General features: G+C 41.8%; 2 protein-coding genes across 2 annotated transcripts; both read left to right on the top strand.

The window, feature by feature from the left end:
- The first annotated feature begins 9,216 nt into the window (after positions 1-9,216).
- Positions 9,217-25,427, top strand: tppp2 (tubulin polymerization-promoting protein family member 2). Its single transcript, XM_079815012.1, has 4 exons — positions 9,217-9,592; positions 23,311-23,517; positions 23,614-23,767; positions 23,855-25,427. Exons 2-4 carry the CDS (start codon positions 23,321-23,323, stop codon positions 24,047-24,049), a joined length of 546 nt encoding a protein of 181 aa, XP_079671138.1. The 5' UTR covers positions 9,217-9,592; positions 23,311-23,320; the 3' UTR covers positions 24,050-25,427.
- Positions 25,428-48,021: 22,594 nt separating this feature from the next.
- tagln2 (transgelin 2) lies at positions 48,022-55,000 on the top strand. Its single transcript, XM_079815372.1, has 5 exons — positions 48,022-48,486; positions 52,437-52,621; positions 52,766-52,937; positions 53,419-53,521; positions 54,312-55,000. The coding sequence occupies exons 2-5, from the start codon at positions 52,442-52,444 to the stop codon at positions 54,460-54,462; spliced, it is 606 nt and encodes a 201-aa protein (XP_079671498.1). The 5' UTR covers positions 48,022-48,486; positions 52,437-52,441; the 3' UTR covers positions 54,463-55,000.
- The last annotated feature ends 14,586 nt before the right edge of the window (positions 55,001-69,586 follow it).

Below are 69,586 nucleotides of genomic sequence, written 5' to 3'. Positions count from 1 at the left end.
TTTTTTTTTTCTGTGGAGGACCTCTGCCCTCATATGTTGGTACCATTTGAAAGCTTAGAGTCTCTACTTTCTGGAGACATGCATCACTTTGGCATTTGTTTTACACAAAGTAAATAAATTTAACTAAATTACTCTGGTACCATTTCTGCCTGGATTTGGCCTACCCAAATGAAAAGCTTCCCATACAGTGGTCTAAATACAAAATGTTGGTGTAATTTTACAGGAAACACTTTGAAGTTACAGTGGGGAGAACAAGTATTTGATACCTGCCGATGTTCCAGGTTTTCCTACTTACAAAGCATGTAGAGGTCTGTAATTTTTACATAGGTTCTCTTCAACTGTGAGAGACGGAATCCAGAAAATCCAGAAAATCACATGTAAGATTTTAAATAATTTATTTTAAAATCACCTACCAACCATAAGAATTCCGGCTCTCACAGATCTGTTTGTTTTTCTTTAAGAAGCCATCCTGTTCTCCATTCATTACCTGTATTAACTGCACTGTTTGAACTCGTTACCTGTATAAAAGACACCTGTACACACACTCACTCAAACAGACTCCAACCTATCCACAATGGCCATGACCAGAGAGCTGTGTAAGGACATCAGGGATAAAATTGTAGACTGCACAAGGCTGGGATGGGCTACAGGACAATAGGCAAGCAGCTTGGTGAGAAGGCAACAACTGTTGGCGCAATTATAGAAAATGGGAAGAAGTTCAAGATGACGGTCAATCTCCCTCGGTCTGGGGCAGCATGCAAGATCTCACCTCGTGGGGCATCAATGATCATTGGAAGGTGAGGGATCAGCCCAGAACTAACACGACAGGATCTGGTCAATGACCTGAAGAGAGCTGGGACCACAGTCTCAAAGAAAACCATTAGTAACACTACACCGTCATGGATTAAAATCCTGCAGCGCACGCAAGGTCCCCCTGCTCAAGCCAGCGCATGTCCAGGCCCGTCTGAAGTTTGCCAATGACCATCTGGATGATCCAGAGGAGGAATGGGAGAAGGTCATGTGGTCTGATGAGACAAAAATAGAGCTTTTTGGTCTAAACTCCACTCGCCGTGTTTGGAGGAAGAAGAAGGATGAGTACTACCCCAAGAACACCATCCCAACCGTGAAGCATGGAGGTGGAAACATCATTCTTTGGGGATGCTTTTCTGCAAAGGGGACAGGACGACTGCACCGCATTGAGGGGAGGATGGATGGGGCCATGTATTGCGAGATCTTGGCCAACAACCTCCTTCCCTCAGTAAGAGCATTGAAGATGGGTCGTGGCTGGGTCTTCCAGCATGACAACGACCCGAAACACACCGCCAGGGAAACTAAGTGGCTCCGTAAGAAGCATCTCAAGGTCCTGGAGTGGCCTAGCCAGTCTCCAGACCTGAACCCAATAGAAAATCTTTGGGGGGAGCTGAAAGTCCGTATTGCCCAGCGACAGCCCCGAAACCTGAAGGATCTGGAGAAGGTCTGTATGGAGGAGTGGGCCAAAATCCCTGCTGCAGTGTGTGCAATCCTGGTCAAGAACTACGGGAAACGTATGATCTCTGTAATTGCAAACGTCTCGGTTACTTATGGTAACCCTCGTTCCCTGAAGGAGGGAACGGAGACGTACGTCGGACGTACCGACGAATTGGGATCACTTCTGGGAGCCCCTATCAGCTTCGAGCTATATAGAACCGGCCAATGAACAATTGGCGTGCGAGATTTGCATCTCGCGCTCCGCCCCGCACTGCGGGTATAAACAGGAAGCGAGAGCGAATGCACGCTGTTTTTCACTGAGGAGCCAAACTTAGTGGCTCGACCTGCAGTGATGGTACAGCAACTGTGGCGACGGGACGTACGTCCCCGTTCCCGACGAATTGGGATCCCTTTGGAAAACGCCATAGTTACTACCACTTCCAGCGCCCAGCGATGAGCCCCTCAGACCCCGATCTGATGCGGGCAGGGAAATTCATGTAGGGAGAGTCAAAACTGCTGTTCCGCAAGACCCACTCAGCTGACTGTATTGGATAACGCTGGGAAAGCGTGCCCGTGAAGGCAGCTGCGGAAGCCACATCATGCCCAGAGGGAGTTACCATGTGGAGAATACACGTATGGGCTGGCCGTGGGCAGCACAACATACGGAAGTCTCAGCCAGTCCCAACTGGCTGAGGTGACTGAGCACCTTGTCCCTGTGTTCGCACAACTGCTCTCGCGACTGGGCAAGGATCAGCCAGTCGTCGAGGTAGTTGAGGATGCGAACGCCATAATCTCTCATGGGAGCAATGGCCGCCTCCGCAACCTTCGTAAAGACGCGGGGCGACAGGGACAGGCCGAAGGGCAAGACGCGGTACTGATATGCCCGTCCCTCGAACGCGAAGCGCAGAAAGGGCCGGTGTCGAGGGAGAATCGAGACATGAAAGTACGCGTCCTTCAGGCCGATCGCTGTAAACCAATCTTGGGGACGGATGCACCTGAAGATGCGCTTCTGCGTAAGCATCCTGAACGGCAGCCTGTGAAGGGACCGCTTCAGGAATCGCAGGTCCAAGATCGGTCGTAACCCGCCGCCTTTCTTGGGTACAATGAAGTACGGGCTGTAGAACCCGGACCTCATATCGGCTGGAGGGACCGGCTCCATCGCGTCCTTCGCCAGTAGGACTGCGATCTCCGCCCTGAGCACGGGGGCGTTCGCCTCCACTACTGTCGTAAAGTGAACGCCCCTGAACTTGGGGGGACGCCGGGCGAACTGAATCGCATAGCTGAGTCTGATGGTACGGAGGAGCCACCGAGACGGGCTGGGAAGCGCTAGCCAGGCTCCCAGACTCCGAGCAAGAGGGACCAACGGCACTACAGACGTACCCACAGCGGGGCAGCGAGGCGGAACGCAGGGATCCGGCTCGGGCGGCATGGGAGCGGTCCGAAGCGGGATCTGAGTGTGCTGTGAAACACTTACCTGCATCTGCGGAGGGGACGTGCGAGTGTGGGGAGGCCACTTGCGTGCGTCCCGACAGCCGGCGTCCCCTGCTGGCGAAGGGAGAGGCACCTGACGGTGGCGAGGCATGGGAGCATCGACCACCACCAAGCGTGCTCTCTTGGCACCCAGAGATATTGGAAACTGCTCTTTTATTGAAGTTTTGGGTGCAGAATTCAAACAAAAGATTCTCCCCCGGCCCTCCTCCGGGGGAGGGAGTGGTGCTGCAGCCATCTCCCGAAGAGCAGTTTCCTCCATCTCTGGGCGGCCCGTCTCAGGGTCGCTTGCGACGACGCTTGCCACCTTGCTTGACAGCGGCCTGAGCGGGCTGGACATCCTTCCCACGGCCGGCCCCACGCCGTCGGCTGGTGTTAGGCTGCTGCGGTGACTTGGCGGGGGCGGAGGCGGCGGCGGGTGGACGTCCTCAGCGACGAGCAGTTGGAGGCGGTGCCACCGGTGGCGGGGTGGAGGCAGCAGCGGGCCGCCGGGGCAGGATGTGCTTGATGGCCTCTGTCTGCTTCTGGGCGGCCGAGAACTGCTGGGCAAAGCTCTCAACCGCGTCGCCGAACAACCCGGCCGACGAGATGGGGGAGTCCAGGAACCGATATTTATCGGTCTCCCTCATGTCGGCCAGGTTGAGCCAGAGATGACGCTCCTGGACCACAAGCATGGACATCGCCTGACCGATGGAACGGACGGTGACTTTCGTCGCCCGGAGGGCGAGGTCCGTCGCCGTCCGGAGCTCCTGGAGGAGCTCTGGGTCAGGCCTACCCTCGTGCATGTCAAGGAGTGCTTGGGCCTGGTGGACCTGAAGCAACGGCATGACATGCAGGGCGGACGCAGCCTGTCCGCAAGCCTTGTAAGCCTTCCCAGTCAGACCGGAGGAGAACTTACAGGCTCGGGATGGGAGATGTGGGTCACCGTGCCAGTTGGAGGCGGTCGCCGGACACAGTTGCATCGTGACAGCGCGCTCCACTGGCGGGATCCCCACGTAACCCTTGGCTGGTCCACCGTCGAGGGTCGTGAGGGGGGAGGAGTCACTCGGTCGGTTTCTGGCAGAAAAAGGTGCCGCCCACGACCTCGTGAGCTCCTCATGCACCTCCGGGAAGAAAGGTGTCGGGGCGGGACGCTGAGAACCAGCGCGACCCGCCCCGAGGAACCAATCGTCCAGCCTAGAGGGTTCGGGACACGGTGGAGGGTTCCACACGAGCCCTACCCTTTCGGCGGCCCGGGCAAGCATAGTAGTCATCTCGGGGTCCGGGGCAGCCGTTGCCACTCTCCCAGAGGGAGGCAGTACAGCTGACATTTCATCCTCCGAGGACTGGAACTTCCCCTCCGATGCAGCGATCGGCATCTGTTCGTCTGCTGGAGCTCCGAAAGTCACCACTGGCCGCCCATGGGAGGGACCAGCGGGTTCTCTCGGGAGCTCTGCCGGCTGCAGAACCGAGGGAATAGGGGCCTGCGGAGTTTCACTCGGCGGGTTTGCCCTAAATGTGATCCTCAGATCACCCTGGCCATCCAAAGAAGTAGGTCTACCCGGGTTAGGGGTAGCACTAGATCGTGGGATGGGTAAGGCGACTCCGCCTCCCCGGAGGTAGGAGAGTCTCGATCTTAGTTCCGAGATAGTCATGTTCCCGCAGTGGGAACATGAACTATCCACAAACGCCGCCTCAGCGTGCTGTTTGCCCAAACACGTGAGACAGCGATTGTGACCGTCAGTAGGCGCCAGGGAACGACTGCATCCAGAAACGCACGGGTGGAATGCCATCTTGAAAAAGATGCAGCGTCACCCGTGAAGCTCTTTTGTGAGGAAACGCTCTTGTGCTGAAGCACTCAGGGGGAAACGCGACAGCGCACTGGGTTTGTGTGCAGCCCATGCCTGTACTCAACAGGAAAAACGCCCAACCAGACCAACAGGATGTTGCTGTGACAACAGCAGTTTTTCTCTGCTTGCAGAGGCAGCCGGTGAGTCAGCGCGATCCCGCTGAAGTGTGCCGTTCCTCCAACACGTGTCTCCTCTCGTTCTCCGGTCTTCTAAATAACTTGCTGATAGCAGCTGGAATAAACTCAAATCGTATTTGAGAGTCCTCTTCATACGCCGTTTGGCTCCGAAGTGAATGACAGCGTGCATTCGCTCTCGCTTCCTGTTTATACCCACAGTGCGGGGCGGAGCGCGAGATGCATATCTCGCACGCCAATTGTTCATTGGCCGGTTCTATATAGCTCGAAGCTGATAGGGGCTCCCAGAAGTGATCCCAATTCGTCGGTACGTCCGGCGTATGTCGAACGTGACCGACTGAAAGGGAACAAAGGTTTCTGTACCAAATATTAAGTTCTGCTTTTCTGATGTATCAGATACTTATGTCATGCAATAAAATGCAAATTAATGACTTAAAAATCATACAATGTGATTTTCAGGATTTTTGTTTTAGATTCCGTCTCTCACAGTTGAAGAGTACCTGATAAAAATTGCAGACCTCTACATGCTTTGTACGTGGGCAAACCTGCAAAGTCGGCAGTGTATTAAATACTTGTTTTCCCCACTGTACATAAAACTCTGCTAAAAGTGATAAACATGTAAGTATATGTTGTCTGAGCTGTAAAAGCTGTAATTAAGCAAAATTCACTTTAGCAAAATGCCTCCGTACATATTGTGAATATATTTTGTTTTAAAATATATAACTGTGATGTTAATCAACAATAATTATTATATTTTGTTTAATATATATTCATATTTAGCATTTATTCATATTCAGTGCTATGCCTCCTCTAAATTTTTTTTATAAATCTATAATTTTACAAAAAAAAATTATGTTGTATGTTAAAAAAATGTTAATTGTGCACTGCATGATGTTTAAACTTTTTTGAGCTATAGTCAAAGTCCGGACAAACAAGATATCATCTTGGTCAAGGAAGATGTGTCATGTAATGCTGATTCTTTATAGCTACGTAATCTGATACTTATGTAAATAGGCCTAATTGTTAATTTCCATCAAATGTAATATTTGGCAAATCCGTTAGCGAAGTTTTGTAGACTCTCTGATCAATTTTCTCTTGCCCGGGTATGTTTTTCTGATGTGTTGACGCTTGACAGGAACTCCGGTTCCACAACGATTACATATTTGTGTGAAAGGTGTGGAACTGAGAAAAATTACTTTGATGATTTTTAGTTGTCCAGCTAAATTAATTATAGGTAGGACACTGGAAATCTGTCAATTCGATGTTTTAGTAACGAAAATTATCTACATAAAAAAATCTTGAGCTCAAACTTGACTTTTGACCCCTATTTTGAAGTTACTGTACTCTGCCTTTGTATTGTCTGCAAAAAGTGAGAAGTCAGACCAAGGCAAATGGCAGTAACTTCCACATTATCAATATTTGGTTGCTGTTCACCATTTACAAAATCATTATAGTAATACATACCTGTATAAAATCTAGTGACCATGGCATTTCAAAAGCCATCTCAACCATCCTTAAACGCTATTAGTTAAAACAACCTCTCAACTGTTTGTTTTACCTACACTTTTATTCAGGTATCGTGTGTGTCAGAAGTGCTTCAGTGACAGATGTACGACACAGGCTACACTGTAATATGAACGCTGCAAACTTTAATGGACAGTGAAACAAAGGCAGAATACCGTAACTCCAGGCTGACACAGTAACTTCTAAACAACGGCTAAACAATAGCAGAGTATCCAAACTCAATTTGAGCGTTCTAAAACAAAGGCAAAAAACAGTAATTGGTGTTACTGTGTTCTGCCTTGGTTTCTCCTGGGCTTTTGGAAGTTATTGTTAAGACAACCGTTTATTTTCTCGATAAAACAACGGAATTGACTCAAGAAACGTATCCACATGATAAAGGAGGTCTTGAATGTCCCAAAAATATCAATAACTCATTTTCGTCCAAAAATGAAGTTACTGCCTTTTGCCTTTGTAGGGCAGTATTGGGTTGTGATTTATGGTGCGTGTTTCAACCGAACCAAAGAAAATGCCTCAGCATTTAATTGGGTAGACCTACAACCAATCAGAGGAACGGAGCGACGCATAGTTGTCAACAGAACTCAACTGCATGCACGCTGGAAGAAGTAGAAGGAGAAGAGTGTACACGATCTTTGCCGGTGTTGTAAAAAATAATTTAAGGATATAAAAAAAGCATGTACATTAAAACGCAGAAAAATCAAGTTATAGTGTCTCCTTGATTGTCAGTTGCTCGTTCCTTTTGCGTGTCATCAAACTGGTAACACGCGTGAGCGTTCAATTGTGTTCAATTGTTTTCAAAGAATATTTTGAATTTGGACTGCAGAACCTATTTCAACCACTAGCTGTCATTCTCACATACAGCACCTTTAACTTACTATAATATTCCTGGCACCTGGTGGCTCTTCTACAGGCAGTAGGCCTACGTAAATTATTATTTTATTTTAGCTAGTTGTCCATCCACTGTTTTTGTCATTTATTATTTTTTACATTTAATAATTTTTAGTTTAGTTTTGGATGTTTTTAAATCATTTTCAGTTTTACTTTAGCTTTAGTATCCATCTTATTTTTCTACACATCATTTTGATTCTATTGCACACTGTTGAGTTATTAGCTAAAATGTAAAGTTGCTTATTATAAACGCCACCTTTTGACCAATTGTCAGAAAGACTGAACACTTCTCCAGAGAGGAATCCTTTTATTTGTAATATTTAAAAATGTTTCCCTGTGTGTGTAATAAGCCGAGTGTACGTGCGTTGTGCACCCACCTTTAGGCGCAAATTACTAACACAGCCTTTAAATAACAAAAATAAATTAATACTGCGCTATTGACTTTAGACCAGGTCTTTGTTGGTCAAAATGAGCACTGGAAACGGATGATACCGTAAGCCTTGCATATTAAAGTTAAAAATAAGGCATCCCTGTGCAGTCACCAATGGTGTCCTTGCAGGTCCATGGAGGGAATGGTAAAGGATGCTGAGCCGCCATCTGGATGAGCTGCCAGACCTGCACTTCAGAGAAAAGACACACATTCTTTGCACACATTAACATCTCCTTAATACCAGTTTAATTGATTGTTTATATGGCACAGACAGTATGCATCCTTTTATTATCACTGCCTATCCATCTTCTTGAAAATGCTGCAGCTACACCTAATGCTTTTCTGTTCACATGGACCAAATCTTTAAAGAATGTTTCCAGTACAGTGTCAGAGTTTTAGAAATGTGTACCTAATAAAGTCAAAATTGTATATGTATGTAACATCTGTTAGTAAATTGATACATTTTAGTTTCAGTGAGTACTCTTATAGTCATGTGTTCAATACGAAACAGTTTAAGCTCCACTCATTTTTTAAATATATGCGCAAACACCTTGATATTTTAGATAGAGTACTTTTTCCATTTGTCATTCACTGTGAGGCTCATGCGTATGTGGGTAGACATTTCTAAAGCTTGTTGCAGCTGTGCTTTAACAAATATACTGTAACTTATGAATGGATTCATACATCTTCAGATTGTCTTCAGATTGTCTTTGCAGCCATTGGATGTATTATGATACCAGTTCTTCTAGCATGCTGTAGAGGGCGCTCTTGTAGTTCATATAAAGCAAAGTTATGTTATGTTTGTTTATAATTCAAGGTATTTTCCAGTGCTGGTTTTAAACTGTTATAAATATATGTATATATTCAGATACAAATACATGAATATATATACTAAGGTTAAATGTTTGAGGAAATATTGGAGATCATCATTCTAGAGCCCCATGTATTACAATGCATTTTAGTTATTTTGTACTTTAATCAGCTCATTTTTGTTCACTGACTTCCTTAACAATAACACAGCATAAATTACAAATCATAGGCCATGAGGTTAAGTGTAATTAATCTTCATCTCTCCAAAAATGGGTTTGGCTTTTGTACCACCAAGACTTTGTTTGTACTTATGCTGAAATAGGCCTAATTGTATTTTCAGTTATGTTAGATCTTGTTAAAGTGATTATCACGTTTACATACATTGGAATATGACCAAATTCCAGTCAATATCAAAATATTCTTGTGCATGTAAACAGTCATTGTTCCTCTAGCTGTGTTGTCAGAAATGATGAGTTGCTGTGAGTGGGTCTCCATCTATGTGGTTGTGTTGTACGCAAGTGGTGAGTTGCTCAGAGCCATTAGACAAAGATGCACTGAAGCCATTAGAGCAAATAACATTCAGAGCATCACAGGCCAACAACGTGTGTGGATTCACTGCGTAACATCTGAAAGCTGCTCCACAGAGACTGATGGGAAAGGGTGTGGCAGCAGAGAGAGACAAAAACAAAGACAGAAGGAGGAGAGGACAAGAGGGACAGAAGGTTGAAAACAAAGGAGTACTTAGTCAGTAAAGTCAAATATTAAGAAAAGGGCCCAACAGGCAGAGGAAATGTGAATAGCGGGAAGACAAGAGGACTTGTGGCAGAAAGAGAGAAAGAAGAGCGAGTGAAGTCATCATTTGTGCTGGGCTGTGCTCTCTCCTCCCCTCTGCCTTGCGTCATTGTACACACACGCACACACACGCACGGGCATAGAGGAAGACGGAGGAACACACACCCACATTCAGCATCCTTTCAGTAGCAGCTTAGCATCAAAGCATCCAAGATTGTCCACCTCACTGTCAGGTAGGCTGAATCTCTCCTTCTCTTTCACTCAATAACACACACCCATCCGGAAGTCTTCGTGTTATACCTACAAGGCCAAACAAGACCAGCAGGGATTTATGCATGAGACACAGTTAGCTTGTTTTTATAGAACAGATTGCAGATAATATAGTGCATTTGAATATGTACATTTGAATATGTATTCTGCACATACAGAAAAAAAGGAATATAGGCAGCATTACTTGTTTACCAGAACCTTTTCATGTCTCATAATGTAAGAGTTTCAGGCATTTATAGAGTAATTTTTAAGCGATTTAATGTACTTTATTATTTTGTCAATAAAGGTAAATGCTATGCGAATTTATGATGCTTTTACGGATAATATGATGCTTTCACGAATTAAAAATACCCAATATTAGAGAGAGAGAGAGAGAGAGAGAGAGAGAGAGAGAGAGAGGAGAGAGAGAGAGAGAGAGAGAGAGAGAGAGGGAGAGCCAGCAAAGCCATCTGAAGCTAATTTAGTAAAGTGGACTTAAATTATTATTATAATTAAATTATGGCTTTTAGTGTGAGTTATATACATGTGTCTGTGTGTGTTCGTGTGTGTAGTCCTGGTAAACCCTACATTATGGGGAAAAAATGTCCCCAAGATGGCAATATCCGAAATCCTTGTCAGGACATTTGTAGGTCCCCATTAGGAAAACAGCTTATAAATCATACTAAGTGGGGTTTTTTGAAAATATAAATATGCAAAACGTTTTGTGATGGGTAGGTTTAGTGTAAGGGGATAGAATATACACTTTGTACAGTATAAGAATCATTATGTCTGTGGAATGTGCCCATAAAACATGAAAACCCAACATGTGTGTGTCGATATTTGTGAGCATGGAAGATCATGGAAAAAAGCGTGGAACAGTAACTCTGGGTGTAACCAGTACAGGAACATTACAGCACCAGGACAGCAGGACAACAGCTGTATAGAACAGACATCAAGACATACATTATTAGGAGAGGTCATGATATATGACTATATTAACAAAGTAGTACAGCATTGAGTAAAACCGTAACTATAGGCTTATATTAATAAATAAAAAAAATACACAAATACTAAATATTACACAAATACTATAACAGTGATAAGATGAGCAGTTATTTACATATATTATCATATCAAAGTTCAGCACAGCTGGAACACTGTATTGACCAAGCCAGTGTTATTGTTAACTAAAATTATTTATTTTTTTAAAAGTGTTATTTGAAATAAAGCAGAAACAAAATTAAAATATAGCTGCAAGCAGCAATACCGGGGCCAAGCGCAAAGAAGAAGACAAGACATGCCAAAATGGCTGGCAGTGTCAGATCAACTGCAGCAATGAGCAATTAATCACGTTTTAAGATGATTTTAGGCAAGAGGCTGAAAATGCATTGTAGTCTGAGAGTGTCAGACCAACTGCAACAATGAACAATTATACAGTTTAAGAAGATTAGGCAAAATGGCTGAAATATCATAAATTGAGTCACTGATAATATAAATTAATGGTTTATCACTTTTGACCAATAGGTGGCACAGTTACGAAATTGATGTGGTGTGGTCAGAATAAGGGAACAATGACACATGCAAAGTTTGATGCCAATATGTGAAAGCTTTGCAGAGATACAGCCTCAAGAGTCATTTTGGCATCATGCCTCAACTTCGTCGCTGTGGTTTACAAAAACGGTTTCATCTATAGATGCAAAATCCCTAACTTTTTGTTGACACAGTCTGAAGATGATACGATTCGATTTTTGATGAAATTGGACAAATGGTCTAGGATGAATTTGAAAAAGTAGGTTTTGATCAAATAAGAACATTGAGGACAGGATGTTTGACCAAATATGGCAAAATTAGAATCTATGTTCTCGGCATGAGCCAATAAATGTATTACGACCAGTTTCATTAAACTAGGCTAATTTAATCAAAAGTTATTAGCATTTTTGTAAATTTTGTTATAACCTTTGACCACAAGGTGGCACTACCCAAAAACTTTTTGAGTACCTTCAAAGCAGGGTGCGGAAGACCCATACCAAGTTTCGTAACGATAGACTAATGCGTTTGTAAAATATAGTATTTTAGCGCATAATTCAAAATGGCCAAGAGCCAAAATGGCTGATATGGTAAAATTGAATATCAGACAACTCTGAATACCGTCCTGAATCTAACGAGACAACTTTTATGATTTTTGGACAAACGGTTCAAAAGTTATAAGCAAAAATAGCCATTTTTTGTATCTCCGGACCAGTAGGTGGCGCTGCGCCGAAACGCTGCAAGTTGCCTCAAGTCATGCTTGTGATGACATGTACCAAGTTTGGATTGAACACGATAAAGTGTTGCGGAGATATAGCCTTATGAGTGTTTTTGCAACCGCTACGTAAAATTTCTGTGCACGTTTATCAAAAACGATTTTACGAATCAACTTGATTTGCAAGATTTTTTGTCAGCATGGTCTGAAGATGATCTGGTTCAATTTTCGTGCAAATCGGACAAACCGTCTAGGACGAGTTCGCAAAAGTAGGTTTTTTGGAAAATTAAATATGGCGGGGAAATTGTCATGACCGAAAATGACGTCATAGGGTGCAATTGAATCGGCATGAGCCAATGAATGTATTATGACCAGTTTCATTATACTAAGCTAATTAAATCAAAAGTTATTAGCATTTTTGTCAAGTTTGTTATAACTTTTGACCACAAGGTGGCACTGCCCCAAAACTTTTTGAGTACCTTCAGGGCATGGAGAGGAAGTCACATACCGAGTTTAGTAACAATACACTAATGCATTTGTAAAATAGAGCATTTTAGCACATATTTCAAAATGGCCGACAGCCAAAATGGCTGATATGGTAAAATTGAATATCAGACGACTCGGCATGCCGTCCTGAATGTAACGAGACCACTTTTATGATTTTTGGACAAACGGTTCAAAAGTTATAAGCAAAAACAGCCATTTTTTGTATCTCCGGACCAGTAGGTGGCGCTGCGCCGAAACACTGCATGTTGCCTCAAGTCATGCTTGTGATGACATGTACCAAGTTTGGTTTGAATACGATAAAGCGTTGTGGAGATATTGCCTTAAGAGTGCTTTTGCAACCGCTACGTAAAATTTGTTTGCGCGTTTATCGCAAATGATTCGACGAATCAACTTGATTTGCAAGATTTTTTGTCAGCATGGTCTGAAGATGATCTGGTTAATTTTTCGTGCAAATCGGATGAACCGTCTAGGACGAGTTCGCAAAAACAGGTTTTTCGGTTAATTAAAAATGGCGGGAAAATTATTATGACGGAAAATGACGTCATAGGGTGCAATCGAATTGTCTTGAGCCAAGGAATCAGAGGAAAAAAGAATTTCGTTTCTAGCCCTTATGGTTCAAAAGTTATTAGCATAAACATGAGTCTAATTTTGGACTGATGGTGGCGCTAGAGGGATTGAGTTAGAGACTCAAAATTTGCTATGGTGACATTTCAGACTGTCCTCTATTAGTGTGCCTAATTTCACAACTTTTTACCATATGGTTCTATGGGCTGCCATAGACTTCGTGGCGGAAGAAGAAGAAGAAGAAGAAGAAGATGAATAATAATAATAAGAACGGGAACGGTTTCAATAGGTGCCTTCGCACCTTCGGTGCTTGGCCCCTAAATATAGCTGCAAGCAGCAATACCGGGGCCAAGCGCAAAGAAGAAGACAAGACATGCCAAAATGGCTGGCAGTGTCAGATCAACTGGAGCAATGAGCAATTAATCACGTTTTAAGATGATTTTAAGCAAAAGGCTGAAAATGCATTGTAGTCTGAGAGTGTCAGACCAACTGCAACAATTAACAATTATACAGTTTACGAAGATTAGGCAAAATGGCTGAAATATCATATATTGAGTCACTGATAATGTAAGTTAATGGTTTATCACTTTTGACCAATAGGTGGCACAGATACGAAATTGATGTGGTGTGGTCAGAATAAGGGAACAATGACACATGCAAAGTTTGATGCCAATATGTCAAAGCATTGCAGAGATACAGCCTCAAGAGTAATTTTGGCATAATGGCTCAACTTCGTCGCTGCGGTTTACAAAAACGGTTTCATCTATTGATGCAAAATCCCTAACTTTTTGTTGACACAGTCTGAAGATGATACGATTCGATTTTGGTGGAAATTGGACAAACGGTCTAGGATGAGTTTGAAAAAGTAGGTTTTGATCAAATAAGAACATTGAGGACAGGATGTTTGACCAAATATGGAAAAATTAGTATCTCTGTTCTCGGCATGAGCCAATGACTGTATTATGACCAGTTTCATTAAACTAGGCTAATTTAATCAAAAGTTATTAGCATGTTTGTAAATTTTGTTATAACCTCTGACCACAAGGTGGCACTGCCCCAAAACGTTTTGAGTACCTTCAAAGCATGGTGCGGAAGACATGATTTTTGGACAAACAGTTCAAAAGTTATAAGCAAAAATAGCCATTTTTTGTATCTCCGGACCAGTAGGTGGCGCTGCCCCGAAACGCTGCATGTTGCTTCAGGTCATGCTTGTGATGACATATACCAAGATTGGTTTGAATACGATAAAGCGTTGTGGAGATAGAGGCTTATGAGTGTTTTTGCAACCGCTACGCAAAATTTGTGTGCGCGTTTATCGAAAACGATTTGACAAATCAACTTGATTTGCAAGATGTTTTGTCAGCATGGTCTGAAGATGATCTGGTTCAATTTTCGTGCAAATCGGACAAACCGTCTAGGACGAGTTCGTAAAAGTAGGTTTTTTGGAAAATTAAAAATGGCGGGGAAATTATCATGACCGAAAATGACATCATAGGTTGCAATTGAATTGGCATGAGCCAATGACTCTATTATGACCAGTTTCAATATACTAGGCTAATTTAATCAAAAGTTATTAGCATTTTTGTCAAGTTTGTTATATCTTTTGACCACAAGGTGGCACTGCCCTAAAACTTTTTGAGTACCTTCAGGGCATAGCAAGGAAGTCACATACCGAGTTTAGTAACAATATACTAATGCATTTGTAAAATATAGCATTTTTTGACAAAATTCAAAATGGCCGACAGCCAAAATGGCCGATATGGTAAAATTGAATATCAGACGACTCGGCATGCCGTCCTGAATGTAACGAGACCACTTTTATGATTTTTGGACAAACAGTTCAGAAGTTATAAGCAAAAATTGCAATTTTTCGTATCTCCGGACCAGTAGGTGGCGCTGCGCCGAAACGCTGTATGTTGCCTCAAGTCATGCTTGTGATGACATGTACCAAGTTTGGTTTGAATACGATAAAGCGTTGCGGAGATATTGCCTTAAGAGTGTTTTTGCAACCGCTACGTAAAATTTGTTTGCGCGTTTATCGCAAATGATTTGACGAATCAACTTGATTTGCAAGATTTTTTGTCAGCATGGTCTGAAGATGATCTGGTTCAATTTTCGTGCAAATCGGATGAACCGTCTAGGACGAGTTCGTAAAAGTAGGTTTTTCGGAAAATTCAAAATGGCGGGAAAATTTTTATGACGGAAAATGACGTCATATGGTGCAATGGAATCGTCTTGAGCCAAGGAATCAGAGGAAAAAAGAATTTTGTTTCTAGCCCTTATGGTTCAAAAGTTATTAGCATAAACATGAGTCAAATTTTGGACTGATGGTGGCGCTAGAGGGATTGAGTTTGAGACTCCAAATTTGCTACGGTGACATTTCAGACTGTCCTCTATTAGTGTGCCAAATTTCACAACTTTTTACCATACGGTTCTATGGGCTGCCATAGACTTCGTGGCGGAAGAAGAAGAAGAAGAAGAAGAAGAAGATGAAATATAGCTGCAAGCAGCAATACCGGGGCCAAGCGCAAAGAAGAAGACAAGACATGCCAAAATGGCTGGCAGTGGCAGATCAACTGGAGCAATGAGCAATTAATCACGTTTTAAGATGATTTTAGGCAAAAGGCTGAAAAATGCATTGTAGTCTGAGAGTGTCAGACCAACTGCAACAATAAACAATTATACAGTTTAAGAAAATTAGGCAAAATGGCTGAAATATCATATATAGAGTCACTGATAATATAAGTTAATGGTTTATCACTTTTGACCAATAGGTGGCGCAGTTACGAAATTGTCATGGTGTGGTCAGAATAAGGGAACAATGACACATGCAAAGTTTGATACCAATATGTCAAAGCATTGCAGAGATACAGCCTCAAGAGTCATTTTGGCATCATGGCTCAACTTCGTCACTGCGGTTTACAAAAACGGTTTCATCTATTGATGCAAAATCCCTAACTTTTTGTTGACACAGTCTGAAGATGATACGATTCGATTTTGGTGGAAATAGGACAAACGGTCTAGGATGAGTTTGAAAAAGTAGATTTTGATCAAATAAGAACATTGAGGACAGGATGTTTGACCAAATATGGCAAAATTAGTATCTATGTTCACGGCATGAGCCAATGACTGGATTATGACCAGTTTCATTAAACTAGGCTAATTTAATCAAAAGTTATTAGCATTTTTGTAAATTTTGTTATAACCTTTGACCACAAGGTGGCACTGCCCCAAAACTTTTTGAGTACCTTCAGGGCATGGAGTGGAAGTCACATACCGAGTTTAGTAACAATACACTAATGCATTTGTAAAATATAGCATTTTAGCACATAATTCAAAATGGCCGACAGCCAAAATGGGCGATATGGTAAAATTGAATATCAGACGACTCGGCATGCCGTCCTGAATCTAACGAGACCACTTTTATGATTTTTGGACAAACGGTTCAAAAGTTATAAGCAAAAACAGCCATTTTTTGTATCTCCGGACCAGTAGGTGGCGCTGCGCCGAAACACTGCATGTTGCCTCAAGTCATGCTTGTGATGACATGTACCAAGTTTGGTTTGAATACGATAAAGCGTTGCGGAGATATTGCCTTAAGAGTGCTTTTGCAACCGCTACATAAAATTTGTTTGCGCGTTTATCGCAAATGATTTGACGAATCAACTTGATTTGCAAGATTTTTTGTCAGCATGGTCTGAAGATGATCTGGTTCAATTTTCGTGCAAATCGGATGAACCGTCTAGGACGAGTTCGCAAAAGTAGGTTTTCGGTTAATTAAAAATGGCGGGAAAATTATTATGACGGAAAATGACGTCATAGGGTGCAATCGAAATGTCTTGAGCCAAGGAATCAGAGGAAAAAAGAATTTCGTTTCTAGCCCTTATGGTTCAAAAGTTATTAGCATAAACATGAGTCACATTTTGGACTGATGGTGGCGCTAGAGGGATTGAGTTAGAGGCTCAAAATTTGCTATGGTGACATTTCAGACTGTCCTCTATTAGTGTGCCAAATTTCATAACTTTTTACCATATGGTTCTATGGGCTGCCATAGACTTCGTGGCGGAAGAAGAAGAAGATGAAATATAGCTGCAAGCAGCAATACCGGGGCCAAGCGCAAAGAAGAAGACAAGACATGCCAAAATGGCTGGCAGTGTCAGATCAACTGGAGCAATTAGCAATTAATCACGTTTTAAGATGATTTTAAGCAAAAGGCTGAAAATGCATTGTAGTCTGAGAGTGTCAGACCAACTGCAACAATGAACAATTATACAGTTTAAGAAGATTAGGCAAAAATGGCTGAAATATCATATATTGAGTCACTGATGATGTAAGTTAATGGTTTATCACTTTTGACCAATAGGTGGCACAATTACGAAATTGATGTGGTGTGGTCAGAATAAGGGAACAATGACATATGCAAAGTTTGATGCCAATATGTCAAAGCATTGCAGAGATAAAGCCTCAAGAGTCACTTTGGCATCATGGCTCAACTTCGTCGCTCTGGTTTACAAAATTGGTTTCATCTATTGATGCAAAATCCGTAACTTTTTGTTGACACAGTCTGAAGATGATACGATTCGATTTTGGTGGAAATTGGACAAACGGTTTGAAAAAGTAGGTTTTGATCAAATAAGAACATTGAGGACAGGATGTTTGACCAAATATGGCAAAATAATATCTATGTTCTTGGCATGAGCCAATAAATGTATTATGACCAGTTTCATTAAACTAGGCTAATTTAATCAAATGTTATTAGCATGTTTGTAAATTTTGTTATAACCTCTGACCACAAGGTGGCACTGCCCCAAAACTTTTTGAGTACCTTCAAAGCATGGTGCGGAAGACATGATTTTTGGACAAACAGTTCAAAAGTTATAAGCAAAAATAGCCATTTTTTGTATCTCCGGACCAGTAGGTGGCGCTGCGCCGAAACGCTGCATGTTGCCTCAGGTCATGCTTGTGATGACATATACCAAGATTGGTTTGAATACGATAAAGCGTTGTGGAGATATAGGCTTATGAGAGTTTTTGCAACCGCTGCGCAAAATTTGTGTGCGCGTTTATCAAAAACGATTTGACAAATCAACTTGATTTGCAAGATTTTTTGTCAGCATGGTCTGAAGATGATATGGTTCAATTTTCGTGCAAATCGGATGAACCGTCTAGGACGAGTTCGCAAAAGTAGGTTTTTTGGAAAATTAAAAATGGCGGGGAAATTATCATAACCGAAAATGACATCATAGGGTGCAATTGAATCGGCATGAGCCAATGACTCTATTATGACCAGTTTCATTATACTAGGCTAATTTAATCAAAAGTTATTAGCATTTTTGTCAAGTTTGTTATATCTTTTGACCACTAGGTGGCACTGCCCTAAAACTTTTTGAGTACCTTCAGGGCATGGCATAGAAGTCACATACCGAGTTTAGTAACAATACACTAATGCATTTGTAAAATATAGCATTTTTTGACAAAATTCAAAATGGCCGACAGCCAAAATGGCCGATATGGTAAAATTGAATATCAGACGACTCGGCATGCCGTCCTGAATGTAACGAGACCACTTTTATGATTTTTGGACAAACAGTTCAGAAGTTATAAGCAAAAATTGCAATTTTTCGTATCTCCGGACCAGTAGGTGGCGCTGCGCCGAAACGCTGTATGTTGCCTCAAGTCATGCTTGTGATGACATGTACCAAGTTTGGTTTGAATACGATAAAGCGTTGCAGAGATATTGCCTTGAGAGTGTTTTTGCAACCGCTACGTAAAATTTGTTTGTGCGTTTATCGCAAATGATTTGACGAATCAACTTGATTTGCAAGATTTTTTGTTAGCATGGTCTGAAGATGATCTGGTTCAATTTTCGTGCAAATCGGATGAACCGTCTAGGACGAGTTCGTAAAAGTAGGTTTTTCGGAAAATTCAAAATGGCGGGAAAATTTTTATGACGGAAAATGACAACATATGGTGCAATGGAATCGTCTTGAGCCAAGGAATCAGAGGAAAAAAGAATTTTGTTTCTAGCCCTTATGGTTCAAAAGTTATTAGCATAAACATGAGTCAAATTTTGGACTGATGGTGGCGCTAGAGGGATTGAGTTTGAGACTCCAAATTTGCTACGGTGACATTTCAGACTGTCCTCTATTAGTGTGCCAAATTTCACAACTTTTTACCATACGGTTCTATGGGCTGCCATAGACTTCGTGGCGGAAGAAGAAGAAGAAGATGAATAAATATAGCTGCAAGCAGCAATACCGGGGCCAAGCGCAAAGAAGAAGACAAGACATGCCAAAATGGCTGGCAGTGTCAGATCAACTGGAGCAATGAGCAATTAATCACGTTTTAAGATGATTTTAAGCAAAAGGCTGAAAATGCATTGTAGTCTGAGAGTGTCAGACCAACTGCAACAATTAACAATTATACAGTTTACGAAGATTAGGCAAAATGGCTGAAATATCATATATTGAGTCACTGATAATGTAAGTTAATGGTTTATCACTTTTGACCAATAGGTGGCACAGATACGAAATTGATGTGGTGTAGTCAGAATAAGGGAACAATGACACTTGCAAAGTTTGATGCCAATATGTCAAAGCATTGCAGAGATACAGCCTCAAGAGTAATTTTGGCATAATGGCTCAACTTCGTCACTGCGGTTTACAAAAACGGTTTCATCTATTGATGCAAAATCCCTTTTTTTTTGTTGACACAGTCTGAAGATGATACGATTCGATTTTGGTGGAAATTGGACAAACGGTCTAGGATGAGTTTGAAAAAGTAGGTTTTGATCAAATAAGAACATTGAGGACAGGATGTTTGACCAAATATGGAAAAATTAGTATCTCTGTTCTCGGCATGAGCCAATGACTGTATTATGACCAGTTTCATTAAACTAGGCTAATTTAATCAAAAGTTATTAGCATGTTTGTAAATTGTGTTATAACCTCTGACCACAAGGTGGCACTGCCCCAAAACGTTTTGAGTACCTTCAAAGCATGGTGCGGAAGACATGATTTTTGGACAAACAGTTCAAAAGTTATAAGCAAAAATAGCCATTTTTTATATCTCCGGACCAGTAGGTGGCGCTGCCCCGAAACGCTGCATGTTGCTTCAGGTCATGCTTGTGATGACATATACCAAGATTGGTTTGAATACGATAAAGCGTTGTGGAGATAGAGGCTTATGAGTGTTTTTGCAACCGCTACGCAAAATTTGTGTGCGCGTTTATCGAAAACGATTTGACAAATCAACTTGATTTGCAAGATTTTTTGTCAGCATGGTCTGAAGATGATCTGGTTCAATTTTCGTGCAAATCGGACAAACCGTCTAGGACGAGTTCGTAAAAGTAGGTTTTTTGGAAAATTAAAAATGGCGGGGAAATTATCATGACCGAAAATGACATCATAGGTTGCAATTGAATCGGCATGAGCCAATGACTCTATTATGACCAGTTTCAATATACTAGGCTAATTTAATCAAAAGTTATTAGCATTTTTGTCAAGTTTGTTATATCTTTTGACCACAAGGTGGCACTGCCCTAAAACTTTTTGAGTACCTTCAGGGCATAGCAAGGAAGTCACATACAGAGTTTAGTAACAATATACTAATGCATTTGTAAAATATAGCATTTTTTGACAAAATTCAAAATGGCCGACAGCCAAAATGGCCGACATGGTAAAATTGAATATCAGACGACTCGGCATGCCGTCCTGAATGTAACGAGACCACTTTTATGATTTTTGGACAAACAGTTCAGAAGTTATAAGCAAAAATAGGAATTTTTCGTATCTCCGGACCAGTAGGTGGCGCTGCGCCGAAACACTGCATGTTGCCTCAAGTCATGCTTGTGATGACATGTACCAAGTTTGGTTTGAATACGATAAAGCGTTGCGGAGATATAGTCTTATGAGTGTTTTTGCAACCGCTACGTAAAATTTGTTTGTGCGTTTATCGCAAATGATTTGACGAATCAACTTGATTTGCAAGATTTTTTGTCAGCATGGTCTGAAGATGATCTGGTTCAATTTTCGTGCAAATCTGACAAACCGTCTAGGACGAGTTCGCAAAAGTAGGTTTTTTGGAAAATTAAATATGGCGGGGAAATTATCATGACCGAAAATGACGTCATAGGGTGCAATTGAATCGGCATGAGCCAATTAATGTATTATGACCAGTGTCATTATACTAAGCTAATTAAATCAAAAGTTATTAGCATTTTTGTCAAGTTTGTTATAACTTTTGACCACAAGGTGGCACTGCCCCAAAACTTGTTGAGTACCTTCAGGGCATGGAGTGGAAGACACATACCAAGTTTAGTAACAATACACTAATGCATTTGTAAAATATAGCATTTTAGCACATAATTCAAAATGGCCGACAGCCAAAATGGCCGATATGGTAAAATTGAATATCAGACAACTCGGCATGTCGTCCTGAATCTAACGAGACCACTTTTATGATTTTTGGACAAACGGTTCAGAAGTTATAAGCAAAAACAGCCATTTTTTGTATCTCCGGACCAGTAGGTGGCGCTGCGCCGAAACGCTGTATGTTGCCTCAAGTCATGCTTGTGATGACATGTACCAAGTTTGGTTTGAATACGATAAAGCGTTGCGGAGATATAGTCTTATGAGTGTTTTTGCAACCGCTACGTAAAATTTGTTTGTGCGTTTATCGCAAACGATTTGACGAATCAACTTGATTTGCAAGATTTTTTGTCAGCATGGTCTGAAGATGATCTGGTTCAATTTTCGTGCAAATCGGACAAACCGTCTAGGACGAGTTCGTAAAAGTAGGTTTTTTGGAAAATTAAAAATGGCGGGGAAATTATCATGACCGAAAATGACATCATAGGTTGCAATTGAATCGGCATGAGCCAATGACTCTATTATGACCAGTTTCAATATACTAGGCTAATTTATTCAAAAGTTATTAGCATTTTTGTCAAGTTTGTTATATCTTTTGACCACAAGGTGGCACTGCCCTAAAACTTTTTGAGTACCTTCAGGGCATAGCAAGGAAGTCACATACCGAGTTTAGTAACAATATACTAATGCATTTGTAAAATATCGCATTTTTTGACAAAATTCAAAATGGCCGACAGCCAAAATGGCCGATATGGTAAAATTGAATATCAGACGACTCGGCATGCCGTCCTGAATCTAACGAGACCACTTTTATGATTTTTGGACAAACAGTTCAGAAGTTATAAGCAAAAATAGAAATTTTTCGTATCTCCGGACCAGTAGGTGGCGCTGCGCCGAAACGCTGTATGTTGCCTCAAGTCATGCTTGTGATGACATGTACCAAGTTTGGTTTAAATACGATAAAGCGTTGCGGAGATATTGCCTTAAGAGTGTTTTTGCAACCGCTACGTAAAATTTGTTTGCGCGTTTATCGCAAATGATTTGACGAATCAACTTGATTTGCAAGATTTTTTGTCAGCATGGTCTGAAGATGATCTGGATCAATTTTCGTGCAAATCGGATGAACCGTCTAGGACGAGTTCGTAAAAGTAGGTTTTTCGGAAAATTAAAAATGGCGGGAAAATTTTTATGACGGAAAATGACGTCATAGGGTGCAATCGAATCGCCTTGAGCCAAGGAATCAGAGGAAAAAAGAATTTTGTTTCTAGCCCTTATGGTTCAAAAGTTATTAGCATAAACATGAGTCAAATTTTGGACTGATGGTGGCGCTAGAGGGATTGAGTTTGAGACTCCAAATTTGCTACGGTGACATTTCAGACTGTCCTCTATTAGTGTGCCAAATTTCACAACTTTTTACCATACGGTTCTATGGGCTGCCATAGACTTCGTGGCGGAAGAAGAAGAAGAAGATGAATAATAATAATAAGAACGGGAACGGTTTCAATAGGTGCCTTCGCACCTTCGGTGCTTGGCCCCTAATAATAATAAGAACGGGAACGGTTTCAATAGGTGCCTTCGCACCTTCGGTGCTTGGCCCCTAATAATAATAATAATAGGAACGGGAACGGTTTCAATAGGTGCCTTCGCACCTTCGGTGCTTGGCCCCTAATAATAATAAGAACGGGAACGGTTTCAATAGGTGCCTTCGCACCTTCGGTGCTTGGCCCCTAAATATAACTAATAGATGAAAACCTTAAACTTAAAAACCTTAAAAAAGACAATTAAAGATATTAATAATTTTAGTATATGATAGTATACAACTATAAGTAACCATAATAGTGTAAAAGTAACTATAATAGTATGCTATATAAATAACACTAAAACAAAACTGGACCAATCAAAAGCCAGGACTGGAAAGATCCATATAAATGTTGCAATAAAACATAAATTACATAAGCAAAACTTCAAAACATCTTTCGTCTCTTTTTTTCTTTAAAATTCTTTCTTTCTCTCATGCTAGATCTGAAAGCATGGCTGAAGGTTCGGGTGAGGTGTCGCTGTCAGAGGTTGAGACAGCATTTCATAAATTTGCAATTCATGGAGACACCAAAGCAACAGGGAAGGAGATGAATGGGAAAAACTTTGTTAAGCTGTGCAAGGACTGCAAGGTCATCGATGGGAAAAATGTCACCAGCACGGATGTGGACATCGTCTTCAGCAAAGTCAAGTATGATTATTCGCACTATCATCCTGCGCATTACAATGGACATACGCATGACTGGGCCTAACCTTGTGCTGTTCTGTGTCTGCTTATGTGTCTTAGGGTTAAATCAGCACGTGTCATCACGTTTGAGCAGTTCACTCAAGCCATGGCCGAGTTGGCTCCAAAACGTTTTAAAGGAAAGAGCCAGGAAGAGGCCGTACAGCTTCTCTACGGCCTCATGGCCGGCAAAGAACCTGCCAACATTGGTGTCACTGTGAGTACCAGCTGAACAAAACAGTCTGTTTTCATAGATTAAGCAACAACCATGTACAATAACCATGGATAATCTTTCTCTCCACAGAAAGTGGCAAAAGCCTCTGCTGTGGACAGGCTAACAGACAGCAGCAAGTTCACTGGTTCTCATAAGGAGCGCTTTGATGCGTCTGGAAAAGGAAAAGGCCGTGTTGGGAGGGAAGACATCCCTGACACCAGTGGATACGTCTCGACATACAAAGGCCAAGGCACCTATGACAGCAAAGTAAAAGAGGGCGAATGAGAGAGGAAAGGATGAAAAGAGAAAAATGCTTTATGCATGACATAATGTATATATTTGAAGTCTTCCTGGTTTTATTTACGCAGCTGGGTTGTAGCTTGCCTGCAGAAACAAACCCGTCTAAAACTTTGCACTTTCATAATTAATAGTCTGTCGTTATAAATCATAAATACCCTTTGGTAATGCTTGTGTTTGTTTTGACACTGGTTCTAACCACCATGTAACAACCTGTCTGTCTGTCCTTACCTGCTAGCTATCCGAAAAACAATCCCAGGGAGCAAAACTGATAAAATGCATAACTTGAATGCTTTACACAAAAGCTTTTCCAAAACACTCCTTAAAGGGTTAGTTCACCCAAAAGTGAAAATTAGCCCATGATTTATTCACCCTCAAGTGATTCATCCTAAGGGTATATGACATTCTTCTTTTAGACGAATAAAATCAGAGTTATATTTAAAAGTCCTTGCTCTTCCAAGCTTTATAATGGCAGTGAATGGCTGATTCATTTTGGAAGTCCATAAAAGTGAATCTATCCATCATATAACTGCTCCACACGGCTCCGGGGAGTTAAAGGTGCTCCAAGCGATGTCACACGTTGTTTAGGCCAAAATATTTTTTGTCACATACAGCAAACATCTCCTCGCTATCCGCTAGCTGCCTGTCCCCTGAACACACTGTAAAAAAAACGCGGTCTCTGTAGTCCGCCTAAGCTCCACAAACTGCAACAAAAACAAACGTGGGCAGTTTTTATTTTAAAACTTTATAAACTAAAATAACTCAATTTTAATTTTGGTTGAACTATCCCATTAAGTACTTCTTTCTCTCTGCTTGTGTTAATATGTTTGCTGGATAAATTAGCTTTATTGTGTGTTTCAGCTTTGTTGCACTGAAATCTTTCTCAGACTGTATACACTGAATTGAGTCGGCGCAAATAAAGTCAAATAAAGAAATGCCATGTGGGATAAATTACAACACACATTATTGTGATGTTTTGCATGATTTCTGACTGTCTGTATTGTAGACAGGGGTGTGGTGCGTTCCTTTGAATAGCTGTTCTGGGACTTCAATCAATAAGAAAAAGAGATCCTTTCCTGGGAAAGCGCATGTTTGATTGCTTAGAAAAGATAGCAGTTTGCGGTCAGTTTTATCATATTTCATGGCTTTGTCATTGTGTTGTTGTATTGTGTGGTGTTATAGTTTAAAACTCTGCGGGGTTTTATATTTCAGTGTATCTGAGGTAAGCCACAGTTACAGGAACCGATTTCCCCTTTGTTGTAGTTTTTTTGTAAAGCTCCTACAAACACACACACATACACCTGAATCTCCTCCCTGAATACAGAAGGAGTTGTGCTGTCAGGATATAAAGCGGAATACAACACAGACTCTGATTTTCACTTGCTTTCACTGAGACTCAAAAGGCAGAAACAGCCGTCAGCCATGAAAGGTGAGAAAATAATCACTGTTTCTGTACAGAAATAATTATTCAGAGATTAAGTGCCTAACCTAACAAATTGGCAGATCATTGCCAATTTATTATTTAGAAGCAAATATTGTCGCCCATTAATTTGTTTATATTGTGCTCGAATCTGCAGACTTTTTTAGATTTTGTACGAAAAAAATCTGTGGAATTCTACGGAATAAAATGTTTAATGGAGCTGCACTCTTATTGGTAGCGGAAAGAATGATTAACTTATGCTCAAGGGGAAGTCTGCAGATGTAGATTCCATGTAGGCAAAGTTGTAAGTGACAGATTTGTATACATTTGATCTCATAGTTCAGTTTTCTTGAGACTTAAACTAAACAGACTCAAAGCCTTACAAAACATCATAGTTTTGACAAAATGTGATTACACTTTGTGAACAATTTGATCAGGAAAAGGTGTTGTGCTGTTCTTTGTGTTGCCGCTGGTGTACGGCCAGCAAAAGACCTTCACCTGGGACACGCCAGGACAAACCCTCGCTCCAGATCCCATCAACCGTAAGAATCATTGCAATTCTCCTTGAAAATCTTAATAATACTTTCATATTATGTAAATTAACAGAAACATAAAAGATAGACAGATAGATAACTTTTATAACTAATATCTTTATTCTTCTCTTCCTAGCGTGCCTGACTGACCAGGACTCATGTGGTTGTTGTGTGATGCAGAGGAAAAAATGGCAGTTAGAAGAATATTTAAACTCTAGTATGAATTCACTGGAGGAGTCGCTGGCCAGAGCACAAAAGACACTGAGAAACATAAGAGGTACACACAAATGCTCTCTTTGTGCACAGACATCATCTCAAGCTCAATGGACTCTATGGATCTTTGTTTTTTAAAATAAACATTTTAAAATTTAGAGAGTCAATGTTTAACTAGGGCATTTGATGCACATTTGATGCACAAACTGAACAGTCTAAATAAAACAGAACTCTGACTAGACTAAAAAGTCCTGTTTTGAAACTACAAAGAAAAAAAACATAGATAAATAACTGCATCTAATCTGTTGGCCTTATTTATTTTTTGTTATTTTTACACACGTGTTTCATACATGTTCTTTGTTATTCTTTAGAGAATCGAGTGGCGTTTTCTGTGGGTCTAACGGACAGGAGACGTTGTATTGGTCCGTCGAGGACAGTACTAAATGTCGTCTATCAGAGCATCTTTATCAACATTGGAGAGGCCTATAACTCATCCACTGGTGTGTTCACGGTTCCTCGGTCAGGCGTGTATAACCTGGCATTTACCGTGTTCAGCGATGCAGGCTCACCAGGCGCACCTCTGTCCGTCTGTACCAGTATCAGGAGGAACGGTGTAGCTCTAGCAGCACTTAGGGAGATGTATGATCAAGACCAGGAGGACCAGGCCACAGCGGTCTTACTTGCGCAGCTCAGCGTAGGCGACCGCATTACCATCAATCTCCACATTGGCTGCTGGCTCTGTGATGATCAGAATCATTACAACACATTCAGTGGTTTCCTGCTGTATGCTACAGAGTGACGCACACAAACACACATAAACAGACTTTAAAAGCTATATTAGTGAGGATCTCTCATAGATGCAATGGTTTGCAATTTGACCGTATAAACAAACCTTGACACACACACACTCATTCACACATACACTTACTGTAAGATAAATGTTGTAGAAGGCACAGATGTTGAACTAATAAAATAAAACAAAATTGAGTTTCCAGCATTTACTTTCTCCTTCCCCCAGTACTTCATCACTATATATAAAATATTTGGTTGATACTGTACACCCACCCTCTGTTTAACTAGATTAAAAATGTCTCATATTATATTATTCATTATATTATATTATTATGTTAATCATTTTAATACTATGGTTTATGTAAAATACATAAATGTAACAAAACAGTCGGACATCAACGGCTGTGCAGTAACGCATCTACTATAAGTAAAAATCAATAAACAAAAGACTAAGATCCTAAACTTCGATTTCATTCATTGTACTTAGTAATAATTGACAATTCAGCTAGGTACCTATTCATATTTATCAACATACTTTTTAATAACTTATAAAAAAAAGTTAAGTAAAGTTATAAACTTAACTCGCATATATAAACCAGACATCCAAAAACCATATATTTATATATAGTGTAAAAGTTTAAATAAATAAATATCGTTTCTTTATAAATGAAGGTTCCTCAGTTCAGGTGTGTTGCGTTCATTAGCTCTTTTGTTTGCATTTAACAATTTGCGGTCTTTCTTTCAGGTTACTGTTTGTCCTCGTCAATGTTACATTTATGTAAAGTTGGTTGTCAAGATCCTGTTTCTCCTCTGCTTCAACCAGCACCGGGACAGCTATGAAACATTTCTCAATACTTTTTGATATTCCTAAAGAACAAAACATTACTGCTCCATTGATAATAAGCCTGTTGATACACCCATAACGGATAAGATCAGCTAGTTGTTCACAAACACAAACACTAGTGCAACCATAACCAGCTGACCTCTAATACTCTTGTCCCTTTTTCTGTTTTATCCGTTATCATCTCTCATAACGCACATGCATTGAGAACTTCAGTTCAGAAAGACATTTGGGAGTGTTTACAGTTCTTTGGGATTTTATATGAGAGCAGCTATGTGTACAAATATGCACACACACACACACACACACACACACACACACACACACACACACATACACAAAATAAAGTTTGATGGCCATCAGGGCGGGACGGCCCTCTGTGCCTGACATCAAATGGTAAATTGTAAATGGACTGCATTTATAATAGCACTTTCAACAGACCCATGGCCATCCAAAGCACTTCACATATTGCCTCACATTCACCCATTCATACACCGACGGTGGTGTCAGCCATGCAAGGCGCCATCCAGCTCGTCGGGAGCAGCATCAACACAAATCAAAAATATCATAGCTCTCAAACCTCCACCACACAGTGAGTGAACAGGACTCTTCATATATTCAACGCCAGTTTGAGTGTTTAACAGGTGTGTTTTTGCCAGCAAGGACAAGGAGTGTCATTGCTGTGAACTTAACAGAGGACTCAAAGAAACTTAATCAAACCCAAAAACGACAAAGCTAGTTTGACTGGAGTAAAAGGTTACACTAGAAAAGGTGAGTATTCAAAAGAAAATGTGTGTACATGATTTATTCTTTGCAAAAGGGAAACAGCTTTTTAGATCTGTGACTAAAGCTTTCTCACCAAAGTCAACAAAATTATTTTGATGATGATAAAAAAAAAATTACCTAACAATTCAGTTACCATAAATGACTAAACTGTAGCATGAATGGCAATGCCATTTTGAATATAAAGCTGTAAATAAATTTGGAGAAATGTATAACCATATGAAAGATTTTCAGCTTTGAAATTTAGTAAAATAAGCACATCATTTCAGTCTGTTTCAGTTCATGTGAGGGTTGTTTTGAATCAGGACCTACTACTCTGATGAGCTACTCAATCTTTTTAGGCTACTACTCAAATTGAGCTTTTAGTTCAAAGCTGAACAAAGTAGCTCAAAATTCTTTCTATTAAAGGTAGGGTAGGTAAGAATTGGTTAAATTTTTTCCAAATTTGTTTAAACTTTTTTTACATATCAATACATAATTAAAATGTAAGTACTCTGAAAAAAAAAGTATAAAAATTGAGTGTCTGTAGACCTCTCACAACTGTTTTAACGACAGCTAATTATTTCCATTCACTCCACCTTCTCCCTTCTGGGCTCTTTCCAAAGCCACGCCCCCAAAACACATGAACGCGCTACGCCGACAGCTCAGTCTGTTTACCTGAGACTAGCGGAGAAGAAGGAGTGGAGTGCATGTAGTGACATCATGTCAGAATCACATGTAATAAAAAATCTAACTTTATCATTATGAATATAAACAAATAAGATGTCTTTTAGTACTCACTATCAAGCTAGAATACAGATACTGGTAAAGTTTAAAATACACACACAACACGTCTACGACACACACAGATACAAGATAAAAACATCAGTAAACATAGGTAGAGAATATAAAAACAAATCAAAGGCAGAAATAAACGTGCAGGTAAAGTTCCCGGTGAACATGGTAAAAGAGTTTAGACAGAGGGTAACGTTAGTAGCTAAAGCTAACTTAGTTCTAAAAAAAAGTTCCTGGATGTGGTGTACTAGCTTTTACACATGCATTTTGTTATCTAAAGTTACATTTTGCGAAATTCAACACGACAGCGATCAACTTGAGCTAAGCATATTGAGTATTCATCTCTACTAATGGCTCGCTAAGTGTATAACATTGTAACTTTATGCTAAGTAATGTTATGTTAGCTATATTTGCTACGTGTGCTAGTGATACATGCTTCATGAAAACATAAACCAAAAGAATTTATAATCAAAACGAAAGATTACCTGTCCAGCAGAAATACAGCCTCTTGAACTCCTCAAATCAAACGGGTGCGCGGTAGGGATGGGCGGATCGATCCTAGAGTATCGATACTTCCGATACTGGCATTGTATCGAAAGTATCGATTCTCACATTGAAATATCGATTCTACCTGGGATTTATTTTAAACAAGTGATTTTAAAATATGTTTATAATAGTAGTAGGCTGTATAGTATATACATTTACTTAAATATGAACGTCAGTGGGAACTATTTCTTCTTCCGCTGTGTCTGTGCTTATCATGTATTCATGTCAGTGGCACAGCGGTAAGCGCCACAATCTCTCAGCACACTCGGCACAGAATCGAGTGCATTGCTGCGGTCATGACTTGACTTATTGCACTCCAGTTAACAACGATGAAGCTTCATGTGACATTTGTCAACAAACAAGTCGCCATTGTGGCAATACCACAAACATGACAAAGCATCTAAAAGTTAAACACCCTAAAGAGCACGAAGTAGTACAGCTGAGCCGAGCAGAGAAGGTAACACAGTCATGACCCTCATGATCTTCTGGCTTGAGGCAGAGTTCTTTAGCAGAATCCTTTCAGAGGCAGGCATTATCTAGGTACCAAGTGATGATTACATAAATTAAATTATTTGAATAAAATAGTCTAGTCACGTTTATTTATATATGCTTTAGACCTATACAATACAGATTGTTTCAGATATGAAGATTAAATACAGTATTTCATGAAGAATATACTGATTATAATAACTTACTGGACATTTTAATTTAAACAGTAGGATTTAAAAAAAATTGATTAGCCTATATCTTTTTATATTAGGCTACTTTTTGTTTATTTACTTTTAAAATGTGTTTATTAAATAAATTATAGTTTAACCTGGGAAAGATTTACTAACATAAATTCTTTATGCCTGTAACACAGCCTTATGTATTATATTTTAGATGATTTCAGTGTAAATCACAGACATTCTTTTTCTTTTTTCAAAAGCAAGAGAGTTGATCAGAAACCGGTTCAAGAGGAACATTTTCATCATGCTCTTGTTCCATCACAAAAACCTTTTTGAGGAAAAAAATGTAGAAACATTATTTTACAATCATTGAAACTGGTTTGTGTGACGTTATATTTTTGTTATATAAATTGTTAAATGTTTATTTGATTAATAATGTTCAGTCCTTTTAAATAAATGAAACAAAAAAAGGAGTAATGTCTATTGCTGTTTATTTAATATTAATTACGATGGCTTTCAAAATGCATTATAAAATCATTCAAATTAAAATATTTAAAGTATCGGTATCAGTATCGATATCGGCGATACCGGTCTTGAAAGTACTTGGTATCGGATCGAAAAGAAAATTATTGGTATCGCCCATCCCTGCGTGCATGTGGGCAGATCCTGTAGCAAAAGGGGTGGTAGCCATGGTAGCGAGAGAGAGTGACAGTCGCCCAAGCCAATCACTTGTTTCTTCCAGGACGAAAATAATGAGCGGTGTTTATTGCAGATTAAAAAGTCTAGAGTCACTCGATTTTTATACTCTCTTTTTCAGAGTACTTACATTTTAATTATGTATTGACATATAAAGAAAGTTTAAACAAATTTGGACAAAAGTGTTTAAGATCATTCTTACCTACCCTACCTTTAAAAGGTCAAACTGAAATGTGTCATTTTCAGTGTTCAAATACTTTCTTCAATTCCGGCTTAAAATGCAGAATGTGCTACATGTATTGAATTTGTAGATTGCTCAGATTGTTGGAGCAGCCCGGCACAGCACTAATGGCATGGTTTTGGGGCGGGACCAGGAGCGCTGCATCAGTACTCAAAACAAGAGTCCCCATATTTTGGATACTCTTTTTATCGATACAGTATATATATATATATATATATATATATATATATATATATATATATATATATATATATATATATATATATATATATATATATATATATATATATATATATATATATATATATAAATTGTCATTGCCTGCAGTACAGAGGTGATCACAAGCTATTCATGCAATAAAGAGCTGCTTCATAACTGACAATAAAAATTTAGCTAACTATCCATCACATAGAGTGCTTTTTTTCTGTATCTCGTTACTATTTTTATGTTAGAAACTGCTGCAAACAATTCAGAACATAAGTGAACTGTCCGAATAAATCAAATTGAATCACAAACAATTGAATACCTTTTCATACAGATTAGATCAAAATAGTGATTTGTTTTTTTAATTTGGAATCACTAGTTCTGATTCTAAACAGCTAATAGAAAACACATTGCAGTGCTGAAATATTATCAGTGAAAATAACTCCCGGGTCGGTATATAGTAATCTTCTTTGTCAGACAAGGATTTATCAGTTAAAGAAAGGTCTAGGGATATCCCTGGGTGGGATTATGCATTTAACCGACCAATGAAGGAAAAAGGGGGTGTTCGGGAAACCTGGATTTTGTTTTTCTTTTTTCAATTCCATTCACTTTGGTAACTCAAATGAAACAAAAAAGTACATGCAGCTTTAAAGGATTAGTTCACTTCAAAATGAAAATTTCCTGACAATTTACTCACTGTCATCTCATCCAAGATGTATATGTCTTTCTTTCTTCAGTCGAAAAGAAAATACGTATTTTGTGGAAATATTCCAGGATTTTACTTCACATAATGGTTTTCAATTACAACCAAAATGTTAAAGGTCCAAATCAATGCCGTTTCAAAGCGCTTTGAAGGGCTTCAGAGACTCTGCACAATCCCAGACGAGGAATAGGGTCTTATCTAGAGAAACGATAAAAAAAAAAAACCCTACAAATTAATATACTTTTTAACCTAAATTGCTCATCTCGCGCTGCTCTGCGGCCACCAGTGATTGCGCAATCACATTGAGACGTCACACTAGACGTAGGCGAAAGTACCACCCCGACCAAACGTGCAAGGACCAAGGGGGTAATCCAGCACCCGCAAAGCGTACCTTCCATAGGGGCAGCCATTGCTAACCAAGCCATCACCTGCTGTTAGCATCCCATTGACTCCCATTCATTTTTGTGTCACTTTGACAGCGAATAACTTTGCATCTGAGGCGTTTAAAGACTCCATTTGTCCAGTGATTATTTCTAAAGAAACATGACAAATGTATAAAAGGCTCTATTACCTTGTAGCTTACACTATCGACCCGTAGAAGCCGTTTTTGTAAAAAAAAATAGGCTAATGATTGCGTCATAACCACGCGACTCTCTGCGCGCAGTAGAGAAATTACCGTATAGACCCAAGGAGAAGCTCGCAGGCAATCTTTTACTGTCTATGAGGCAATCGGGGGGACGTGGAGGCATAAAGTCCGATAAAGTTAAGGGAGAAGCCCATAGAGAGCCAAAAGCAACGGGACAAAATATTTCAACAACGTGATTCAGATTTCACGTTGCACAACTACTTGAAGACAGGTTGCTCACGTCACATCTACATCATCAAGCTCAGTCTGAGGCTGCCCAGTACGCTCAGCCATCAGGAAGCGAGTGCTTATACTTGACTTCACTTTTTCTCCGTGAAGTCTATGGGGTCGCTACGTGTGTCTCAATCAGCTCCCTAGTTCAGTAGTCAGGGCACTGATCAGGACATAAGTCAATGGGCTGGCTCCCTGATCAGTGCCCTGACTACTGAGCTAGGGAGCTGATTGAGACGCACCCGCTGTGTCCATTTCTTTTACTGTCTATGGTTTAGAGGCACGATCTCTGTTTACGTTTTCGCCGACCGTTGCTATGACATGTAATTGTGGGTGTGTTTGGTTAAAACGAGGCAAAATTGAAGAAGAACTGAAGAAATGGAAAAGTTGAAAGAAAAAGAGAAGGGACCCTATCGGGAGAAACTAAATGCCACTGCCAAAAAAATTTATTTGGACAAACTGTCTGAGATAAACAACATAAATCCATATGATTTATCAGCCCAGGACTGGATTACGGATCCAGACGCACTACCTCCGGTCACATATCTGCATCGCAGGCACGTGTAGAGGGGGGGGCTTTGGGTGCTCGAGCCCCTGCCCTTTTTCAAAATGAATCAAAAGTGCCCCTCTCAGACACATCAATGATAATATCGTGGTCAATAAAACTAAATAAATGTGATTATTATAACATGACATTGATGACAATGTATACAATAGTAACGAACGACTCAAAAGTCGGACAATTTCTGTTGAGGCGTTGCCATAACGCGTTGCTATGGGTTGCGTGCGTTTTGACCATAGACTGTAAAAAAATATGGACGTAGTGTCCGTGACGTCACCCATAGGATTCTGATGAGCCGTTCTGAAGCGCAATGGTGGCCGTTGCCATCTTGGCAGCGCGTCATCGCGCGTCACTCCCGGATAACAGAAAATGGGCAAAAAGGCGGGACGTGGGCGGAGCTTAAGTGACGCGATGACTAACAGACAGCAGATAAATGGCTATCCACCAGTCACTCGAAGTGGCCACGCCCTTAATTATGCAGAACTTTAAGGCTTTATATAATGTAAATGAATGAGCTATAAAAAAAATTCACCCCCCTCACAGTTGTCATGAAGGGCAAAATGAGCCGTATAGACCAAAAGCACAATTTGTACCAGGCTGTAAACATGTTTTATTCTGCTCTAAAGTTGACCATTTTAACATGGGGCTCAATGAGATTCTGCTCCCTTCTGGATCCTGTCCCTAGCGGCCAGTCGATAAATTGCAGTTTGAGGCACTTCCGTATTGGCTTCAAGAGAAACTGCGGGAGGTTGCCGCTTGGTTTTGACTGATTGCTGATTTTCCTCTGTTCGGAAGCGGCTCTCGAGCCAAATATGGTCCTTTCAGAGAGTGTGTGGCCTTACGGGAAAAAAAGTAAACCAATATTTTTTTTCATCCATAATCAGAGCTAATGTGTTGAATTACAAATCTATATATTATATATTTTAAAGTATTACACAATTCACCAATGCCCGTTTGTCATCATGTCATCGGCACCAACCAATCGTGATCTGGCAATGCAAGTTCAAATTCCATTGGGCATGTGAAGTGGAGCGGTAATTTTCTGTTCTTATTCATAAATCGGTTGAAAATTACATGGACAGACGAACTAACGTTTCGGGCTTTCGGTATGCTACGCGCGTGCACCGAACGGTTATGAATGCAATCTATAACAGTTAACAGTCGGCTTGTTTAAAGGCGGAACACACTTCAATCCGAGTTCCCACACGAACATATTAAGTATTCAGTCCATTTTATCACGAAATTCAAACGATAAATGCCGTTTTAACGCTCTATTATGTGACGTGACTGATAGACGCGTATCAGTTCAACTTCAAGCGGCAGCGCGCGGCGCGCGAGTGAACGCGATCATCTCTTCCTAAAGAAATTAATATCTAAAGGTATGTTGAGGATACATTACAACTTACTGAAACGTATCATATGTTGTGTAATCGCTCCATCGGTGTTTCAACCGCGGAAAGACAATAAAACAGCTTGTAATGTAGAATCACATTTACCTCAGAAGTCATTCAGTGTCCACAGCTGTGAGTTCACTAGAGAGATTAACTCTTTCACTGAATACATGCACTATATTAGCCTATTCGTTATATTAGCCTATATATATTCATTACCACTTAGCCTGTAGTGATGTCTTGTTTATTTAATGTATGTTTAAATAAACCTGTCATGAAAATTACAGCCACTAAATTATTATATTTCAACAACGAATTGGAGAAAAAAATTATAATAATTAGATTTAGATATTAATGCAAAAACTGCCTTATGTGAAGCTTATGAGTGTTGATTATTATATCTAAAAATAAATTGCAAATGAATTTAGGCTAAAAGTTTGGCCTCTATTGTTAATCTTTAATAGCAATATGTAAGGGCTCCCTATATAGTTTACAGCATTATCTTTAAGAAACTTTTAGTTATAACTGAATTCATTTAAGGACAGACACAATTTTTTTTTCATTAAACCACTGTTGAATAAAAAGCAATTTTCTAAAACTGCTGTACCGAATCCGTACCGAACCGTGACTTCAAAACCGAGGTAGGCTACGTATCGAACCGTCAGTTTTGTGTACCGTTACACCCCTAAAATATATATATTTACATATTGCCCCTTTTTTACATTTGAGCCCCTGCCTCTGAAGAACTCTCTGCACGGCCCTGCTGCATCGTCAATTACCTTGTTTTGGATTTTGGAGCTATAAATCCCTTCAAGCTCATGAACAGTTTTGCAGCGGCTGAGTACAAGACCTCCTCATTCACAGTAGGGGTGCACCGATCCGATATTAGGATCGGATATCGGCCGCGATACTGACAAAATAGCTGGATCGGAAAAATGAACAGATCCACAAGCCGATCCAGGTGTTTTTTTCCGTCGCAGCAGAACCTACGTCATTCGTCAGCTTCACGTGTGTCGCATGCTAGAAGGGAGCGAGCCAGAGAGTCGGCTGTGTGGAGGAGATATTTCACGCTTGCCACGCCAACTAGTTCGTCGCTGTTTCGAGGGTATTACTGCAAAGTCAGGGTCTTTCCTGCATTGACATTTTTTTGACGGCCAAAGCCTAATTTGATGAGTTATTGTGATTTACGAGTGATGTAGAACAGATGCTGCGCTTGTGACTGAGTGACAGAGAGACCGATCTGAGAGCTCCTCCCCCGCGCGCGCTCTCTGGGTCTTCAAAATAATCAGTGTTCGCTCTCATATTTCACATATTAATCCAAATCAAAAGCTCGGAAGACCGAAACCATGTTGCACGTGACACATTCGGACAATTTTGTCCTTGAATTATCACTGGGTGTGAATTGCGCTCAAAAAACATTGACTCTTCTCTGACCAGCTGACATAAAGCATACTTTCAATAAGCGGGAGACAAATTATATCCAGTTATGAAGTGTTTTCTGTGTGTTGACATCTTTCGCGATGTTCTAACAGACGGGATTGGCACACAACGCGTCTGCTAATGTCCGATTCGTGACCTAATGACTCCTTTGAACCGAATCATTTTAACGACTGGCCAGAACGTCTCGGTTACGGATGTAACCCTCGTTCCCTGAGGAGGGAACGGAGACGTAACGTTAGTGACTAACGAATGGGGGTTTCGCTTAGAAGCCTATCAACTTCGAGTTTTGAGAAAACGCCCAATGGCGTGCCAATGCCATGGGGCATGCGGAATTTGCATACGTAGCTCCGCCTCACTGCGTGAGTATATAAGGAAGTACGAGGCAATATCGCATTATGTTACCTGCTTGAGGAGCCAAGACTGAACTCCTGCGTTCCAGGCAACACAGCTCGATGTGGCAAGGGGACGTTACGTCTCCGTTCCCTCCTCAGGGAACGAGGGTTACATCCGTAACCGAGACGTTCCCTTTCGTTCAGTCACTACGACGTAACGTTAGTGACTAACGAATGGGGGTCCCAATATAATCCCGCCACTCAGCTGTCTTCCAGTGCCCTGCGTAAGTGTGAGTACCCTGTCGTAAGACTAGTACGGACGAAGGACTCCCACTTAACACAGGAATACCAAGGTACACTGGGAAGCATATCCCAGTGAGGGAATGCCAAAGATGCCTACCCGTGGGGAGGACTTAAGAGACACATATGACCCGGAGAGGGTTGCATATGGAAGATCTCTAGGGTACCAGCCGAAGGTGGATTTTTAACCCTAGGGGTGGCGGGGACACGCCAAGGGAAGAAACCCGCTCACTGCGGAGACTTACGGTGAAATACACATGTGGGGGTCGCCGGAGGGAACCATGCACATGGGGCACCTGGCCGGACATGAGGGTCTGGGCTCGAAAGGGCAGACTGAACTGATGTCGGCGTCGACAGTGCTGGAGGAGCTCAGGGCTCTCGGGGAGCTCACCTGAGGAAAATATCGCACGTATCCAGTCCGTGGAGTGGAGTGGCGAGCAAGCGAAGACACCTGAGCCTGGCCCATCACCGGCCCCTCGGGGGGGCGAGTACATAGTCGGACACTGGCTCCACTCGGAGATTGTAGAATCTGGCGAATGTGTTGGGTGTCGCCCAGCCTGCAGCTCTGCAGATGTCTGCTAGCGAGGCGCCATGCGCTAGAGCCCGAGAGGGGGCCACACTCCGGGTGGAGTGTGCCCTCACACCAAGGGGACATGGTCGGCCTTGCTGCTGGTAAGCCAAAGCAATGGTGTCCACTATCCAGTGAGACAGCCTTTGCTTTGAGAGAGCACTTCCCTTCCGCTCTCCACCATAACAGACAAAGAGCTGGTCTGAGGTCCTGAAACACTGCGTCATGTCTACGTAGGCGCGGAGGGCGCGTACTGGACAGAGCAATGCCAAGGCTGGGTCTGCCTCCTCCAAAGGCAGCGCTTGCAGGTTCACCACCTGGTCCTTGAACGGAGTGGTGGGAACCTTGGGCACATATCCAGGCCGGGGTCTCAGGATCACGTGAGAGTTAGCCGGCCCGAACTCCAGGCACGCTTCGTCAACCGAAAATGCCTGCAGGTCCCCGACCCTCTTGACTGAGGCCAATGCGGTCAGCAGAGCCGTCTTCATAGACAGAAACTTAATATCAACCGACCGCAAAGGCTCAAAGGGAGGTCTCTGCAGAGCAGTTAGTACTACTGCGAGGTCCCAAGAGGGTACGAGAGGAGAGTGAGGAGGATTCAGTCTCCTAGCTCCCCTCAGGAACCTGATGACCAGGTTGTGCTGACTTACCTTTTTGTTCTCCAAGAGATCGTGGTGGGCAGATATTGCGGCCACATATACCTTGAGGGTGGAGGGAGACAGCCTTCGCTCCAGCCCCTCTTGGAGAAACTCAAGCACGGACCCGATCGGACATTTCCAGGGGTCTTCTTGGCGGGAAGAGCACCAGGTGACGAAGAGGTTCCACTTCAACGCATAGGCATGCCGAGTGGACTCTGCCCTAGCGGAAGTGATGGTGGCGACCACCGTAGGTGGTAGGCCACTCAAACCTGCCGGGTCCCGTCTAGGAGCCACACGTGGAGGTTCCAAAGGTCGGGACGCGGGTGCCAATGGGTGCCCCGTCTCTGAGTAAGGAGGTCCGGTCTCAGAGGAATAGGCCAGGGAGGGGCTGTCGCAAGGAGAATGAGTTCGGGGAACCAGGTCCGGCCGTGCCAGTACGGGGCGACCAAAAGGACCTGCTCCTTGTCCTCCCTGATCTTGCACAGAAGCTGTGCGAGTAGGCTCACTGGGGGAAACGCATATTTGCGTAGGCCCCGCGGCCAGCTGTGCGCCAGTGCATCCGTGCCGAGCGTGCCCTCGGTCAGGGAATAATACAGGCTGCAGTGGGAAGAGTCGTGGGAGGCAAACAGGTCTACCTGTGCGTCGCCGAACTGTTCCCAAATCAGCTGAACCGTCCGGGGATGGAGTCTCCATTCTCCCGGGAGAGGCTGAAACCGCGAGAGCTCGTCGGCTGCGTGGTTCAGGACTCCCGGAATATGGACAGCACGAAGGGACCTCAGGCGCTTCTGACTCCATAAGACGAGATGGCGGGCGAGTTGAGACATGCGGCGGGAGCGTAGACCGCCCTGGTGGTTGATGTACGCTACTACGGCCGTGTTGTCTGTCCGGACAAGCACATGTTGACCCTTCAGCAACGCTCGGAAGCGGTGCAGGGCGAACCGTACTGCCAGCAACTCGAGGCAATTGACATGCAGGAGGCGCTGGGGTCCTGTCCAGGAGCCCGCGGCTGCTTGTCCATTGCACATGGCACCCCAGCCCGTGGCAGAGGCATCCGTCGATACGACAACATGCCTGGAAACTCGTTCTAAGGGCACACCGGCCCGTAGAAAGCTGAGGTTCGACCACGGGGTGAGTGTCTGTAAGCAGGCCCGAGTCACTTGGATCCGGAGCGTGCCAGACTGCCATGCCCATCTCGGGACTCGATCGCGAAGCCAGTGCTGAAGCGGTCTCATATGAAGCAATCCGAGCGGCGTTACCGCGGCTGCAGATGCCATATGCCCCAGGAGCCTCTGAAAAAGTTTCAGTGGAACCGCATTCTTGCTCTCGATTTGTCGGAGGCAAGTCAGCAGAGACTGCGCGCGCTCGCTCGAAAGCTGCGCGTACATGGCGACCGAGTCGATCTCCATACCGAGAAAAGAGATCCTCTGCACTGGGCAGAGTTTGCTCTTCTCCCAGTTGACCCGAAGGCCCAGACGGGTTAAGTGGTGGAGAACCAGATCTCTGTGTCCGCAAACCTGCTCTCGAGAGTGGCCTAGTATGAGCCAGTCGTCGAGGTAGTTCAGGATGCGGACCCCGTGCTGCCAAAGGGGCGCAAGGGCTGCCTCGGCGATCTTCGTGAAGACGCGAGGGGACAGAGATAACCCGAATGGGAGAACTGCGTACTGGTATGCCCGCCCCTCGAAAGCAAACCGTAGGAACGGTCTGTGTCGAGGAAGGATGGAGACATGGAAGTAGGCGTCCTTCAGGTCAATCGCTGCAAACCAATCGTACGGACGAACGCATTCGAAAAGGCGTTTCGCAGTCAACATCTCGAACGGAAGCCGGTGAAGGGATCGGTTCAAGATGCGAAGGTCCAGGATTGGCCGTAACCCACCGGTTTTCTTGGGTACAATGAAGTAGGGGCTGTAGAACCCCGACCTCATTTCGGCTGGAGGGACAGGCTCGATCGCACCCTTCGCCAGTAGAGTGGCAATCTCCGCACGCATGACGGGGGCATGGGCCCCGGTCATGGTATAGCGGACTCCCCTGTAACGGGGAGGAGCCTGCGCGAACTGAATCGCGTAGCCGAGCCTGATGGTCCGGGCAGCCCAGCGGGACAGCCCCGGAAGCTGAAGCCAGGCTTCCAGAGACTGCACCAACGGGGTCATCCGGACGACAGACGTACCCTGGGTGGGGCAGCGAGGCAGCGTTACCGGCGCGGACAGGGGAGGCTGTTGGGCGTCCCCGGGTCGGAGCACGGTTAACGGCTGCGCCCTGACAGAGGAGACCAGGGAAGGACTCGCGTTCCACTGGGGTCTGCTCTGCCAGGGGGCTGGCGACAGAGAGGGATGCGAGTGGCGAGACCCGAGGGTGGCGCGCACTGTCATCACCGGTCTCTGGGTGCTCAGAGACAGGAACATGAGTTCTTCCCAAGCGCTGCTAGCCCGGGGGCCAGCAGCGGAAGGATTTTCCCCCGGCCCTCCACCGGGGGAAGGAGAGGCCCTGCTACCATCCCCTGGGAAGAACTGGAACCCATCTCTGAGTTGTCCACCTCCATCCTGGCGTTTAACCAGTCTGGGGAGCGGACTGGGCGACATCCTCAACCACCTCCACGGCGCGGCCCAGGTGAAGGCTGCTGCTGGGGCCGGGCGGGAAGAGGGAGGGCGCCCTCGGCGGCGAGCGGACTGAGGCGACTGGGCCGGCGGCTGGTGCAGCAGCTGGCCGCCGGGGCAGTACGTGTTGCAGCCTCAGTCTGCTCTGGGGCGGCCGAGAACTGTTGGGCGCAGTTCTCAGCCGCGCCGCCGAAGAGGCCAGCCTGGGATATGGGTGAGTTGAGGAGGCGGGCCCGCTCAACGTCCTCCACATCACCAGGTAAGGCCTGGTGTTCTCCCGGACCACAGCTGTGGACATCGCCCGACCCAGGGAGCGTGTGGCCACCTTCACCGCCCGGGGGCGGGGTCAGTTGCGGCACGCAGCTCAATGAAGAGCCCTGGGTCGGCTCCACCCTTGTGCATGTGCAAAGGGGCGGCGGCCTGCCCGTAGCACTGCGGGACCACGCCACCGAAGTAGACGAGCCCACAGGCTTTGGGGGGGGTGCTTAGGGCAGCCACACCACGCCACGTCAAAGCCCTCTGTGGACACCGTAGTGCGCAACAGAGAGTTCAACAGTGGGGGGGGGAGGGGGCCCCAGTGTACCCTAGGCCGCGGCCCCATCAAGGGCAGAGAAGGCGGAGGAGGCCACCAAACGGTCGCGAGAAGCACGGGGACTTCCGGGACCGCGTGATCTCCTCATGCACCCCGGGAGCGAAAGGCATTGGGGGCGGGGCCCAACAGCTGTCGGGTGCCGCCCCCAAAACCAATCGCGCAACCACGAGCACCCGCGACTGGGCGGAGTTCCACACCAGCGCGAGACCCGCGGCTGTCCGAGATAACATGGCTGTCAACTTTAGGTCAGATCAGGCAGTGCTGACACACCCGGAGGCGGAGCACAACCTAATCGTCATCCCCAAAGGACTCCAGCCCACCTTGGGATGCGGCGATCGACATCTCACTGCTATCCGGAGCGTGAACTGAACGAACGGGGCGTCAGAGACGGGCCGTAGATTCAATCCAACACTCGCGGAAGCGATGTATAAGAGGGGGGTGTGGCCCGAGGAATGAACGTCGGGGTTCTTAATACCACAGCACCGCCCTCAGGTCACCCTGGCCACCAGCCAAAGTACCATCTCACTCGGGGACGGTAGATTGGGGTGTGGCAGAGGGGACTCTCTCTCCTCACGGAGATCATTGAGTCTCGACCGTGACATCGCGATGGTCACGCCCCCGCAATGGAAACGTGACACATCCGCAAACACTGCCCGTGCGTGCTGAAGCCCAAACACGCCCGAGCAGTGAATGCGTCCACAGACAGCAGCGGAAAATCGATCGCACCCGGAAGTGCACGGGCGAGCCGTCTTGAAAAAGACGTGCCACGCGCAAGCTCTTTTTGTGAGAGGAAAACCTTGCAGTCGATGCCGAAGCGCCCAGGGAAACACACACCAGCTGTCAGGCGGACCACTGCACAGATCAGCAGGCAGGAAGTATGCGATCACTGGAACGCGCCGTCACACCAACACCGACTGGAAAGCTGCTCGTCTCGAAGAAGCTGACAGAGTCTCAGAAGGCTGTAGGAGTGAAGAGGTAGGTACTCTTGGCTCCGAAAGCAGAACATAATGCGATATTGCCTCGTACTTCCTTATATACTCACGCAGTGAGGCGGAGCTACGTATGCAAATTCCGCATGCCCCATGGCATTGGCACGCCATTGGGCGTTTTCTCAAAACTCGAAGTTGATAGGCTTCTAAGCGAAACCCCCATTCGTTAGTCACTAACGTTACGTCGTAGTGACTGAACGAAAGGGAACAACTGATCCGTCCAACACTGAACTCATGAACTCAGTTTATTAATTTACTCAGAACGCAACTGAAATGAGAACACAAGTGTGCTTACCCAATTTAGCAAGAGTGGGTAGTAAGAATTATTTTTAATTATCAACAGTATTTCATCTTATTTCTGTTGACAATGTGTAGTAAAATAAAAAGGCCTAGCCTACAATCATTTAATCTGGAGTGAGGTGAAACCAGAACAAAGTTGTTATTAGCTAGCTGAAAATTTTTTAATAAATTGCATATGGCAGAAAATTAGACTATTTGTTAATTTGTAATGCTACTTTTTAATATTGATATGATTATATACCAAAACAATTATCTGTAGTGTAAAAAATGTTTGGTAACTGTCAGATTACTATTGTATGTTTGACCAATAGGCCTACACTGTTTTTTGTTTCCACTGCTACATTTTATTTATTTAAAGAAGTTAGATTACATTCTATTTTAGATTTGAATGCACAATTGTTTTTTAAATAAATAAGAATTCAACACCTTACATACATCTGTTATTTTGTCTTAGTTATGTTTAGTTAGTAAAGTCTGGTGCCTTTAGTCTCTTCAAGGAAGGTATAAGGTGGAAGATATACAGTTTATTATTAATTCAACAATATATCGGATCGGTATCGGGTATCGACAGATACACAAAGCCCAGGCATCGGTATCGGTATCGGGACTGAAAAAGTCGGATCGGTGCACCCCTAATTCACAGGCCGCATAACGTTAACTGCAAGAGCACAGTCGTACTGGCAAAGGTAAGATGGCACTTCTTCTTCTTCTTCGAGTTGTATGGCCGTTGGCAAACCAGCTAAAAGAAATATGCTATTTACTGACAATGTATTAATACCTACGTATCTTAATGATTCTGTCAAAAATGTATTCTTTCTCTGTTGTATTCTGTGCAATGAATCAACACGTTCATAAGATGGCACTTGTGTTTTTGGCCAAGTTATTAAAACAAACAAAATGCTAAATATTCAGCTAAAGTTATGTTATTTTAACTTTAGACGCGATCCGGCGTCTTTTCGTCAGCTCCTCCACCTGCTTCCCTTGTTGTTTTTTTCCAGGAAGGAAAGCTGAAAAAACGTATTCCATTGTTCAGTTTCCTCCCTGAACGATCGTGTGATCTGCTATGGCAGTTCTTGATCCAGCAGTACTGACCAACCATATCAACGTTTATTAAAATCTCGACAGAAAATCCAAACACAGCCTCCAAAACACGAATGTCCTGCAGATATGGCGGAGGACCCATAATGCAACACGGCGTGACGTAACCTTCACATTCCTTATTAGTCTTCGCATGTTCACTTCGTAAATACGGGGGCGATACTTCCGCCTACGTCTAGTGTGACGTTTTCGACGTGATTGCGCAATCACTGGTGGCCGCTGAGCAGTGCAAGATGAGCAATTTAGGTTAAAAAGTATATTCATTTTTTTTTAAAAAGCCACAACACAAGAGAATCAAGCCACAACACAACAGAAACTAGCCAAAACTCAACGAAAAAGCCACAACACAACGAAAACAAGTCACAACACAAAGAAAACAAGCCAAAACACAATGGAATCAAGCCACAACACAACCAAAAAGCCACAATATTATTTTGTTGTGTTGTGGCTTGATTTTGTTGTGCTGTGGCTTTTGTTGTGTTGTGGCTTTATTTTGTTGTGTTGTGGCTTGATTTCGATGTGTTGTGGCTTTATTTCGTTGTGTTGTGGCTTTATTTTGTTGTGTTGTGGCTTGATTTCGATGTGTTGTGGCTTTATTTCGTTGTGTTGTGGCTTTATTTCGTTGTGTTGTGAACTTATGTATGCTTTTAAAATTTCGTTGTGTTGTGAACTTATGTATGCTTTTTAAATTTCGTTGTGTTGTGCACTACTGGGCCACCATAATAATGAGATGAAAATAAAGATACAGGCCCATAGGATGTGAAGGGGGAAAAAGAAAGCTATGGTAAAAATAAAAAAAATAAATGATACATTTTTTAAAAAAATGTCGTAAAATTACAATACAATTAGAAAACAAATAAATACATTAATACTATTTTAAAATGCTAAAAAAGTTAACAATAAAATACACTAATAAATGTTGCAAAATATATAAATATACCATACACAGGACTTGACATGAACACCCACCAACCCGCCAAATGTGGGCGGATTTCAGCAGTGGCATCTAATGCAGTCACTCCTAGCCACATTGGTGGATTGAATTTTATATATAGCCTAATATAGGCTGTACATTTTTCAATTGTAGTCTTTTTTTAAAAAAAGCATCTGAAATAAATAAAAAACTAAGTGCTATGTAGTTGTCAAAAATTTAGCTTTTTCGATACATATCACTACTGAAATAGCGTTTCCAATACTCAAAATGCTGAGCAAAAAAGTTAATGTCAAGCCCTGCGTATATATAAAGAACAAAGTAAATCAAATCAATATGTTATAAAATTTGAATAAATAAATGCACCAATAATTTTGCAAAATTTGATCTAAATGAAAATGTAATTGTAAAAATAAATATGCTAATAAAATAAAATATGTTTTTAAATTGGAACAAAACAAAATACATAAATTAAAACAAATGTTAAATTAGAACAGAATAAACACATCAAGAAATGCACTAACATTTTTAAGAAATAGTCAAACAAATGTGATAATTTGGTACAGCGCATTTCTCTCTCTCCCCTCACACACACACACACACGCGCGCATTAAAATGCACACATAATTAATTTGTGTCTAACTCACTCAGGTATCTTCACGGCTTCTTGTGCGGCCGTCTTCTCTCTTTTTTTATCTACTCAAACAAGGGATCTGAAGGACAGCGCATGTACCAGCAGATGGCACTAGTGAGACAGGGCTGTAACTGTTCTAAAGGCCGCTGCGTGGGAGGACAACAGACAGGATGCATTGCCGAAGACAGCGCCACACAAACTGTCCTGTGCAGTCTCAGGGACATGTGGGGCCGAAACATCTTCAGCGGATAAGTAGCATACTTTATCCTACTGAGGGCTAAACAGCACAACTTGGCAGCAAACGCATCCAAACATCCACAAACACACAGACACATTTCATTACGTTCAACATAATAAACTAGGACTAGTGGAGAAAAACTCATTGCTGTGATCTTTAAGACAATAAACACCTTTCATTCATCACATTCATTCAGACATACTTTGACACACTCACATGCAGTTGTATCAGCATTTTTTTCACACAGTTTCAGGCTAATGTAAGGAATTAATTTATTGTTACTGCCACTTTTGGTGAATTAAATGCATTCAATTGACTTCAGTGTCAATTTAATGCATCCACGATTAATAAAATTTTTTTTTTTTTTTCAAAGAAAAAATGTATTGACTATTGACCCCAAACTTTGAAATGCTAGTGTTGTAAAACCATCATTTGTGTGTGAATGGAACCCCACCCAGATGTTATCTCATCTCACATCAGTCCAGACAGTGAATGACAGACACACCCCTGCGACTGATGAATCTCAACAAGCTCAGCATGAGATCTTACTTCAACATGCTGTTTTTCAAGGTAACACAATGAACAGCATTTAACCATTACATGAACCCAAGTAAGCAGTCTCATACTGACTCAGACAAATTCATTTACAAATATACCTACAGGTAAATATTTTATAAGTCCACAACTCCGTACACGAGAAACTCTGGACTTGAATAGATACTCAACTAAACTAAACTTGAGACAATATATTTGAATATATAGAAAACAATCCTAATGTTGAACACCGTACAGAGAACAGACAAGTTAACAGAAGGTCATATTACATAAACTAAACAGAAAAGAAAAGGGAAGTGACTCAATTCTGTGTTACTATGGAAGCAGACGTCAGATGATAATATTGTTCGAGTTTACTTTGTCCAGTGATGTCATGACTGTCAAGAATGGATGCATGTCTGTCTGATGTAGGCCTACACTGTAAAATCCAACAGTTGTTCTTACTAAGACTTTTTTAGTAAACTTTACTTAATGTCCAATAATTTGTTGACCTTACTTAAAACAAGTAAGTAATCTGAACTATTTGCATGCTATGCCTTCGTTACTTAGAAAACTCAAGAAAACATTACTTGACTGGTTTGAGTACCATTTTGCCAAAGCAAAAAAACAAGCGGGTGGACGGGCGGACGGGCAAAGTGTTTTTGAGGTGGGGCAATTTTTTCCAGACTTATCACTCATTTCCCTCACTTCTTCTCACCATAATTGTGATTAGTGTTCCCTTTGGTTGGACACTTGGAACTTCATTCATATTATAGTAATTAACTTCCTATTAATGCAGCAATGCAACAAGAAATTGATTTCAAAACAAGGGAAGTAATATGTATGTATGTATATATGTATATATATATATATGTGTGTGTATGTAATATTTGTCCATTAATGATATAGAACATAACTATTTTTCATGTCAAATAATGACCTTTTAACATTTTTTTTGCTAATATTTATGGCATAACCTTTTAATTGAGTTGATATAATCCCTCTATGTTTGTCACAATATCATTTGACCATGCTCGAGTGTGTCACACACACACTTCAACATTCAGCATGCAAAACACAACAATGGTAACAAGGATTTTTTTTATTTTATTTTTTATTTTTTATTATTAATACGACCTTTACTATTTTACTTGCTGTCATTATTGGGGTTATACTGACAAAAGACAAATAGTAAAATAAAGGCAAAAATAGTAAAACGAAGCAATTAATTTATTCATGCCACAATGCACTCTGGGAGTACACTTCCTCAGATCCCAGATAGAATTAAGTTGACAAAACTTAAACGGTTTAAGTAAGAACAACTTAATGCAATTAAGTAATGCTTACTTAATTGAATTAAGGCAAGAAGTTTGCACAATTTAATTAAGTAAACTGAACTAATTAGTTTTTACAGTGTACTCTCTTTTACCATATTTACTGCCCGAGGCTTGTTTAATTTTTCTGTCCGTTTTCATGTGTGAACTCTGTGACTTCCTGTTTCATCAAACTCTTTAATCAGCAGCCTCCATAGAAAATGCCAAAATATTTTCTCATTCATGCCCGCGTCATTCCTCTTACCCTCTTCCCTCTGCTCTGGGCGGAGTGGAGGAGAAGGCATGTGAAGAAATTCCTCGCTCTGTCCTGACCGCTTCTTTTCACTCTCCCAAATAAGGACGCACATTGCAATACAGGGAAACGAGAGAGGAAGGGAGGGGCAGAAAACGGTGAAGAGTGAGAGAGACTTAAAAAAAAAGTCATGACCTTTTATGGATGTGGTTGCCTCCTCTTTTGCCATTTTAGCTCTTGTCCTTCACTCCTTCTCTTTCTCATGCTCCGTCTCGCTCTTGGTGAAGTCATTTCCATGAGAGTGGCACTCCCTGAGCTTGGACCCTGAACTCTGTCATAAAGGGGAAGAGATTCTGTTTCACATAGCCTACACACACACACAGTTGTGTGCACCACAGAATACGCATTTCCATATCAAGACTACTGAGCAGGGTTTTAAACACATAAACTGGTAAGTACTTTACATATAAACCTATGTATTGCTATGTTAAAATGATTTTGTAAGGAATAAATATGTAATATAAACCAAGGTAGAGAGAGAGAGAGTGAACAAGAGAGTAAGAATGACAGTCAGAAAAGAGAGAATTTGAGTATTTAGAGATATGTTTTAGTGGTATGGACTGACTATAGCAAAGAATAAAGACATCTTGTAATCTTAGATCGCTCTTTAGAATTCTGTTGAATGCCTCTGCCTGTTTTCACATGTTCTGAGTCTCTAAAGTGTTTTTATTGGCAGTAGCTGATGACATGTTGCAATATCTCTCCGTCTTTCACATACACACACATTTTCAAACTGCATCTTCCAAAACGGAATAATAATCTGGCTGCATGACGCACATGTTTTTTCTCTGTAAATGAGGGTTGTCCTTTTTACTCCTCTCTCTCCCTCTCCCTCTCTCTTTTGTGAGATTCAAGTGAGAGTATCAGATCTCTGCAAAAATGCTTCTGGTTCTGAACTGAAACCAACTTCTCAATAGCATCTGGTTTCCTTTGTTTGAAGACTAAGTGTTTGTGGTTAAAGCTCCGTTGACAATTTGATTTTTGATTTGGCGAAACATAACTAAACTGAATATCACAAAGTCATTAATTCTTAATTATTTGTCCCTCCATTAACATATCAGAAGGGTTTGCTTAGATACCACACCTCATCCTCAGCTAACATTACTGAAGAAGGAGTCTTAGAGTTGCATGATATCGAGCCTGAAGCCAAACAGAAGATAAGGTGAACATTATTACGCAATATTATATACAAGGACATTTATGAGAAATTTCAGTGTTGTAACTCATATTGCATCAGAGACTCCAGGTGTGCTTGTGTGTGTAAGTGCACATGGCCCTACAGATGGTGTTCTACTGCTTACAAATACAGGAAACGCTCAACGGATGTGAACAAATTGGACTGAGATATGCACAGTTTTTTGCATTAAGACACGCACAAACACACACACCTCACTTCCAAACATGGGCAGGGCAAGATGTAACTTGTCATTTTGTATATTCACCCATAGCAAGGATGTCTGATTTTAGACAAGGATGCATGTATATGAAATGTTTGTGAATGTCGAATCTGAGTGCAATAAGCTAGAAAAATTAGGAAACGGCAGGACTATTGCAAGAAAGAGTGTACTCTTTTTGTGTTTGAATGTCACAAAGGAGTCAAATGGAAGTCACAAGTTCCGACTCTTGACTAACTAGCAACAGGCCACAGTTTTCTTTAGTGGATGAGGGTTGGACTTTGACAAATCTATCTCTGAGTTTTAGCTTGAATCTATCTTTCTATCTGTATGAGTTTGCCTATACTGTTGTGTTTGCATTTTAGTTCATGGTGTGGTACCTCAAACAGTAATGAATTCAAATGAAGGCCTGATAACTCCAATATAGCCTAACAGCTGAAAGGTCATAAGAACATGTTGACAAAAAAACAGGTTGCAGCATTTTTGAAACTCAATGGTCATCAGTTTCTGATTACAATCTGAGATGTCTGTCTCTTTACTAGTTCAGAGGTTGTGTTGCTACATGCTCTGTTAAGTACATGCTCTGTCTGACCAAGTGACGATACACTCCAGTGAACAGTACAACTAATATTTGCATTGAAACGTTTTTTCACAGCAGTCTTCAGTTAGATGTTTCGGTAACACTTTACAATACGGGTGCACTAATATGCATTAATTCATGCTTAACTAATGCACAGATAATCACAAGTTAATGTATGACTCATGAAGAACTAAACCATTTATTAATGATTACTGCATCAGCAACAAATGAAGATTCTATATGATTAATAGATTAAGTAATCAATAAATTGTTATTAAATAATCATGTAATAATTCCCTAATAACATATTATATTAACTAATAATGTAAATTAACGTGTTAATTACCACCATGGGTCGAAGCCATGCGTTTCAACTTCCAGTTGTCTGCTTTAATTAATAATTAGCTAATGCTTTGCAAAGGTATCATTATGTTATGACTTTACTTTTTGAATCACATGACTGTTAACTAATTCAAAATTAATTCAAAACCCATAACCACAATGACATATTACTTAACAATTAGTTAATAGTCATATGCCTCAACAAGTAAAGTCATTACATAATGACACCTTTGCAAGCAGACAACTGGAAGTTGAAGTACAAAGCTTTGACAATTGTGGTAATAAATATATGAATTTACATTATTAGTTAATATAATATGTTATTAGGGAATAAATACACGATGACACATTTAATTAAAGGGTTACTTCAGTGATTTAGCATTAAGCTTCAAGCTGGGTCATTTATGTAGTAGAAATGTGAAATTATTTTTGAATTTGGTGCCTTCTAGACTGAGAAAAGACAGAAAATGTATTTTTGTCTCATGTGGATGAAAGACAACTCCCAGAATGCACTTGCTTCGCTGCCCTACGAGGCCACTCTGTAGTCCATACACTGTCGTTTTGATCTTCATAGTAATACAAACATTTAGTTCAGTTAGAGAATAAACACTACAATTAAAAACTGAACGTGTCTTTTCAATAAAGTGTGAGTGAGCCGAACGAAAGTCACGGCACAGACTCAGCAGTGTCAGATTTCCTTCATCACGAAGAGCTGAGCAGAGCTGAGGTAACATTAAGCGCCAGTCTGGCACGTTTTCAGATCGCATATGGAAGCTAAACTATCACAGGAATTCATTGAAAAGTTGAAACACTCACTTTGCTCTGCATCGATCCGTTATGATTGTCCGTGCGGCCGTCTGTCTTACATTCTGTGCGTGAGATCTCTTCCCTATGGGCGGGTTGATAACACGCGGAACAGCTCCATCTAGTAGCTGTAGTCTTTAGCCTCTGGCCAAAAAATCCAAAAAAAGTAATTTTTTTCCAGAAATAAAGTGCATAATTCTCTCGTCTCAGGGGGATATGAGGGGGGAAAGTTCCATATACTACCGGGTTTCTACTGATACAATGCCTAATGCTAAATCACTGAAGTTACCCTTTAATAGCAATTCATATATTATTTAATCTATTAATCATATAGAATGTTCCTTAGTTGCTAATGCTAGCCTGACAAGCCAGATCCACATCAAGATGTTGGGTCTGGAAACTCACCATTGACAGGGCTCAATCCGAGGGGCGGGATAAACGGTTGTCTTTCTAATTCCCTCTGCACGCAATTGGATAGCGCCATGAGCACCACAACCAAAGCAAAGAAGAAGGTGAAGCCGAGCTAACGTTAGCTGATTGACTTTCACGGTATCCGGTAGACAAAACTTCGAACATATCTTCTTTTCTTAAGAATGACTTCAGTGCCGTTCTTTGTTCTTTTCTCAAAGAAAAGCTTAACTCCAAGTCTTCCAGAGTCACGGCCAAAGCCGAATCAAAAGACCGCTGTTCGTCAGGTTTGTTTACGAGTAGCACGCAGAACCTCCGCAACTCTGCCGTGACGTGGCGTCATTATGTTAAGCCTGCCCACCGACTCTACACACGCTGTGATTGGCCTGACCAGAGTTTGTTTTTTCCAGCTCTCAGGTCTACCGAGAGTTGCTAGACTACACTCACAACAAAATACATTTTCTGCCACTAGGGTGGGTCTAGATTTCTAGGCTATGCTGATGCAGTAATCATTAATAAATGGTTTAGTTCTTCATGAGTCATACATTAACACGTGATTATCTGTGCATTAGTTAAGCATGAATTAATGCATATAAGTGCACCCATATTGTAAAGTGTTACTTACCGATATTTCTTACAAAGCTCAATCCTCTGTCTACACAGATTCAGTCTTTTTAACAGTAAAACCAAACCTGCCTGAACAGATCATTGCAAAATAGCGTGGCGGCTTAAAAACACGTAGAGCACATCTGCTTATTCTTGTATAGTTTTGGTCCAGTGTCGTTAATGAAAACTAAAACTGTGTTTTCTCAGTCAAAATGGCAAATAAAGGTCCATCCTATGGTCTGAGTCGCGAGGTGCAGAGTAAGATTGACAAAAAGTACGATCCAGAGCTGGAGGAGCGGCTGGTGCTGTGGATAATCGCTCAGTGTGGGGATTCTGTAGGAAAACCTCAACCTGGAAAACAAGGCTTTCAGCAGTGGCTTAAGGATGGATGTGTAAGTCCATGTTTATCTGAGAAAACATTCAAGTTTATCTTTATATCTTTTAAATTGTATGAGGTTGCATTATAAAAGTCTCTGCCATGTCACCACAACTGTTTCACAATTATAATCATCTTGTTTTCTGTTCATTCTTTGTAGATTTTATGTGAGCTGATTAACAGTCTCCATAAGGATTCAAAGCCTGTGAAAAAGATCCAAAGTTCTGGAATGGCTTTCAAACAGATGGAGCAAATCTCTCAGTTCCTTGTTGCTGCTGAACGCTATGGAGTCACCAAGTCTGACGCGTTTCAAACCGTTGACCTCTGGGAGGGTGAGCGTCTGTTTTGACATCATGTGATCTTAAAGGAGTCAACGATTGATTTGTCTGTCTAAATTCTGTCATTAAAAATTAAACTGGCACATAACAGTGTTATGCAAGGATCATTATATACTATTATAGTAGTTACTAATATTTTGGATCAGAGTTTATATTTTCAGTTTTCATTTCAATTCAATTTTATTTTATTTTATTGTAGGGCTACATTTTTGTAATTTGGTTGTGTGCTTTTGTTTTTTTCAGTTTTATTAATTTTAGTACTTAATCTTAAACTACTTTTATTAACTTAGTTTTCTAATAATTTATTTTTTCTTTTCATTTTATTTCAGCTTTATTTCAGGAAAGAAAATTATTTTAAGTTGAAGTATATTTGTTCAGCTGGTTTTAGTTCTAAAGAGGCAGTTACATTAATGTTCTCATCAGGAACTGCCAAAAATGGCATAATGTATTAATGTATATGTTTGTGTGTGGGTAGGTAAGGACCTTGCCGCTGTGCAAATGATGCTGATGTCTTTGGGGAGTCTAGCTGTTACTAAGAGTGATGGCTGTTACCAAGGTGACCCTGCTTGGTTTCACAAGTGAGTGTTGTTGTAGCTTCTTCTTCCTGTTCGCAAAATGAACTGGCTGACTGGCCACCATAGCAACCAGATAACAAAAACAAGCCACTGTACTGGTCAATATGCAGTTGTGGTTTATCGTCATAGCAACATGATTACAAACACTTATTGGCCAGATATTTGAATGTGTCCAGCATGGGATCAGCAAACACAGATAAGTGTATGTCTCACAGAAATATGGCATTATGAAACTTTACAAAAGAAAAGATGCTATAAACAAACAGCAATAATAAACAAATATAACTTAATTGGCAGCTGAGGGTAAACGTTGCTTAAAAAAAGTTTGGGGTCGATGAAAGGTAACATTGTAAAACAGTAATATTTAAATAACTGGTTTCTATTTTTAATACATTTCAAAATGTAAATTACTCCTATGCTGAATTTTCAGCATCATTACTCCAGTCTTCAGTGTCACATGATCCTTCAAGTCATTCTGATATGCTGATTTGCTGCTCAAGAAACATTTATTATTATCAATGTTGACAACAGTGTGCTACTTAACATTTTTGTGGAAACTTTGAAACATTTTTTGCAGGATTCTTTGATGAATAGAAAGTTATATCTACATTTATTTGAAATATAAGTCTTTTGTAACCTTCTAAAATGTCTTTACTGCCACTACTTTTGATCAATTTAATTCATCCTCACTGAATAAAAGTATTCTTTTTTTTTTATCTTACTGTTCAAACTTTTGAACGGTAGACTAATGTATGTGTGTGTACTAAATTGTTTGCTATTATCTTAACATCAGGAAAGCCCAGGAGAACAAGAGAGAGTTCTCTGAGGATCAGCTGAAAGAGGGTCAGAGTGTAATCGGCCTACAGATGGGCACTAACAAAGGGGCATCACAGGCAGGCATGACTGGTTACGGACGACCTCGACAGATCTTTAACAACAAATAAAGACTGGACGACCAGTAATCTATCTTGGCTCATCAGCGGGGTGGACCAGACGAATAGTCTCACTTAAACCTTCAGCAAACCCCAGCTGGACAATAACAACAAACAGAACACAGCTTAAACCAAAGTTTACAAATGCATTGCATCATTTGAACCTAAAACTGCTATAGGTCCTTGCTTCAGAAACCAAGCATTCCCCACACATGAGCCGGTCTCCAATACATTCCATTAGAATCAAGTCTGCCTTAAATTCTATTAGGGTGCAGACAGACATACATTCCATTATTCTATTACATACATTCCAAAGAAATGCATTCTGCTGCACTCCATGGGAACAAAATGCATGTAAGGGGAATTTGGCCTTGCACAGTCAGTTGTTTGTCTTGTCTTTCTGTGGATCTGATTTGTATGCTCTGCTCTAAATTCACTTCCTAATCTAAAAATCTAAATGAATCTAGGGCCTTTAATTGATATGCTTATACATTGTATACATGAGTCACGTATAATTGATTTTGCTAATAAAATTCAGTTACATTTTGAAGTCTCTTTGTGTTCAGTTGTGTTCTAGCCTTAGCTTAGTTTCCATCCGTAGTCCCAGACATGGATAAACAGACAAAAAAAAAAAAAAAAAAAAAGATTAGACAAAAAGCAAACATAATACCAAACGGACATATAAAGATAAAAAGTGTCCATGCTTAGATAAAATACTTAAGATGCATATTTAAAAATCACTATGCAATCACTATACTTTAGACATCCTAAAGTGCTTATTATAAGCACTAAACAAACTAAATAAAAGTGTGGCTTCCTCTAATTACCATTGGTAAAGTGTTCCAACTTGTGCAACCTTTAATAGAAAGGACATTTTGTGCAAAAGTAGACTTTCTAAATTGTACTTCACATCCCCGCAAATAATTGATCTAGTACTGGTCTCGCTATTTCTCTTTTTGATAAAATCCCCCAAGGGCGGTGGCCCCATTCCATTCATTGATCTATAAATAAGACAACTAGTTTTAAATACTTTTAGATTTTCAAAACTTAGGAGCTGATGCTTCTCTAAAATTGAACAATGGTGAAATGACTGTGGTTTCCTATCCAAAACCTTAACTGCTTTTTTGTAGAGTTGATCAATGGGTTTTAGTGCAGTGACACCAGCAAACAACCAGACTGTGAAACAGTATTCCATGTGCGAAATAATCATACAATGGAGGTAGGCTTTAGCAGCCTCTGTTGTAATGAAAGGCCTAATTTGTTTGTAATTTTGTAGATTAAAATTTATCGTTTTGGCTACCTTTTTGTGTTTTTTTTTTTAAAGTGAGGTTTGAGTCTAGTATAATATAACCCCAAGGTACTTAAACTGAGTTACCAACTCCAATTCCTCTCCTCCCAGAAACACAGATTTACTTTTTGTTGGTAGTTGTTTGGTGGGCATCTTACAGTCAAATTTTACAGTATTTGACTTCACTTTTTTTGTGAACATCATAACGACTGATTTTTGGTGTTAAGAATAAGATAGGTTTGACTTAACCAGTTTTGAATTTTGGTTTGTGAGGTTTGTAGCTATTGCCTTAGCATCTCTACCATGTGTGAAGATCACAGCATCATCCGCATATATCTGTACATGAAGTTCAGGACATACACCTGGGAGATCGTTAATGTACATTGAGAATAATAAAGGCCAGAGAATTGAGCCCTGCGGAACTCCAACATGATTGCTGAGGTAGGGGGATTTTACACCATCTATAGTGACACATTGTGTTCTATCAGCTAAGTGACTGAAACCATGATATAGCATCTGTGGAAAAGTTAAAGTGTGTGAGCTTAGTCAGAAGTACTTGATGATTGACTGTGTCAAACACCTTCTTAAGATCTAAAAATATGGCTCCTACAAAGGGATTCGTATCCAGTAAACACTTTTCACCAAAAAAGCAGTTCGCTGTCTCTGTGGAGTGGTTGGGCCGGAAACCAAACTGCATTCGTTTGAAGGGGGGTAAAACCTTTATCCAGATGTTTAATCAGTTGGTTTGCTATCCACTTTTCTGCCACTTTAGACACTATGGGTAAGATAATGATTGGTCAGTAGTCGGCGACCTGTGTTTTAGACCCAGATTTAAAGGGTGTAACACTGGCCTCTTTCCAAGATAATGGAACTGCTTTTTGATTGATTGACTGATTAACCATAAGAGTACCAAAGCATCAGTGTGGGTTTTTATAAAGTTTTTGTCAATACCATGGACATCCTTCTGGATGTTTTGGAAAGCAATGTGGGTCTTCTCGCAAAAAATCCTCAATTGTGTGGTGTCATTACTATAATTTTACTGCTCCTGATCACGTCGGAGCCAGCACAATCCCAAAATCGTAAATATCAAACATGTTTGATATTTACAACTCTTGATCTGGCTGCCTCTGACGTGATACCTGCGATAGCCAATGAGAGCGAGCAAGCTTCACCAACCGGATGCTGTGTGCTTCTTTATAAAAAAAATAAATAGCCACAAGCATGCCACAAAAATGGAGTATTGAGAAAGATCACCCATATTCTTTTTTTCTCCTTTGTTTTTCTTCCTGTAAAACATCAGGAGAGCCAGTTGATGACGTTGATCATCCTCCATTTGTTTTCCTTATCAAGTCACATTTAATCTCTGTGAGTCTCCGTGAGATCTCGTCCTGTGAAAAAGTTACTACAATCAACAGGTGTGTGATCTTGCGGTCAGGACGAATCTTCTAGCGTGTCCTTCCAGAAGATTATAATGCTAAAAATGCACATATGTCTGTGGTCTCCCACAGTTTTAAAATTGGTTTAGATGTGTTTTACTACACAGGACAGAGAACCGAACCAAAAGATGATTTTTTGCAGCGTTTTTTCCATTTTCTTTTTGCCCTTATCGATTTACCTGCAGTCCAGCTACTGTGCCTGAGCAGAGAAGAAGGACCTGGAGGACCACACAAGGGGACAGATTTAGACCCAATCCCAATTCTATTTTATACCCCTTCGCCTTCCCTTACCCCTACACCTACCCACCTACACAGAGTGGCAAGGCATAGGGGTGAAAATATTCCCCTAAGAAATGGGACACCACTACTATACCATTACACGTCATCATACCCCGTTTATTTTATTAGTGTCCTGTAACATTTAACCAGTATGAACAGCAGTGAAGTGCGTAGGCTACATCTAACAGAAATCAGGCGCGAGCACGGTTAACAAAATACTCACTCCCAACATAGTTTTGCGCTGTATTTGGACTTAATAAAACGGCGCTCGTTTTCAGTTAAAAAACGAATTAACCTTTGAGTTTCCTCTGGAAACATTCAAAAAGGCACAAAAGAAAACTTCTTGGGATAAGAGCAAACTTACGGCAGTAACAGGTTTAGGAACCACAATAATCAAGCAAGGATGCAGAGAAACAGACCTTCTTAAATACACAGCACAGAACGAGACACAGGCGAAAACAATAGCACAGATTACAAAAGGCACATGTTCAGACATGAGAGTCCTCTAGTGGCCAAAATAAAACATTACAAGGCAAAAACTCTGACAGGACCCCCTCCTCTAGGAACGGCTCCTGACGTTCCCTCCAGGACGACCAGGCTTGGAAGCAAGAAATTCTCGAATTAGTTTTGGGTCTAAGATGTCCCTGGCAGGGACCCAGGAGCGCTCCTCAGGGCCATAGCCTTCCCAGTCCACAAGATACTGCCGGGACCCACGTGCTTGATGGACATCCAGTTTTCGGCGGACTGTGTAGGCTGGCTGGCCACCAATGATACGAGGAGGGGGAGGTTTATCTGTCGCAAGTAAAGGAGGAGAAGACAAAACTGGTTTTAACAGCGAGACATGAAATGTGGGATTTATCTTTAAAGACTTAGGCAAGTATAACTGATAAGTGACTGGGTTAACTTTCCTGGCAATCTTGAAGTGGCCGATGAACCTCTGGGAAAGTTTACGGGACTCCACCCGCAAGGGAATGGTCTTTGTGGAGAGCCAGACTCTTTGGCCGGGGCGCAGAGTGGGGGCAGGTCTGCGTCTGTGATTAGCCTGGTGCTGGTACTGCTGGGAGACTTTAAGGAGCTTGAGTCTGACCTTCTTCCATGTCTGGCGGCAGCGCTTGATGAACTGTTGCACAGAGGAAACTGCAACCTCCACTTCTTGCTCAGGGAATAGTGGAGGAGTATACCCGAACTGGCACTCAAAAGGGGACATGCTCGCAGCAGAGGAGCGAAGGATATTGTGTGCGTATTCTGCCCACATGATGAAGGTTGTTAGCCATACACCTCAGGGTAGTCTCAAGATCCTGGTTAAGCCTCTCTGTTTGCCCATTGGACTCCGGGTGGAACCCAGAAGATAGACTCACCGTAGCCCCCAGAGATTGACAAAATGCCTGCCAGAACCGGGAGGAAAATTGGGGCCCTCGATCAGAGACAATGTCTTGTGGGATGCCAAAGATGCGAAAGACATGGTTTACAACCAATTCTGCAGTCTCCTTTGCAGTGGGTAGCTTGGGCAAGGGAATAAATCGGGCAGCCTTAAAGAATCTATCCACTATGACCATGATAGTGGTGTTGCCCTGTGACAGTGGAAGTCCTGTAATAAAATCCATGGAAAGATGAGACCATGGTCTATGTGGTATGGCAAGAGGGTGCAGTAGCCCCTGGGGTGAACGATGAGAGACTTTACCTTGGTTGCATGTGGGACAGGCATTTACAAATGTTGTGACATCCTCCTTGATAGTTAGCCACCAAAACTGTCTCCGGAGAAACTCAAGGGTGCGAGACGTGCCAGGATGACAGGTGAGGCGTGAGGAGTGCCCCCACTGGAGGATCTGGGAGCGGACAGCTTTCGGGACTAACATAGAGTTGGTTGGCCCTCCTCCTGGGTCAGGTTCTCGGGCCTGGGCTTGTTTTACAGTCTTTTCCAGCTCCCACCTGATAGGAGCTATTATCTTGGAACTGGGGATAATAGGAGTAATGGAATCTTCATGAGGTGTGTTTGCATATACTCGGGACAACGCATCAGGTTTGAGGTTCTTGGAGCCGGGGCGGTAAGATAAGATGAACTGGAATCGGTTGAAGAATAAGGACCAACGCGCCTGGCGGGGGTTGAGTCGCTTAGCTTGCTGAATGTATTCTAAGTTCTTGTGGTCTGTAAGCACTTGAAATGGGTGTTTGGCCCCCTCAAGCCAATGCCTCCACTCTTCAAGCGCTAGCTTAACTGCCCGTAGTTCTCGATCCCCCATATGATAGTTCCTCTCCGTCGGTGTAAGGCGGTGGGAAAGGACTGGCAAGGGTGCAGCTTGTTGTCCTCACCCCTTTGGGACAGCACAGCTCCAACCCCAACGTCCGAGGCATCAACCTCCACAATGAAGGAAATATCTGGGTTCGGTAAAATAAGAACAGGTGCAGAGGTGAAACGGCGTTTGAGTTTATTGAAGGCCAACTCTGCTTCAGTCCCCCAACAAAAGCCAGCTGTGTTTCCCTTAGTGAGGGCAGATAAAGGGGCAGCTACAGTACTAAATTTCAGGATGAACTTGCGATAAAAATTGGCAAAGCCAAGAAAACGCTGTACCTCTTTTACCGATGAGGGGGTGGGCCAGTCCACAACTGCCCGAACCTTTTGAGGGTCCATTTGTATCTGGCCAGGCTTGATGATGAACCCCAGGAACTGGACCTTGGTCACATGAAACTCACACTTCTCAGGTTGGACATACAGATGGTTCTCCAGAAGGCATCTGAGAACCCTACTGATGTGTTTCACATGCTCTTGGAGGGAACTTGAGAAGATGAGTATGTCATCCAAGTAGACAAAAACAAACTGGTTGAGCATGTCTCTGAGAACATCATTAATGAGAGCTTGAAAGACTGCAGGGGCATTAGTGAGACCGAAAGGCATAACTAAGTACACGTGTCCAGTGGGCGTGTTGAAGGTGGTCTTCCACTCATCTCCTTGTATGATGCGCACAAGATGGTAGGCATTGTGCAAATCAAGCTTAGTGAAGATGGAGGCTTCTTGCAGAATTTCGAAGGCAGTGCCCATTAATGGCAAGGGATAGCGGTTTCGAACAGTGATCTTATTAAGACCCCTGTAATGACCAAAGTCCGCCAAAGAAGAATCCAGCTCCAGCAGGGGAAGTGGATGGACGGATGATACCTGCTCAAAGGGCTTCATCAATGTACCTGTCCATAGCAGTTTGTTCAGGGGAAGACAAAGAGAATATACGACCTCTGGGCGGACAGGTTCCAGGGAGTAACTCAATGGCGCAGTCATAGGGGCGGTGTGGAGGTAAGGAGGTGGCCTTCCTCTTGCTGAACACCGTCTTGAGGTGGTGATACGGAGTAGGTACTTGAGACAGGTCTAAGGGTTCCTGAGACTCGCGAACAGGATCAGGGGAGTTCTGGGCCAAGCATGTAGTCTGACAGGTGGAACCCCAATCGAGGACTGCACCAGTGGACCAGTCAAAGTGTGGGTTATGCTGGAGGAGCCAGGGGTGACCGAGGATAACAGGGATCTCTGGAGACTGTATTATGTGAAAGCGCATTCTCTCCTGGTGCTGGTTAAGGAAGAGACAAAGGGGAGAGGTGATGTGGGTTATTCTCCCAGGAGCTAACGGTCTTCCATCCAAGGCTGTTACATTTAGGGGGGCAGGAAGGGAATTAGTAGGGATCTGGAGACTCTTGGCAAGGGAAATATTCATGAAGTTCCCGGCCGCACCGGAATCAATAAAGGCCTGGAGTTGGTGTTCCTTGTCTCCCCAAGTGAGTGTGATGGGAAGGGACAACCCAGCGTTGGAAGGTGAAGCAGTGCGTGTTACTCCCGTTACAGTCCTTCCTTGCCTGTGCGGGGCCTGGGCGTTTCCCGAGAGCTCGGGACAAGCGGAGCGAAAATGACCCTGCAGTCCACAATATAGATAACAGCGCCCTCTTATACGACGGTCTTGCTCTGAAGGAGACAGTCGAGCCCTACCAAACTGCATGGGTTCTGGAGAATCTTGGGGCACTGGTAGCATTTGAAAAGGAACTGGGCTGGCAGACAGTGTGGAAGCAGACTGGCGATACAGGTTTCTTTCCCTCAGGCGTTTATCTAGCCTGATTGATAAGAGTCTCGAGATCACGGGCCAGTTCTCTGGTGGCCAGGTCATCCTTGATCGCCTCAGATAGACCATTTAGGAAACTCACCATGAGGGCCTCGTCGTTCCAACCACTCCCCTGTCAACTGTCCGAAACTGAATGGCATATTTAGCGGCGCTGCCATTACCTTGTCGGAGGGTGAGAAGTCTCTTAGAGGCTTGCCGACCGCTGAGGGGGTGGTCAAAGACTCTTTTGAACTCCTCTTCGAACATAGAATAACTTGAACAGCAGGGCGCCTGTGCCTTCCAGACCGCTGTGGCCCAGGAGAGAGCCTTGCCAGAAAGGAGGGTGATAACATATGCGATCTTGGCCTGATCAGAGGGGAAGGAAGGCTGTAGTTCAAATGTGAGAGAGCATTGAGTTAGGAGCCCATCACATGCACTGGGATCACCCAAGAAATGTTGTGGTGGAGGTAGGCGAGGTTCAGCCAAAGTAGAGAGCATTTGAGACTCTGGAAGGGGTACAGAGGCAGCAGCTGGAGTGTATGGCAGCCGTTCAAAGATCTGACGGATAGAAGTCATGAGATCGGTCAGCACCTGTGAGTGTTTAGCCATCAAAGTCTCCTGCTGAGCTAGGGCTGTCTCATGGCGCTGAACTGTGGACTCATGCTGAGCAACTGTGGAAAAGAGTTCTTGAGGGTTAGGCGTCTCTGGGTTCATAATGTGGCTTGGTCATTCTGTCAGAGCCGAGAATCGAACTCAGGTCTCTGGCGTGAAAGTCTTAGATTCCACCACTGAGCCACAGGAGGGGTTTGAACCCAATAGTCAGACGCTTGCTTAAATTGAATCAAAAAGAGTTTATTAACAAAAAAAGGAAAAGGGCACAAAAAGCCCTTTCTTCCAGGCAATCACAAAAACAGAAGAAGATCCAGTCCAAAAAGGACATACAAATCAAAAAGAGAGTCAACAATCTCAAAAACAGAAGCTCAGGAAAAAGGTTCCAGTAACAGCAAAAAGTACACTCTGGAAACAATCAAAAAGGCACAAAAGAAAACTTCTTGGGACAAGAGCAAACTTACGGCAGTCACAGGTTTAGGAACCACAATAACCAAGCAAGGATGCAGAGAAACAGACCAGCTAAAATACACAGCACAGAACGAGACACAGGTGAAAACAATAGCACAGTTTACAAAAGGCACATGTTCAGACATGAGAGTCCTATGGGGACCTCTAGTGGCCAAAATAAAACATTACAAGGCAAAAACTCTGACAGAAATGGGACTGGGCCTTAGAGTGAGAGTGCAATTCCAAAAAAAACACTGATGGGAGTGGAAAGTTCTGCGCGTGATCTACTGACGACACGCAAATTAAAGAACACAGACGCAGCCGGATCATTTCCACAATGACCAACGCAATCTACCAGTTAGCATCTGGTTTCAGACGTGCTTTTTTGGGGTGGTAAATAATGGTGCAACCACCAGTAAATTGATTAACGCAAACCTTGGTAAATCACCTTGCATGATTAATTTAATTACTCTCCTCCCATAAATTTTGTGTCTGAAAGGGAAACTCCTACAAATGCATATGCAAGAGGGGTCAGCCACAAAAATAACTGTGCCCATTGCTTTTCAGTGCTCATTTTTCACTCCATGTCTTTAGTAAATCCTGACAGTAGTTTTTAATGCCAAAAGAGGGTTTGCACTGGCGCAAGCTGTTAGTAAATCTGGCCCAAGAAATTGTCTAGTTCTGGCGTGGGGTCACACACTACCCGGGTCCAATGGAACTTTGTTGCCTATGTGGAATTGTTGCTGGAGAATTATGAATCGCCCTTCACCACTTGCCCAGCGTAAGAGGACATCGCCAGCACCACTTCAAACCCAGACCCAGCCAGCCGCCTCCCCCACTCTGCATGGAGCCTAAGCAAAAGCCCACTGCAGATAAAGAGCCCGAGCCTGTGACCACCACCACCCCGGAGCCAGCGCTCAACGAAGAGTCTGACCAGGTGTGTGAAATGGCTACATTGTACGTCCCTGTGGAATTGCTCATGGAGTATGAGGGAATGGAATGGAGCCCTGCCCACATTCCTGCTGCTGAGGCTGAGCTGCAGCTGGCCTCTAAAAATATTATGAGGTTTGTGAAGAGGATAATCCCAGTAGTCTCCAGTCTTCGCTGGTCCTGCCTAGCTCCAAGTCTCCTACGTCTCCACTGGTTCCGCCTAGCTCCATGTCTCCTGTGTATCCAGTGATCCCACCCAGGCTCCTTCTCCCACCTCCGCTACCAAAGTCAGCCAGTTCTTCTGCCCCGCCTCCACCAGTTCCCTTCAGCCCATCGGCACCCCCTCTGTTGACTCCACTTTGCTGCATGGATCTGCCTTGGGTCTTTCAGTCTCCAGCTCTGCCTTGACAAGGGGATCCCCTGGCCCCACCTCAAGCCACAGACCCCGTCGCTCCACCTCTGCCAGATGACCAGTCGGCTCCTCCTTGGCTCCTCTCTCCCTCACCTCCACCTGGCTCCTGCATCCCCCGACTTGGTCAGACATTGCACTGCCTACGCTATGGTCTTCTGGTCCTTCGGCTGTGCCTACTCCTTCCACCCCTTCGGCTCCGTTGAGCTCTTCCTTCCCTCCGACTTCACCTCGGTACTCAGTCACACTGGCTCCACCTCAGTCCTGGCTTCACCTCAGCCTCCAGATCCATCTGTGTCGCTCGGCCCTATCGGCTCCACCTGGGTCTCCACCTCCACCGGCTCTGCCTCTATTGGTCGTCTCCCTGGTTCTGCCTCCCAGTCCTCCACCATGGCTCCTCCCTCCCTTGGTTCTGCCATGGGCCTTCATCCTGGCTGGATTATGGGCCCCAACCTGGCACCTCCTGCTCCTTCAGCCATCAGTGCTGCCTTGGTTTCTTTGCCATGGTTTCTTTTGACGAGTTAGATGCGCTCCTGGGTCAACATATTTTGTTGATCCTGGAACAACATTACCGTCTTAAAAATGAATCCTTACCATATCCCTACCCCTAAACCTACCCATAAGTTATCAGTAAAATCAGAGGGAAATGATAGGTGAATAACACTAATGTTTAGAAGCACCTAACCTGTAAGCCTAAACTTGACATAAACTGTAAACTTGTCCCTCAAATCTGATGATTAAAGATGTTGACTGCGTTTTAGTTTTGTTTTCACTGTTCCTGTTTTGCCTGTGTTTTTTGGTCTGTTTCTAATCAATCCCACACACGTTTCTGTTCTAGTTCATTAACTCTCTCTGTGTATTTAAGAACTTTGTCAGTTCTTTGTTCTGTCTTTTTTATGTCATTGTGTAGTTGCTATTCTCATTCAAAACACACAGAAAATTGAATGGAGTTTTCTGGAGTCTTTTAATAAACAAGGATAATTCTCTTTGTTTATTAAAATACTCTGAACTCCATTCAATTTTGTGCGTGTTTTACTACACGTGACAGAAACAGAGGGAGTGTGAGAGAGGCAGATCTTAGAAGTGAAACTGACATGGAATGCCACAGCAATTGCAAAATGCTATAAAACATGGGGAAAACTGTAGTGGGAGTTTGAGGGTGGAGTCCAGTTTTTTTCCCCTACCATTATTTTTCTCAGTCAGACCAGTAGTACCATGGCAACAATCTATGTGCAAAATAATTAACTCATGGACATTGCTTGAGAGTAAAGAGATTTTTATCTGATCCAGACTAACACACACATACAGTACAGTGCTAGTCAAAAGTTTAGAAACACCTAAATCTACTCTAATTCTTTTCCACCACATTTAAAAATAATTATATGAAACCATAAAATAAAACAAATGTATGGCATGGGAATTATGTAGTGATCAAAGTAAAGTAGTGATTTAGTAGTAAAGTAGTAAAGTAGGCACAAGTTATAATTGTTACCATGCAACAATTAGCCCTGTTCTGTCAAGTGTGTCCAAACATTTGACTGGAAGAGTATATTTGCACACTCAAACACAGACTTTTACACACACAGCTCACTGTCCACTCACTGGCATACCTTCTAAAACAAAGACAAAAACACACCTAATGCATAATAGTCTGATTTAAAGTCTGCATGAAATGAAAATTCACCTATTTATTTTCTAAATGCATGTTATTGATGTTCTTCATCCAATTTATCCATGCATAAGTTGTATTATTATTATTATAATTTTATATTATAATTAATTTTATAATATAATATATTTATAATATAATTTTTTAATAGTTTTGACTTTGTAATTTTTAATCAAAATGTAATTCTTCAGTCTTCTGGTGAAATGACAGGCTTCTCATTTGGTCTGGAATCTTATTTAGAATAAATCCAATCAACAATCAATGGATCGAACAAGTCTTTTTCAATGTTGGTCTATGCCGGATGTACATCACAGTATGGAAGATAAGATCTGTTGCAACTTTACAACTGACATCCATATATATAATTTAAAAAAAGTTTGATATAGAGTAGTCCTGAATGCATACATCAGTTTTTTGTATTTTGACATGATGGGGTTTGACATTATGTCGAAATGTTTTATTTGTAGGGTGGGGCAAAAGTGTTTGTAACTAAAAATAACACTATTCTGCACAAAGAATGTCATTGTGATCTATACAAAAAAAAATAGGCTACACAAGAAAAACACATCTGCAAACTCTGTAACTCTTAATGTGTATTACTGACATCCCTTTGTCCTCCCCTTCCTTCCTTCTCTACATCCTGCCTTCCTACTTCCTAGTCTGTTCGTTATATGATTTAACATACGTCTCTGGTGGCTCAGCAGATAACCAGAATTACATAACAGAGATTCCATTTGCATTCATGTTAAAACAACAACAACAACTGCCAGAACAACAAGCCACAGCCTAAGACACATAAATAAGGGGAAAATATAATGATTATAATTTGTGTGGTTTTGAAGCTTAATCAACCAGATCAAAAGTATTTTTCATGCAACTAAATGACGACTTATGACCACCGTGAAAATTACAGATTTACTAAAAAATCATGTGGTAAGGGTGTTAACGATGAGCATGGACCATAGCATGGACACATTATCTGTCCTGTGCTGCCCCCTGCTGTTATACCTTAAATGACAGCAACATGCCCCATACATAGCCTACTACCAATCTAAAGCAGCCTTATAAAATATAAGAATGGCAGGTCCAATGAGCTTTCAGCATGGTTTGTATAATGCTATTAAATAAATATAATTAATATAAACAACATTGCATTTGTTTGTTGGAGTATATTTATTTATCAAATAAGAAAATTATATTGGGGCAGTACCATGAAGACATTATAAACTAATAGGAGGACTTCGATTTTGAACGACACAGGCCAGTTTCTCGTTTGAGCGCATTAGCATTCGTTCTGAACTCTTTGTAAGAGTTTAATAGATAGCTCTTTGTTAACCCAGCAAAACCCTTTTCTAATTGTAACAACAGCTTCAATCATCCATGCTAGCTTTATTGATGGTATATTATGCAATAAATATAGATTTGGTTTTCTATGCTTAATTCATAATCATTAAACTAACCATAAATCCTAAAAAAAACTCACATCAAGAATAAACACACCAATAATAAGTGAACATTATTGTTTTTATTTTAGTATATTTAACTCACCTTTTAAGAGAATGATCATGTAGGCTACGTGCGTTTAACGCCATCACTCGACAACATCTTTTTGCAACAGCTAGGTTGCAACGTTGATAACCACTCAAGTCATGGCAAGTCACTCCTCCTGTCGAGGAGTCGATTCATAGACTCCTACCGTGGGAGTCGGGAATCGGAGTCGACTCCAAAAAACCATAACATTATGCGATTTTTACCATCACTCCCATAGACGCTGTCTTAGAAACACCCTCAAAGCAGCGGTAACTTATTTTTTGTAATTTGATGCAAAAGTAATGAAATGCAAAGTATTAGTGTTATAAATGTACATAGGCCTACATAAAAATAAAAAAAAATACAAAAAACTTTGCAGGATTTATATTGATGACCGTTAAAACGCGTCATCAGAGTCTGTGAAAAGGGTCCATTAATTTGTATTTGTTTTTCAATTCAAAACAGCCATATTTGAGAAAAAATTTGAGTAGTTTGAATCACTGAAATTTACTGTCAGTCGTTTAACATTTCTGTCGTAAAACAGTTGAAATGATGTTTCGCTACTTACATCTTACCTCACTCTCTTTCAACATTAAACGTCGGTGGTTACGGCCCTCTGGTTTGAGCCCTGCAGTGACTGTTCACTGTTGGCACGAATTGATTGATGTACTGTTACGAGTGAACAAAACTCTGGTATTGAGTGGATTTCTTCTCCACTGTGGGAAGTAAAGTAAGGTGACCAGGGGCCCGTTTCAGAAAGGAGTTTAAGTGAAAACTCTGAGTATGTTAACCCTGAAATCAGGGGAACTCTGGGTTTTCTGTTTCAGAACGGGAGGTATGTCAAACCCGAGAAAGCAGGATAAGTCAAGCCCGTTTCTGAAAGAGAGGTAACTTATACTCAGAGTCAGTTACCAGGGTGTGAACCTAACCTGGTCTGGAGTAGGTTTTCTTCTGTAAACCCAGTCTCTTTCGGTCTCCTCCCCTTTTTAAAGTGCCAACAGTGTTTACTTTATTCATGCATTCATTCACAAATGCTGAGTATTTTTGTCGTATTTCAAGTACAAATATAAAAAAAAATATAAATTAAATCTGAATCTAAAGTGTTTAGAAGAGTTTACTTAAAACAAGTTAAATTATCTGCCACTTGACAAAAATACATAGTAAGAAAAGCATTTTTTGCAGTGCAGGAACATTTATTCATTGCTCATATTTTCATCATGAGGACACTGTCAAAGTGACAAAAATGGCATGTCCTTTACAGGATCCTGACGTTCACTTGATAAATCTCTAGAAGTAACCTAATAATTAGAATTTACTTTAGGATTTCCAGTGGTTGAACGCATTGATGACACTCATATTCCCATCATCCACTTTCTGAAAATGGATTATTGTGTGGAATGGAAGGATGCTGCCAGATGGTAGTACGAGATATATGCCATAACCCCCACCACAGCTGTTAAATACATTTATTTAAAAAATTTTATGGTCATCTTTATTTCCTACAAATACTTTATTCTTTTTCCTGTTGGATGTTAATATTCTTCCTCCATCTCCTTTTCATCTGTCAGTGGTGCTGGTGTTTGGCTGGCCTGAGTAGAAGTCAAATGTCAATATCATTACCCTAATTAATAAATGTAACAGGTGGGATCAGAAAACATTTCATTATGTGAAAAGAGCATAGACCCTTTTCACATTTCTGGGTTTCTCAGAGCAGAAGTCGTCATATTGGGTTAACCCCTGCTGCTTGAATGAGAGTATACATTAAATATATTTTTGCGTCCCCATTTGCACAAATAGCAAAAGAACTCCACAATTATGGATGACCAAATTACTCAAAATTAAATAATTCAATAAATAATGAATTCAATAAAACAACAATTAAATATACCAGTTTATTCTGAAATAATTAATTAAATAATTAATTAATTAATTTCATAACTAACGAATTAATTAAATAAATGTATCTATTTATTTTGTAAAATTACATGAAAACACAACATTTATTGTATTTCTCAATAACCTCTTTCACACACTATTGTTATGCTTAAAAATATTTTTTTTTCATTATTAAATGTGCTTTTTCAAAAAGCCGTTTTTCATAATAATATGCTGCATTTACAAATGACGCCTATTTGATGATTCATGCATTTCCAAAGAACGATTTTCCCAAAGATTTTTTTCATAATAATAGAGAACATTTCACAAATGCCAATCAACAGGCAGTGGGCGGTGATTGGTTTGAAGTTGAAGATTCGACAGACATGACTTAATTAAACTAAATTGTGGTTGGACATTGCTCTATGTGTTAGGGATAGAATACTGCCATCTGTAGGTTTGTAAAAAAAACTAAAACCCCCTTAAAAAACCTCAGGAATTATAGTTAAAGAAAGAATGTGCAATGACCACATATATCCAGCAGAGGTCCATAGGGACTTCATTTTCACTTCATTGATTTTGTGTGTG

Source organism: Gobio gobio (genome assembly GCF_949357685.1).
Source record: "Gobio gobio genome assembly, chromosome: 4".
NCBI lineage: Eukaryota > Metazoa > Chordata > Actinopteri > Cypriniformes > Gobionidae > Gobio > Gobio gobio.
The sequence above is the reverse complement of the archived record's forward strand: the minus strand, read 5'-3'. Positions and strand labels throughout refer to the sequence as shown.

Bases quoted from the DNA above. Each gene is read 5' to 3' on its own strand.
- tppp2 (XM_079815012.1), top strand. From the start codon at position 23,321: ATGGCTGAAGGTTCGGGTGAGGTGTCGCTGTCAGAGGTTGAGACAGCA. The intron at 23,518-23,613 runs GTATGATTATTC...TATGTGTCTTAG, and splicing joins ATCGTCTTCAGCAAAGTCAA to GGTTAAATCAGCACGTGTCA. The intron at 23,768-23,854 runs GTGAGTACCAGC...TTCTCTCCACAG, and splicing joins CTGCCAACATTGGTGTCACT to AAAGTGGCAAAAGCCTCTGC.
- tagln2 (XM_079815372.1), top strand. From the start codon at position 52,442: ATGGCAAATAAAGGTCCATCCTATGGTCTGAGTCGCGAGGTGCAGAGT. The intron at 52,938-53,418 runs GTGAGCGTCTGT...GTGTGTGGGTAG, and splicing joins AACCGTTGACCTCTGGGAGG to GTAAGGACCTTGCCGCTGTG. The intron at 53,522-54,311 runs GTGAGTGTTGTT...TCTTAACATCAG, and splicing joins GACCCTGCTTGGTTTCACAA to GAAAGCCCAGGAGAACAAGA.